At 45.5% G+C, this 72,089-nt stretch overlaps 1 protein-coding gene across 1 annotated transcript; it reads right to left on the reverse strand.

The window, feature by feature from the left end:
- Positions 1-17,115: 17,115 nt before the first annotated feature.
- On the reverse strand, positions 17,116-38,393 carry fam241a (family with sequence similarity 241 member A). Its single transcript, XM_067980905.1, has 2 exons — positions 37,923-38,393; positions 17,116-17,922 (listed from the first exon to the last, which is right to left on the reverse strand). The coding sequence occupies exons 1-2, from the start codon at positions 38,391-38,393 to the stop codon at positions 17,677-17,679; spliced, it is 717 nt and encodes a 238-aa protein (XP_067837006.1). The 3' UTR covers positions 17,116-17,676.
- Positions 38,394-72,089: the final 33,696 nt, after the last annotated feature.

The following is a 72,089-nucleotide window of genomic DNA, read 5'->3' on the forward strand; positions in this document are numbered from 1 at the left end:
TTGAGTGACCCTGTGGAGAGCAAATCTGAAACACACTGAAGTATCTGTATTACTTTGGAGTTTTGTTATGTATAAGCGGATAAACTTTATGGGGCTAAATTGGGCCGTATAGCGCCCATTGTTTCGGCGCTACACGGCCTCTCTGACATCCAAGATGGCATCTTGGATGCGCACGCATGTTTCCAGTGTGACGTGTGCCAGATGCCATCTTGGTATAGGAGTTAGCGCATGCGCAAATACCGAACGCTGGAAGCACGTAGAGTAAGGAAAAAATACATGCAATCAGTGTGCAACGCTGATTTAAAGTGATAGACACCTTTTTCGACCTTAACGCTCAATTCAATGCACAGTCTTAACCCCAATCATCTGAACGTGTCTTACAGTGCCTGAAGGACCCCCCACCATTGCTATTTAAAGGGCCATGCAGGTGTTGCAGGTTAGTTGCTGGATTATTGCTTCTGGCTGGTGGAGGAGTAGGAAGTGTTTTTTGAAGCTCCCTATTCTTGAGAGTTCCTAGACTACATTTGAGGGTGCTTTGGCAGGTACTGCATTACGGGTCGGAAAGTTACAACCATGGTTGAGCAACATCCCTGCCAACCATGGGCGGTCTGCTGGGGATTGAGCATGACTGGGAGCATGCAGAGAGGCCACGCATAGCAGGTAAGCTGCGAGGAGACGGAGGACAAGGAGGCGCAGGGCACTGAGCAGGAGGCCCTACCCAATGAGAGCCTTCCGGGACCAATTCTCTTACGTCAACATGACCGAGGAGGATTGCATCTGACGCCTGAGGTTCACCAAGGAAGCCGTCACCCAGATCTATCAACTGGTGCGGCCACAACTGCAGCCTCAGAGCAGGGCAAGGACATCATTGCCTGTGGCTGTGAAGGTCACCATGACGCTGAATTTCTACGGCTCAGGAGCATTTCAGGCCTCTGCTGGTGACATATGCAACATCTTGCAGTATGCAGTGCACTGCTGCATAAGGGAGGTCACAGATGCACTGTACCACATGAGGAACAGGTTCATCACCTTCCCTCTCCACAGAGACAAGCAGAACGAGTGAGCACGGGGGTTCGCCCGCAATGCTGGTTTCCCCATGGTTCAGGGTGCCATTAACTGCAGACATATTGCCCTGCGTGTCCCACACATCAACTCAGCCGTCTTTGTCAACCGAAAGGGCTTCCACTCCCTCAACGTGCAGCTGGTGTGCGACCACACGCATCGCAGCTTGGAGGTCGATGCCCGCTACCCTGGGAGTAGTCACGACGCCTTCGTCATGGGGCAGTCCAACGTGCCAGCTATCTTTCACCCGACTCGGCAAGTCAAAGGCTGGCTACTGGGTTACAAGGGCTATCCCCTCACACCATGGCTCATGACACCGGTCAGGAACCCATGCACACATGCACAACATGAGAGCCATGCTGCCACACGCAACATCGTGGAGCACACCATAAGCCTCCTCAAACAACGCTTCCGCTGCCTAGACCAGCCTGGGGGAGTCCTGCAGTACTCCCCTGAGCAGGTGGGCAGATTTGTGGCGGTCTGCTGCATGCTGCCTAACCTCGCCATCATGAGGGACCAGCCTTTGCCACCAATGATTGGAGAAGACCCTGAGCCAGAGGTGGAGGAGGAGGAGGCTGAGGAGGAAGAGGCGGAGGTGCACGAGGAGGAAGAGGCTGAGGAGAGGGTGGAGCCGGAAGAGGAGGTGGAGGAATACGCAAGGGTGCAGCAGGAACCACACGCCTTGTCTGCAAGGGCTCTGCTTGCTCGCCTGATCTGTGCCCGCTATCAATAATTTGAACTACATCCCCCAACTCACCAACAGTCCTACATTCCCCACCTTTCTGCTCCCACAAGACAATCAAATTGCCCTCCATCTGATTACACATTGGTGTCCCTCTCAGCTCATTGCATAAATAAAAACCACCACCAAATGCAAAATCAAAGAATCATTTATCAATGAATAAATGAAATTATGCAAACATAACAGAACTATTCACCCTTGTGCATTCCCTTAGTGCCTGTTGTTCGTGTGCCTTTACCTATCCTAGTGCTCCTACGAGGTGCTTTCCCAGTGGCTAGAGCATGGGTGGTGGAAGGCTGCTGGCCTTCAATGGAGGAGCGTGCAGATGGCCTTGGAGGACGACCTTGAGCCGCTCTGGGCCGGGAGAGCCCGGCTTCAGACTGCACCATCGCAGCATGGGCTGCAGCAGTCTGGCCTGGCTGGCCAACAGGCAACAACAGGGGCACTGGCGGAGTGGCAGGGGTAGGAGCAGGAAGGTTGTCGTCCTGAGAGAGGACAGCAGATCCGACTGCCATGTCGCCACTGCCACTCTCCCGGGGCGGTGCCTCAGCAATCCTGGTGATCAGCTGGAGAACAAATTGCTGGAGTGCTGTGGCGCCCTGGAAGCCCAGTTCCACAGTGGTACCCAGTCCCATGATAGCAGCAGTCTGAGCTGCAAATGCAGCAGTCAGACTTTGGATGGCAGATGTTTGTGCTACAATGGAATCTGTGACATCGGCCATCAGACGCTGCATCATGATGGGTTCCACAGGTGCGCTGATGGAGGTGACCACCCGTTCCATGTTGGAAAGGATGGGCTCCAAGCTCTGCGCAAAGCCCTGCGCTAAGTTGGAGCTGGACTCCTCCATGCTCCTCATTGTGCGCAGGCTTTCTGGCAGGTTTTCCAGTGCCCCAATCTTTTGTTGGTGTACGCCCATCAGCCGTCTTCTGTAGCCTGGCCCATCGAAGTCCTCATCTGACTCCTCTGCAGCAGAACTAGTGAGCGACCTCGCCGTCCGGCGAGCTGGTACCTGTGGTATCCGTTCCCCCTGCCCCGGCTCCTGCGCACTTGTGCCCGGTGTCTCACCAGGTGCAGATCCCTCCTCTAACCTAACCTCTAAAGGACGCGCAGTGTCAGTCTCTGAGCTGGTGGAAGCAAGTGTCAGATCGAGTGATGGTGTGGCTTCAGTGACCCCCTCCTCCTCCTCCTCCTTGTCGGTTGGTGCCGCCACGTGATCTTGGGTATCTGCAATGACAAAGGGAAACAGGTTGAGTTGTGGAGTGGGGAGAAGAGCAAGTAAGACGTGTGTGCTGACAGCATGTGCAGCACATGAGTCAGAAAAGATTATGGGAGGAAGGAGATGTGGAAAAGGAGATGGAACATTAGATATGCAGAGACCCCCTTCATCGGGACCTCCAGCGTGGCATGTTGTGACAGCTGCAGCGACGGCCCGCCCAATGATCCTAAGCACTGACTCCACTAGGGGGGTGAGGACATGTAAACGTGCCCGTTCATCCTCAGGTCCCTGCTGCTGCCGGCTGTTATGCGCCACCTTCTCCTGCAAGACAGAGGACAGTGTGTCAGTGAGTGTCCTGCAAGGTGTGTGGGAGATGTGGCTGTCATGGTCAAATAATTGCCAGTTTATGTGACTTGTGAGTGGTGGTTGTGTGGCTTGCAGGTGTGGCACTATGTGCGGGTGAGATGCAGCATGCCAAGTGCAATATTGCGTATGGATGGGCAGTGTTTGTTGGTGGGTGGGTGATGGCGGGTGTGATGCATGGAGTATTGGTGCAGTTGGTAGGATGTGCCACTTGACACTTGTATTCACTCACCTTGACCACTCGTGTCAAATCACTGAACTTCTTTCGGCACTGCACCCATGTGCATGGTGCAATGCTCCTGGCGTTTACTTCCTGCGCCACAGCCTGCCAATGCCTGCGGAGCTGCAATCTAGAGGGTGTCCAGCCACCCTGTGGATACATGTTGGCCCTCCTTTTGTCCACGCTTTCCACCAGGGCCTCCAGAGCATCATCGGAGAAGCGTGGAGCCCTCTCTCGTGCCGGTCCAGCTATTCTCATGGCCATCTTTCCCTCCGGCAAGTTAGCTGTGTACCTGCCATTTGAAATATGCACCTGCACCTTTAGGAGGTGCAGGCTGCTGATGATGTGCGCTGTACACGCCCCATTTCCAATTTCCCCATTCTCCGTGCAGCCTCTCAGCAGCGCGGGTTGTGCTGGCTGCACGGAGATGTCATGATAAGTAGCAGGCAGCACAAAGTTCACGTGCTGCCTGCATAGGATCCATCGGGCGTGGGGTACTAGCGCATCGTGCTACCGCCATCCTGAACGGACCCTTATCCAATTTTTTCCCCCCTATCTGTACGATTCTCTAACACATTGATGCCCGAAACCAGAATACCAAGTTTTCTCTTTCTAAAAAAAAATTGGTACAAAACTCTCCTGGGGCAACAAATGTTTCTGGAGGTGAATTTCCACTCAACCACTTCCTCTTTCTCTTTCTATCCTGCCTCATCCTCACCCTTCTCGTCCTCCTCCCCCAATACCGCTGCCCCAACCTCGTCACCCTGTAGTTTCTCCTGCTGCCCTTTTGATCTCCTCTATGAGATCAATCTTCTGTGCCCTCGATCCCCCCGATCCAACAGCTCACCAGAAAAGCTATCTCTCTTCAGCCCAATGCTCACTGACGTTGTCAATAGCTCTCTTTCCTCAGCCTTCATTGCCCTATCCTTTAAGAATGCAGTGATCACCCATTGTTCAAAAAGTGCACCTTCGAACCTTTCATTCTCTCCAGCATTAACCTATCTCGTACCTAAGGTCCTCCAATGTTCTATTGTCACCCAGCTCTGTGCCCACATCGCCCATCATCCTCTATGTGAATCTCTTCAGTTCGGTTTCTGCCCTATCAAGAGCACTTAGACTGCCCTGGTCAATGTCACCAACAATATCTTCTGTGAGACACTATCCTTCCTTGGCTTCTCTGTGGCGTTTGACTCTTTTGATCACTCCCTCCTCTTCCATCATCTATCCCCCGTGGTCCACCATTGTGGCACTGCCCTTGCTTGATTCCACTCTTACCTGTCCCAACACAGCCAGTACTATTAAATTATTTGCTCCTGTCCCCATACAGTTGCCTTGGGGTATGCCTCAAAGTTCCATCATTCTCTTCTCTTATATGTCTTCAGCACCGTCATTTGTGAGCGTCGGGCAAGCTTTCACATATATGCTGATAATGCCCAGCTCTAGCTCTCCACCACAACACTAGATTCCATGAGCAGCACTGTGCTATTTGACTCTTTGTCTGACATCAAATAGTGGATGAGCAAGAACTTTCTTCACTTTAACACTGGCAAGACCAAAGCCATCCTGTTCGACTACTACCAAAAACTCGGCACTCTGTCCCCGATTCCATCGCCTCCCTGACTGCCTACTTGGGCTGGTGTGCAACCTCAATATCTCAACTGGACCCGAAATGAGCTTCAAATCCGACATCCTAGCCGCTGCCAAGACTGCTTCTTTCTCTTTTGCAACATTGCCTGTCTCTGTCTCTATCTTGGCCCCACCATTACCAAAAACCCTCATCCATGTCTTTGTCAGCTCAACTATTCCATTGTTCTCCTCACTGGTCTCCCAAGTTCCACTCTGCATAAATTGTAATTCGTCAACTGTTATTTCACACTAGCTCCTGTTCTCCTATCAAGCCTGTCCTTGCCAACCATCACCCAAAGCATCAAATTCAAAATTCTTGTTCTCGGTAATGGTGCTCTGCCTTCTTTTGCATTCCTCCCTCCCAACCTTAATCGCCTTGGCACCACACTCTGGGATGTTTTCTCTAAACCCCTCTGCCTTGCTAACTCTTTCCTCACCTTTAAAAGTTTTAAAATTCTATTTCTTTGACCATGGCTGTGGTCACGTTCCCTAACACTTCTCCCTTCACTGCTTGGTGTCTGTTTTCATCTCTGTGAAGAATCTTGAGATGTTTTATTATGTTAAAAATACATATAAATGCAAGCTGTTGTTGATTTAGATATTACATCATGTGTTTAGGAAGAAAATTAAATTTTTTGCCAAACTTTTTTCACACAGTGTTAACCATCATTTGATGAACCAGGACTGTCAGAGCATGGAGTAAATGTTACGAGACCTCACTGGTAGCACGGGGGCGCCTACAGCTGCCTAGGCCCTAACCGTCTCCTCCTCTCTTTCCTCCTTTAAGATGCTCCTTAAAATCTACCTCTTTGACCAAGCTTGTCCTAATATCTCTTTATGCGGTTCAACGTCAAATTTTGTTTGATAACGTTCGATGTGCCTTGGAATGTTTTACTACGTTAAAGGCACTATATAAATGCAAATTGTTGTTGCCCTCTGGAACTCCCTTCCTAAACCCATCTAATTCTCTCTCCATCTTTTAAAACTTTCTCAAAAGCCACCTTTTTGACCCACTGGCATAGGGGACAGTTCCTAATGCTCACACTGCTACTAAAGAGGCCTTGGGTTTCAGCCTACAACAGTCTCTCCTTTCCACCGTGAAAGGATCGGAGCGATTACGTCAAGCTTCACTACCTTAATGCAGCCCAGTGGTCTACTTCCATGCAGATTACTGGACCTGCTGAGGGAACGTTTGGGAGCAGAGGTGCAGCTACAGCAAGGGGTACTATCTAATCAGGGGGTACTATCTCTCAGAATAATGCCACATCTGGCCCACCTAAGCCCCAATATCAAATGACGATTGCTACAAAAGCAAGCAAGACCCGCTACCCAATATTGGTGGACATGGCAAAACCAGTAGCAGGACCATCTCATGACCTGATACAAGAATAGATGGCCACCTCAATAATAAAAGATTACCTTGAGTACCTAACCGATAACCACTTGACTTACTCCTTCCACTAAGACTTAGAAGGAGCACCAGAATAGCTTCAGAAGTCACACTTACACAATGTCATACATTGAACACGTATTCAATGATGCAGAATAATAAAGCAGCAGATGTAAAGATGAACTTCCATAGTCTTAGGGTAGTGCTGATGCCAATGTTGTGGATGGCGTTTTGGGCCACTGCGCAGTGCACATGTGGGCAGGTCTGTTAGTGAATTGGGTGGGTCAGCCAGTTGGAGGAATATTTTCTCTATGAGAGCCTGATGTTTTATTATATTTGCTGCAACATCCTCACAATTACTCTCATGATCATCATCTGATTGCTGCAAATTGGGCTCCTTCTCTGCAGCTAGGTGTCCTTGGATGGCTAGATTGTGAAGCATGTAGCAGACAATGATGATCTTGGAGACTCTGGTGGGTTCTACTGCAATACACCCGCTGTCCAGGCAGCTGAAGCGCCATTTCAAGGTGCCAATAGTCTGATCTGTGATCACCCTGCTAAATGTATGGGGATCATTGTATCTGCATTTACTTTCTGACTGAGGGTCCTGCAAGGATTATTTCTATTCGTTCATGGGATGAGGGCGTCGCTGGCGAGGCTGGCATTTATTGCCCATCCCTAATTGCCCTTGAGAAGGTGGTGGTGAGCCACCTTCTTGAACCGCTGCAGTCCATGTGTTGAAGTTTCTCCCGCAGTGCTGTTAGGGAGTTCCAGGATTTTGATCCAGCGACGATGAAGGAACGGCGATATATTTCCAAGTCGGGATGGTGTATGACTTGGAGGGGAATGTGAAGGTGGTGTTGTTCCCATGTGCCTGCTGACCTTGTCTTTCTAGGTGGTAGAGGTCACGGGTTTGGGAGGTGCTGTCAAAGAAGCCTTGGCGAGTTGCTGCAGTGCAACCTGTGGATGGTGCACACTGCAGCCATGGTTCGTTGGTGGTGAAGGGAGTGAATGTTTAGGGTGGTGGATAGGGTGCCAATCAAGCGGGCTGCTTTGTCCTGGATGGTGTCCAGCTTCTTGAGTGTTGTTAGAATTGCACTCATCCAGGCAAGCGGAGAGTATTCCATCCCACTCCTGACCTGTGCCTTGCAGATGGTGGAAAGGCTTTGGGGAGTCAGGAGGTGAGTCACTAGCCACAGAATACCCAGCCTCTGACCTGCTCTTGCAGCCACAGTATTTATGTGGCTGGTCCAGTTAAGTTTCTGGTCAATGATGACCCCCAGGATGTTGATGGTGGGGGATTCAGCAATGGTCATGCCATTGAATGTCGAGGGGAGGTGGTTAGATTCTCTCTTGTTGGAGATGGTCACTGCCTGGCACTTGTCTGGCACGAATGTTACTTGCCACTTATCAGCCCAAGCCTGGATGTTATCCAGGTCTTGCTGCATGCGGGCACGGACTGCTTCATTATCTGAGGAGTTGTGAATGGAACTGAACACTGTGCAATCATCAGCGAACATCCCCATTTCTGACCTTATGATGGAGGGAAGGTCATTGATGAAGCAGCTGAAGATGGTTGGGCGTAGGACACTGCCCTGAGGAACTCCTGCAGCAATATCGTGGGGCTGAGATGATTGGCCTCCAACAACAACTACCATCTTCCTTTGTGCTAGATATGACTCCAGCCACTGGAGAGTATTCCCCCTGATTCCCATTGACTTCAATTTTACTTGGGCTCCTTGGTGCCACATTCGGTCAAATGCTGCCTTGATGTCAAAGGTAGTCACTCTCACCTCACCTCTGGAATTCAGCTCTTTTGTCCATTTTTGGACCAAGGCTGTAATGAGGTCTGGAGCCGAGTGGTCCTGGCGGAACCCAAACTGAGCAACGGTGAGCAGGTTATTGGTGAGTAAGTGCCGCTTGATAGCACTGTTGACGACACCGTCCATCATTTTGCTGATGATTGAGAGTAGACTGATGGGGTGGTAGTTGGCCGGATTGGATTTGTCCTTTTTGTGGACAGGACATACCTGGGCAATTTTCCACATTGTCGGGTAGATGCCAGTGTTGTAGCAGTACTGGAACAGTTTGGCCAGAGGCGTGGCTAGTTCTGGAGCACAAGTCTTCAGCACTACTGCCGGGATGTTGTCGGGGCTCATAGCCTTTGCTGTATCCAGTGCACTCAGCCGTTTCTTGATATCACGAGGAGTGAACCGAATTGGCTGAAGACTGGCTTCTGTGATGGTGGGGATATCGGGAGGAGACCGAGATGGATCATCCACTCGGCACTTCTGGCTGAAGGTGGTTGCAAACGCTTCTGCATTGTCTTTTGCACTCACGTGCTGGACTCTGCCATCATTGAGGATGGGGATGTTTACAGAGCATCCTCCTCCCGATGTCTTTAGCCAGAGCGGCAGAGAATAGTCTTTGTTTCCTAGGAGCCTTCCTTCAAGACTGGCTTCTCCTTCAAATAATCCATGGATAGAAGATTGACTTAAAAGAAAAGAATTGTGACTGCTGCCTAGGAAGTGGCCATTCATCGCTTGCTCCTGTGCTGCTGGTCACTTGCCACATGTATACTGATGGAATGGCGCACTTGGAATGATTCTGCCAGGTTCAGAATTACTCCCTAGCTACTTATTAATAATCCTTCAATCAAAAGCCAAGAACAAATCTGGTGGAGAGTGCACCTGATATGAACCCAGCAAGATCCCTGACCCTTTGTTTCTGTTAAATGTGTGAGATGATACTGTGGAATACGGCACTGACGTTCCTCTGAACATCAAAGGAGTCTTTGGTGTTCATACATTTGTCTTCCATCAAGAATTATTTAAATTTTATTAAATATTTAGAGCCAGAAAAGCACATTCCTCTAAAGTGCACCGCAACTTCAGTTCAACTTAAGCAGTATAATCTGCTAGCGGTCATACACACTGAGTGCAGGGACAAAATAGTTCAAATGAAATTATGCCTAGGAGCAGTGAGACTCCAATCAAATTAAATAGGAAATGTCCAATGTTTGGAAGCACACAGGGGGAAACATTCGATGACGCCCAAGAACAGGCACAACGATCCCTGCCCCTGAATGGATAGGCTCGGGGTGAACCTAATATTGAGGTTCGAGCCTCATTCTCATCGAACCGGCGAGCTGCGGACACCTAATGGGCATCCCCAGGCAGCTGGCCGGAGGAGACCTCAAAGATCAGGCTGCTGCATCGCCGGCAGTGGCCCTCAGGTAAGTCCTTAAAGGGGACCGGGAGAGGGGGGTGGTTGGGAGAGGGGGATGTGGTAGCGGTGGCCGGGTTCGGGAGGGTGGTCAACGTCATGATCGAAGGGGGATGAACAGTGGCTGGAGCGGTCTGAGTGGTTTGAATGTGGAGCATTTCTGTTCCGCCTGGCTCCACATTCAGGTAAGTATTTTTAACAAACGTACCTTTTTGGTGTCAGCCTGCAGCGAATTTCTAAGCTACTAACTCATAGACCATAGCATTTCCAACTCATTCATAGTTTTCACTAGATGTCATTTTGATGCCATGGCAGGTAACAGGCTCCAATTCCTTAAGGAATGTGCAACTGTGTCAGTCGTGACTCTTGCCTCTGAGTCAGAAGGTTGTGGGTTCAAGTCCCACTCCAGAGACTTGAGCACATAGTCTAGGCTGAGACTTAATTGCAGTACTAAGGAAGTGCTGCACTGTTGGAGGCGCCGTCTTTCAGATGAGACGTTAAACCGAGGCTCCATCTGTCTTCTCAGGTGGATGTAAAAGATACCATGGCACTATTTCAAAGAAGAGCAGGGGAGTTCTTCCCAGTATCCTGGCTAATATTTATCCCTTAACCAACATCACTAAAACATATTATCTGGTCATTATCACATTGCTGTGCGCAAATCGGCTGCCACGTTTCTTACATTACAATAGTGACTACACTTCAAAAGTACCTCATTGACTGTAAAGTACTTTGGGACATTCTGAGGTTATGAAAGACACTACATAAATGAAAGTCTTTCTTTCTCTATTGGATTCCAGACATCCTCAGTGATGGGAGTATTGAAGAACAGCATTGTTACATGGAGTCAGAAAATGTGTCACATGAGTTTGCTTCAACAGAGACTTGTTCTTCTATGGCTCCAGCTTTTGTAAGATGTCATTTGAAAAATACAAAGAGACATAGTACTGCAAGGGTTAGTCTGCCACCCACCAAATTGCAACTGGATACTAAATGAAACAGCACACTACATTTACAATTCAAAAGCAGTAACAAGACCTCAATTCCACTAAGCATCCCATTGGGAGTGAGCACACCTCAGAGAGGTCATGAGAGAGCAGGGGGGGGGGGGGGAAGAGAGATCCCAAAGCATTTCACATACAATGAATTTCTTTAAAGTGCAGTCACTGTTGTTATGGAGGCAAATGATGCTACCATTTTATACACAGTAAACAGTAATGAAATGAATTTTGGCTAGAACAATAGGAAAACTTCCTACTCTTCGAATATAGCCATTGGATCTTCAACGTCTACCTGAGCCACAGGGGGAACATGCAAATAGAAGCTTGGTTTAACATCTCATCCAAAGGACAGTAAGTACCTCTGACAATGCGATACTCCCTCTGTACTGCAATGCAGTGTCAACCTTGTGCCCAAGTGGGCTTCAAACAACAAAAACTTTATATAGTGCATTTACTCCCAAGGTAGTACACAGAGGCACAATCAAAAAAAATGGATGCCAAGTCAATAAAGGAGATATTAGATGGGGTGACCAAAAGCTTGGTCAAAGAGTTAGGTTTTAAGGAGGGTCTTAAAGGGGGAGAGGGAGTTGGAGAGATGGAGGGATTTAGGGAGGAAATTCTAGAGCACAGGGTCTACATAACTGGAGGCATGGCAGTCAATGGTGGGCCAAAGAGTAGGGGTAACACAAAAGAGGCTAGGGTCAGAGGAATGGAGAGTTCAGGTGGGGATAATTGTAGGGCTGGAGGGAGTTAGAGATCGGGAGCGGTGAGACCATGAAGGGATTTAAACTCAAGGGTGAGAATTTTAAATTTGAGGCATTGTAGGTCAACGAGGACCAGTGTCCTATATTCATTTACCTCAGGAGAAAGGGCTATCAAATAAGCTGAGCTGATATTAAAATGAGGAGGCCTGCTCTTTTTACCCCTTGAGCAACATGGATTTCAGCAATCAGGCTGACCCCTGTCTGTGAAAATCATGTTTAAAAAAAATGCAAAATTAGCAGAAACCTATTGTTAAATCACTAAATTCCTGACAAAAAGTGGCAATATGCATACATTAGCATGTCTATATGTACAAACAGATTAGTTTGTGTGATACACAAAACTGAGGCTACAGACATTTTAGGGTAAATTTTCCAAACAATTGCTTCTTGTGTAAAACCTCCACCACTGGGAGAATGCATTAATAAAACAGTGTCTCCCTTTAACATGCTTTCAGAAAAAGCAGGAACATAAATGAGTGGGCAGATTAGAGGGAGAATAGAAAGCAAGTGGCTGGTTTGGTAAATCGGGTGAATAAATCTCTGTTTTGCTGTTTTAAAAAAAATATTTTTAGATGGATAGGGTTTCATTTTCTTGTCAGAATAATGTGACAGGAAGGATGGGAGTGAAGGAATCTTGAGGAGGAAAACCATTAGAAAATAGAAGTTACATTAAACTGGTACATTGCTGCAAAGTGGTTTCTATTTAATAGTGACACTTAAGGTTGTACTGTAAATCCACAGATGGGCCTGACCTGACTCTACAGTAAAGTGGTACATGATTCCCTGAAGGAGGCAATTTCACACCACTTGGGTTTGACATCTTGCAAAGTATAACTGGATTTTTAAAGATGTATTCAGAGGGTCTCTTGGACTTTCTGGGCATCTTCTATTTAATGGATAAGATGTTATTTATTTTATAATAAACCACAAAACAACAAAATATTTGGGTATGGTAACCAAGTGATTGTGGTACTGGACTAGAAAGTTTGAGATCATAAGTTCAAAACCCAACATGGCAAATTGTGAAACTGAATTCAATAAATCTGGTAATTTGTGGGCTGGCACCAGGAAAAATTACTTTGAAAGTTGCCGTTTTAAGCAGAGTAAGTTGTGTGGGTGGGTGCAGGAAGTTACAAAGGGACACAGACAGATTAAGTGAGTGGGCAAAATTGCAGCAGATGGAGTGTGAGGTCATCTACTTCAGATTCAAGAAAGACAAATCGGAATATTTTCTTAATGTCGAGGGACTAGGAACTGTGGAGGAGCAAAGGGATTGGGTGTCCAGGTACACAAATCACTGAAAGCTAGTGGACAGGTACGAAAAGTAATCAAAAAGGCTAATGGAATGTTGGCCTTTATCCCAAGGGGACTGGAATTTAAAGGGTAGGAAGTTATGTTTTGGTTGTACTGAGCCTTAGTCAGACCCCATCTGGAGCACTATGTTCAGTTTTGGGCGTCACACCTCAGGAAGGCTATATTGGCCTTGGGGGTGGATGCAGCGCAGATTCAGCAGAATGATACCAGGGCTTAAAGGGTTAAATTATGAAGACAGTTGCATAGACTGGCTTGTATTCCCTTGAGTATAGAAAATTAAGGGGTGATCTAATTGAGGTGTTAAAATGATAAAAGGATTTGATAGGATGGATAGAGAAACTAGTTCCTCAGGTGGGGAAATCCAGAAGGGGCACAATCTTAAAATTTGAGCAGGGCCATTCAGGAGTGAAATTAAGAAGTGCTTTTTCACACGAAGGGTAATGGAAATTTGGAATTCTCTCCTCAAAAGGCTGCGAATGCTTACTCAATTGAAATTTTCAAGACTGAGATGGTCAGATTTTTTATAAGGTAAAGGTATCACGGGACATGTTTCAAAGACAGGTAGATATCAACCATGATCTAAATGAATGGCAGAACAAGCTCGAAGGGCTGAATGGCCTACTCCTGTTCCTATAAAAAATTCAACCATAGGAATACAAGCCAATATGCAGCCGAACCTGTAAAACACCATCATAGCGTGTGGTACAAAGAGTCCAGTGAACCCATTTTATACCCTTTTCTATGTAACCGACCAAACAGAAACAAGAAACAGTGCAGATAGAAAAAAAACAAGGCAGGTGCTTTACTCTATCTGGGATGGGCCCAGCATTCCCAACTTAGCTTCCCTATGTTTCCTGACATCAGAAAAAAGTTATGTCCTGGACAACCACCTAAAAGGAAGCCTTTTCTCCATGGCATAACAACTCCATTTTAGCCTTATATAGAACCGTAGAATTTACAGTACACAATGTGGCCATTTGGGCCATGGTGCTTGTGCCAATGTTAGTGTTTCAACTGGAGTTGTCTATTCTAATTCTACTCCTCCACCTTTTCCCAGTATACTTTTATACTCTTCCTTTTCAAAGCGATACTTCTCCAATTCTTTTGAATAAATGTATCACTTTTGCATCAATAACCATTTGCGGTAAAGCTTCCTTGTTCTCAAAGTTGTGTGAAAATATTTCTTCCAACTTCTGCTTTCATTCTTTTGGTGATAATCCTGTTTTATATCCTTGTCACTGATTCACCAACCAGTAGGAACAATCTTTCGCTTTTACCCTCTCAAAATCTTTCATAACTTTGTAATCTATTAGCAGTCGATTTTAACCCCCCTCGCCCAGCGAGAATGGTGCATGGGAGGGGTTAAGATCAGGCTGAGTCCACTTACAGGCCTGAGGCCATACCGTTCTCTCCCATCGACATCTTATCTTCACCAACTTTGACGTCGGCAGAGCTCCCGCTGCAGGTAAACGAGGACCTAATTTAAATTTAAAAGTTGCGGCCCGTGATGTCATTAGTGCCACAATGTGATTTTTATGACGACTCAGTGGAAGGTCCACCTGGTGTCAAAGCCGCCAGAGAAACCTGGTGGGATGCAGTAGTGTGGCCAGAAGAGGCCAAGCTAAGTAAGATTTTTTATTCTTCGGATGAGCAGGAAGAAATCCTCGTGCCTCTCCTGCCCCGGCCCTCCCTCTCCACACCGGCATTTGTTTGGAACCCCCCCTCCCCCCAAGCACTTACCCGATGCCAGGTCCCGTTCCATTAGGTCCCCGGCGGCAGCCTCAATTCCTGCTCCCACCGTTGGCCTTGACATCATTCCCACTAGCTTCGAGTGGGACACCGATTTCAAATATGGCCAGTTAGTTAAAATCAGCCGGGCCTTGCTTCCTTTAGAACTGCCGTGTGTACCGTCCGCTTCTGGCCTCCCATGCACTTTACCCGCCCCCCCTCCCCCTTTAAATTGGGGCCTTAGTTTCTCCCTTAACGAGGGAGGAAGAATGCCCTCCAATTTAGTCTCAAACTTAGATAGCATTCCTCTTGTATCAGTGCCCAAATCACTTATGTAAATGGAAGACAAGAGAAATCCAAGCACACATTCCTAGAGCACAATACCCATATCCTGCCAACCTGAAAACCACCAATTTATCCCAACTCTTTTCTTTGTCCCCTAGCCATCCCTTTATCCATGGTGCTATATTCTTTTTAATACCACTACATGCCCTGATTTTCGTAGTAAGTCTCTTAAGTAGCACCTTATCAAATGCTTCTAAAAATCCATATAAATAACATACACTGCATTCCCTTTATACACTGATTTCTTCATCTCTTTGTAAATCTGGTGGCACAGCTCCATCCCCGCATTATAAAATGCGCGTCACTTCAGATTCATATTCTCAGACTGCGTCCACCTAATGGGACTTTCGAATATGGGCTTCTGTCAGACGAGACTCCCCACTGGTAGTGCTGATTCATAAAATGGCCCCTTATAGATGATTGTAGACCTTATTTTGCTACCCTCATTCAAACAACCTCAAAGCAATGACTATTACTGACATTAAATATCAATGCAGTAATCGGCCTGACTAGTCAGCTGTAGCTTGTGCTGCAGTTCTCCCCATTCTACAAAATTATATTTACATCCAGTTTAGAGTCCACTACCCAGGGCCACACACCATTGTGTGCCAACCAAGTAAGATAGACAGATGACAATCAACAGGTGAATTGCAAGATAAACTTCCCCTCCAATTTTCTCTTCATTCTTCTAGAACAGCACCTTTCACTCAGAAATTGTCCTTTAAGGAAACAGGATACATCCTACCATTCTATTTGTCCAGTGAGTTTATATACCAATGATGACTTCGCAGTGCTATCCTGACTGGAATTCTCTAAATAGTTTAATTTAGATAGATAATGCACTCGTAACGCTTATCACATTAGAGAGAAAGTAAAGACTTGCATTTATATAGCGCCTTTCACGACCTCAGTGCTACATCAGAAATGTGACCTGATAGAACTTATCCAATCAAAGTCAGCTAGAGAACAATCTGCCCTGGGAACCAAACTCACAACTTGAGTTGAGCGCATGCACACTAGCTCATTCCTTTACAATATTAACAAGGTTCATCATTCATTGACTAGCTCTGGAAAATGTTTGTGCCAACTAGAGTAAAGGCCAAAAATTCCCAAATAATGCAAGAGTGTTTTTTTTTGGGGTGGGGTGAGGGGGAAAAGTGAAGGTAGCTGTCAAGGTTGCCTGATAAAAGTAAGTCCATTGCATACTATGGCTACAAAATTAAGCAATCATTATTTTTGTATCAATACAAGACACAAATACAGGCTGTAAAGGGAGTCAGGACACTTGAGCTGCAATTTAATTCCAGTAACCCATGCAAGTCATTGAACCATTTTAGATTGAAGCTGCCATTTTGGAATCAGGCTAAATCTGCACAAATAAGAGCCCAAGGTACATGTTAACTCCACAGTGTTGTCCATTTTCCTTCAAATGTGAATTTGTTTGTATAGGAAAGCTGGATGATTTCAGAATGGCATTATTGGTGGTATCTTGCATATACCAAAAAAGGTTTCAAAAATAATAATTGAAAATGCTGGCAGTGCACAGCAGGTTGTCCTGAAAGGAAAAATTAGATTAACATTTTGGGTATAACTCTCATGTTTACATTTTAAAACAAATATACATTTAAGCAGAAGGGGTCATATTTACCAATTAAAAAACAAAAGAAAATAGGAAATGCAGGAGGGACTTTTTTTTTGCTAAAAGGGTGGTAAGTACGTGGAACAGATTACTGGCACAGGTGGTAAAACAAGAAACTAGACAGGTTCTTGTCAACCAATGGGTTTCAGGGTTACTAGAAATGTATCAAGAGAGTACTGTGGATAGGTGGGCTAGAGTAGACCGAAGGTCATCTCCTGCCTGAAACTGTTACTCTGTTACAATTTTCCATTACTAAACTTTTTAGCCTTTATCCTATATAGCCTCATTTATACTGCTGTTATGGCATTGCTTCCTGATGTACTTTCTTCCCTCCCTATACACAGATTTCTCCCCTCCTCTACGTTGGTAAATCAAAATGGGTTATGGTCCAGTAGAAACAGGAAAGATCTAAGGAAAAATAAAATAAATCATTGTGTACAATAAATAGTGTTGCACTTTTTTTTTTACAAAATGTTTTATTTTAAATATCCATGTATTGTGAAGCAGGTTCAGGAGTACTGATGAAATCAAAATTGGCTCGAGAAAAACACATTTCAAGACTATACAGAATGATGCAAAGATAAATCTGATACTTATGCAAACCTTTTGCTTAAAATGTTTAGAGTAAAAATAACTTTACAATAATTAACAAGATTTTTACCTGTAAATAACATAGCAAACATTTATCTTATACTTCATGCCCTGAGCTTCTCTGAATAAAAGATTATTTGAGACATCTGTAGTCTTGTGCCTCAAAAATGAAATATGTTCAATAAAAATACTGCATTTCAGCCAAAGCCTTGTAAATATTGTATATGTATATATAGTACAATCATTTTTTGCAAAGGAGATTAAAAAAGCTAAAAAAGTTGGTAAATAGCAATAGTTAAAAATTTATATGGGTATTTGCACAGTGGCATTTTACACTATTGCATATATTTATAAATATACACATACACATCAATACAAAATTTTGAACATAATTATATAACATATACAAAGTAGAAAACTGGATTTCATATACATTCTGCTGTAACCTTTTATTCTTGGATGAAAATAATAACAAGGCAGAGAGCTCCTACTAAAGTTAAAGCTTGTAATCCAAGGAAACCCAACATCACCCAAAAGAAAACCATTACAACCGGCTCCACAACACGAGTCCCCAATTGCATCCGTGAGAAGCCTATACTGAGCAGACATTTGTTCAGCTCCCCAAAGAGTGTCCCCATTTTTTTGCAGTCATCAACGGAGCTTTCCACAGCACTTTCTTCTTCATCCACTTGAACCTATTAAAGGAGAAAGGAAAATAGTACTTGCCATTTTGCCACACGCACTGGAAATCCTATTCAAACTATACGCGTTCTCATTATTTACTCAGTCATCTATCATACCTTTTTTTGTGGAATATCTTGGTACCAAGAATCAGAAGTTTTTAAAAAATTTGATTTCAACAACAAATGATCAAAATAAGTAGCACAGTTCATCATAATTCACTTTGAGTTGTAGTAATAGAACCAGTGTTGGTTGTGGCAATTAACAATGTATCACACCTCTCTTATCTAACAGCATTTGAAACTACCCACACATATGGATATGATTGTCATTAAATAGTGCTGTAAGGTATGTTAACCTAACAAATATGGTTGGCGAAATGTCAGTTTTTAATTCTTCAATACGTTGAAATAAACTTATTTATTGACGTTGATATAAAATGTAGAAAAAACACATTTCTATATTAGATGCAGAAAATGTCAGCAGAAATCTGGCATTCTTCGGGATGCCATTGAGATTGTCAAGAGCAATGTGGGAGGTGGGAGGGAAGATAGAATTAAAATACGACACTAAACGGGATTAATTAATTTTTTAAAAAAAAGTTCAAGTAAACATGTTACAGTGAAGTAGTAACTAACACCAGAAATCCTTTGACAAAATCATGAAATGCTGGAAATGGACAGCAGTGATCAGCATCTAAATGACAAAGGAAGATTCATGTTTCGAGTATGATCCTTTATTTTACATTTTCTATTATTTCAGATTTTTTTCCCTTTTTATCTCAATAGAAATTCTTAGACCTTGGATAGCATATTTGGGTGCACAGTTTGTATTGTTAAATACCACTTGCCACCCTGCATTAAATATTCTCCTTCCCTTCCCCTCTCTGGCGGAAAAAAAATTAACTTCACCTCATCCTCTAAAAAAGCATGCACACGATAATTAGAACATGTTGCATGCTTCATAATAAATTCATACTTTTAATTCTTTACTTGCCAAAAATATTTTTATAAAGTGAAAGCCTCATTTACAGAGGATAATGGCCTGGATATTTACCCCCCCAAAAACACACACACCAACAGGCAGGAAAGGATTAGGCGAGGGGATAAAATTTGAAAATTCTAGCTCCCGGCTCCAACCCGCCGCACTCCCGGCCGCCGTAATTTTAATGACAGTGACTCATGGCATCGACGATGCTCCCACTACAGGCAGGTGGGGACCTACTTTAACATTCAACAGTTGAGGCCTGACGACATCATCAGCGTCGTGACGTAATCTTAATTTAGAGTCAGAGTGAGTTCCGTACTGTCCCCACGGGTCCCCGGCTGCAGCCTTCTACTGCCAAATTCCTGCTCCGCACCCGCAGGTCAGGTAATGGATCTGTTCCTTTAATGAGGTCCTGCTTAAGATCGGCAGGGCCTCCACATCCCCAGATTCAGAGAGCGCGCCCGCTTTGGGGCTCGCGCACACTATTCTCGCCCCCCCCCCCCCCTTTAAAATCGGGGTCAATGAGAAAGTAATAGTCAGGTACATTACATGCAAATACATTAACAATCTTTTTAAAAACGCAGAGCTCTCATAGGGTTGTAAAGATGGAGAAGGTTACACAGATAGGGAGGGGAGCCGCTATGAAAGGAGGTAAACATGTGGATAAGAATTTTAAATGAAGCATTAGCAGATGGTGAGCCAATGTAGGCCAGCGAGCATACAGTGAGTGATGGGTGAGTAGGACTTGGTGCGAGATAGGATTATGGACAGCAGAGTTTTGGATGAGTTTACAGAGCGTGGAGGATAGGAGGATGGCCAGGACAGCACTGGAATAGCCAAGTCTGGAGGGGACAAAGGCTTGGATGAGGATTTCGGCAGCAGATGGGCTGAGGCAGGGGCAAAGACAGGTGATGTTATAGAGGTGCAAGTAGGCAATCTACTAGTCTCATGTCTTTACTGTATTATGTTGATTATCCAGCAAGAACAGACTTTACAATATTGAACACTTCTTCCAGCTAAACTTTGGGAAAACTGAAGCCATTTTCTTCAGTTCAAACTTCAATCCCTCACCACTGACTTGATCCCCTACCCAAACACCATCAGGTTGAACTAGCTTTTTCGTAACCAAAGCATCCTGCTGAGTTTCCAACTCCATATCCTCTTCATCACAAAGACCCATTACTTTCATCTCTAACAGTGCACACCCCCATCCCTACCTCAGGCTGAAACTCTTATATATGCCTTTGTCCCCACCAGACTTGATTACTCCAATGTTCTCTTTTCCTCACCTCTCATCCTCCACCTTGTTCAAACTTCTGATATCACATATCAAGTCCTACTCAATCACCCCACCCTTAATGACCTAGTGACTGCTGGTTCCCCAGCATCTTAATTTTAAGATTCTTGTCCTTGTGTTTGAGTCACTCCATGGCCTCAACTGCCCCTCTCTCAATCTCCATAATCTCCTCTAACTCTACACCTCTCCAAACTCTCTGTTTTTCCAACTCTGGTTTCTTGTGCAATCCCCTCCCTTCACCTCACCACTGGCAGCTTACCTTCACCCACCTAGGTCCCATGCTCTGGAATTACCTCCCTAAACCTCTCCACTTCTCTCTTCTCCTTTAAGACCCTGCTTAAAGTCTGCCTCTTTAACCAAGCTTTTGGTCATCCCTCCAATATCATAATAATTACAGCACAGGAGGAAGCCATTCGGCCCATCGTGCCTGTGCCAGCTTCTCGAGGGCACCTTCTCGAGGGCAATAAATGCCGGCCTCGCCAGCGACGCCCACATCCCATGAACGAATAAAAAAAAATTCAATTAGTCCCATTCTCCTACTCTTTCCCTATAGCCTTGTAATTTTTTTCCCTTCAAGTATTTATCTAATTCCATTTTGAAAGTTACTATCAAATCTGATTCCACTACCCTTTCAGGCAGTGCATTCCAGATCATTACAACTCGCTGCGCAAAAAAATGTTTCCTCATGTCACCTCTGGCTCTTTTGCCGATCATCTTAAATCTGTGTCCTCTGGTTACCGACCCTTCTGCCACTGGAAACAGTTTCTCTTTATTTATTCTGTCAAAAGCATTCATGATTTTGAACATCTCAAACAAATCTCCCCATAACCGTCTCTGTCCACCTTTAGCACATTTTGCTCACGCCTCTGAACTGCCGTGGGAAGTTTTTCTACATTAAAGGTTCTATACAAATCCAAGTTGTTGTTCATGCGCAAATGTGCTCAAGCTCAAATTTTTGAGAAGGAATTAAGAGTGTCGTTCCACAAATTGTTAAAATATACAAATTTGTTCAAACTCGCCTTTATACATTTTGTGGAATGAAGTTCCTTGAGCCTTTTCTGATAAAATAAAAACTAGATTGGTCAGATTTATATCCTCTGATAGCCCACAACTATCTTTTATACACTTTGAAAAATGCAAGCCCTATATTATTCTTGGTAGAAGGTTCTCTGTGAAGAGGGAGATAGACATTAAAAAGTCAAGAGTCATAGGCAATTAAAGCCAAAAATCCCATACAGTGACAGATATTTAGGCAGGCAGTAATTAAAAGGTTTAGATAATTCCGGAGTGAAAAATTCTAGTATTAAGAATATACCTTATGACGTGAATGAGAATTTTCAAATGGGCATGCAAGGATGACTGACCACCTGCAGAAAACAGCATGGGCACTGCATCCTTGCCTAGTAATTTTTCTTTGACAGAGGGGTGAATTTACACTGTTTGTTTAGCATTGATGCAGTGATTTCCGCTTCACTAGTTTGCTAAATTGGCAGCGTAAATCCGGAGTCAGGGCCTGACCTGATTCCGGAATGAACTGGAACGAGACTCCCTGGAGGGAGTAGTCTCATACTGCTTTGGCTGACTGCAGGGAACATAAATCTAGTGCAGTGTCACAGCTCCCATGATCTGTTGAAACCCCTTGGACACTTTGTGAGCCCACCTGACAAATGCTGAAAGAGCAAGGATTTTCCCCTCCCTTCTCTCAATTTCTAGTTGTTAGGAAACAGCTCTGTAACTGCATGTAAATGCACCCTTAAAGGTTCTGATCTTCCTCGAGTCATATTTGGGTGCTTGAATGCCTAAGATGTGTAAAAAAGGCCAGAGACCAGTTCCTCTCCCAATCTCTCATGCTGGTCCCCACCAATTGAACTGTGGTGCCCAGGAGTCAAAGGTATACAGGTAAGTATTTTAGAAAAACAAAAACTTAGAAGAGGTACAGAATAGTTAGCATAGGTGAGAGCTAATGGGGGGTGCGGGGGGGAAAGAAACAACAAGTGAGAAAATCAATCATTCAATTTTCTCCTTAAAATAGTCTATTTTGTAGCATATGGTTGTCAAGTTATGAAACTACTCCTGACATCATTGTAGCTTTGTTACATTGCACTAGGATTTCTGTTTGTGTGAGCAAATAGTATTTAAAAATTGCAAACCCAGAAGCCTGGCGTGTCAGCTGTCCAGGTTCAGTGCTGCACGATATTTTCTTGCGCCTTGGATTGAGTGCGGTCAGAAGCAGTGCAAGTGCTGACTAGTGTGTAGTGGATTGAGTGCGGTCAGAAGCAGTGCAAGTGCTGACTAGCGTGTAGTGCACTGATGATGTTTTTGCCGTAAACATCTCTCAAACAAATTATAAGAATATATAAATAAAAAAAGGAAATGACACAATCGTACATAGAGCAAACATATACGCATTGAAATAATAGAACCAATCATCAGATTCAAACTACTAATAATGAAAGCTCACTCACACGCCTAGGTCACGATGTAGAAATCCAACACTTCTGCAATCTTGTTTCTGATTTGGTTGACATGAGTGGAAAGGGAAGTGGGAAAATCTGAGTTTTTGTGCTCTCTGTTTTATTAGATTAGATGGACATCAGAGCAGAGCTCAGCTGAAACTTGTGAGAATTTAACTATTACAGGCATGAAGTTCAAATCTATATGGGGTATTTTATTTATTCCAATGCTGGCTTTATTGATTTTAAAAGGTCCCCATCCCATACAATGCAGAATGTCAAAGCCAGATTTATGTATTTTTAACAGTGATCTTGAGACAATGGGCATGATTTTAATATGCCATCAAAGGTGGGGGTGGGGGGGGGGCTGGGTGTCAATCGGAGCGCGGGAAACCCGAAAAAAATCCCTAACTTTCCCCACGCGATTGAGACTTAATTGATGGCCCTTAACTTGGCTTTTGGGTTTGCTGTCTAAAAGCTGAACAGCGGGCAGACTGCGCACCTGCATGACCTGCTGTCAGCTGGAGTGTTTGTATTTAAAGGGCCATTGCATCAATGGCTTTTGTTGGACAAATGAGGAACGGGGCAGAATGGAGCAGCAGAGGGACAAGCCAGCTCCACGATTCAGTGACGCTTCACTTGAGGTGCTGCTGGCCGGGGTGAGGAGGAGGAGGGAAATATTTTACCCGGCGGACAGGAGGAAGTGCCCTGCCTCTGCCATCAAGAAGGCCTGGCTCGAGGTGGCAGAAGAGGTCACCAGTAGGAGTAACAGCTCCCACACTTGGGTCCAGTGTAGGAAACGCTTCAATGACCTAACTAGGTCAGCAAAAGTGAATACACTTACTGATTCTCCTGCACATCACCCCACCACCACCACCCCCTCACATCATTCTGCTCTGCCAAGACTACTCCAGCACATCACTCCTCACAACCACTTAAGGCTCATCGTCAACTTACGGGCATTTCCTGAACACTTCCTCATCTCCCCATTTGTGACCTCACCACTACCACTCACCTCAATCCTGATCCAATGTGATGTCTGATACTCACCCTCTGATGCATCTCTTTCATGGTCATCCTCACCCAAAGCAATGCATTCATTGGCTGGCCACTTCACCACTCACATATCTGTACTTTCTCCCCTTATAGGAGAAGAGAGCTCAGAATGCACGGGAGAGAGCAAGGGTTCGAGGGGGGCCACGGCAAACAGTGGTCCTCACGGAGGTGGAGGAGGTGGCTCTGGAGCTCAGCCGCACCGTCGAGCGCCTGTCCCTCGGCGGTGCCGAGACTGGCACCCCACAAACGTCTGGTGACAGAACTTTAACATTCATCACACACATGCATTGATGTTAAGAATGACTGGCACGTTGATCACCTCAGTATGCTCATCGCAACATGAAACATCTGTGATGATTCTTAATATTGCCTTCTGTTCTCTTCCAGGCCCTTCGACGACTGAAGTGACAGAGGGCGATTCCTCAGAGGAGTTCCCGGCCTCTGAGGGCGCACCGTCACATCTTAGTGAGCCATCCACCAGCACAGATACTCACACCTCGGTGGGTCCTAGTGGTCAGTTAGTTGGGTTGGCCCCTGGTGAGTCACCACACACAAGCAAGCACGAGCAGACATCGGTGGAAGGGGCAGCTGCGGAAAGTCTGTGTCGGTGGGCGCACTCCTCTCCAGGCTCTGCTTAGCTGGGCACAGATGCTGAACCCTAAGGGGGCCAGCTTTTAAAAAGGAGAATGATCGAGGGACAGCAGCACAGTTGCGAGGTATTCGAAGAGGTGCCACGCACACTCTCCACAATAGCGGCAAGGATGGAGGAGTCCACCTCCAGCATTAGTGGACTGGTGGCTCAGGTAAGTGCAGGAATATCTGTGAGAGAGAATGGCAGTCTCCCTTGAGCTTCAAGCATGGCTCACAAATGAGTCCCTTCAGGCCCTGACAACGGGTGTGCGGACTCAGGGTGAACAACATTCTGCTGCCTTAAACAGGCAGGCAGATACATTAGCACTGGCCTTACAAGGCATTACACATGTCCTCCAAACTGTTGTCCAGCAGAGTGGTAGGAGTGATGTGGCCCTGGCCCAAGAGAGGGATGATGGTGAAAGGGACATGGAAGTAGGGACTCCACTCAAAATGTCTCACCCGTTGCCCCCTTCTCAACCAGTACCCGCAATGCTGCCTCCTCTTCAGGTGGCCAAGTCTTTGGAGGGGACCTCACAGGCTCCCAAACTCAGAGGGAGTAGGCCTAGAGGAACTCAGCAGTCAGGACATGGGTGTCTTGACAGACTGTTGTTTTTCATTTATATTTGGTTTTCTTTAAATTCACATTAAATGTTAGCATTCTCACCACTACTGCCAGGTCTTGCCCATTCTTCAGTCCCTTTTGTGATGAAGCATATGAAAGGGCGCTATTATCAACAGCGAGACTTGATGCCACCCAGTGGGTCCGTTTACAGTGGATGTGTAGTTGTAGGACTGTTTTGCGTGGGGCGGGATTTGGTGTTGGTGGTGTTCCAGGTGGTCTGAGAACTGGACTATCCTCACATTGCAGATGTCCTCATGAGAATCGGTCAAATATTAGTGACTCCCTGGCATCACGAGCAGCTAGGTGAGCCGCTGGTCTGCCGATGGGTTGCCCATCCTCCTCCTCCTCCTCCTCGATGTTGATGGTAGATGTGGATGGTGGATGAGGGCATGGGGCCTCATTCACCGGTAACTCTCTCTGTTGCACGATGTTGTGGAAGACGCAACTGACGACTATAATTCTACCCACCCTCGCTGGTGTGTATTGAAGCGCTCCCCAAGATCGACTCAGGCACCGAAATCGCATCTTGAGCAGTCCTATCGCATGTTCAACGACAGACCTGGTGGTGATGTGACAGTTGTTGTATTGACGCTGTGCCTCACTGATGGGGTTTCTCACAGGTGTCATGAGCCACGTCTGCATGGGGTATCCCTGGTCTCCGAGGAGTCAGCCCTTAAGTCTGTTTGGTGCATGGAAGAGGGCCGGGATGTTAGATTCCCGCAAAAAGAAGGAATCATGGCAGTTGCCAGGGAATCTCACGCGCATGTGAAGAAATCTTTTCTGGTGGTCGCAAACAAGCTGTGCGTTGATGGAGTGATATCCCTTTCTGTTGATGAACAGTCCTGGCTCAAGTGAGTGTGCAATCAGTTGCACCATTTACCTGTGGGAAGCCAGCCAGAGAGTAGAAACCCACTGCCCTCTCAGTCTGGCTGGCTGAGGTCGTCCATGGTGAAGTTGACGTAGTTGGATGCCCTGCAAAACAAACCATCAGTGACCTGTCTTATGCACTTGTGGGCAGACGACAGAGACCCCGGCAATGTCACTGGTGGCACCCTGGAAAGGTCCAGAGGCGAAGTAGTTGAGGGCAGTGGTGACTTTAACTGCCACGGGCAATGCGACGCAACCAGGCCCAGCCGGGAGCAGCTCTGCATGAAGGAACAAACAGATGTCTGCAACCACCTGGCGATTCACTCTCAGCCTTCGTAGGCACTGCTCCTCAGAGGTCCAGGAAGCTCAGCCTTTGTCTGTAGATCTTCTCATGAGGGTAGTGCCTCCTGTGATATCGGGCCCTCTGTTGTTCCCCTCTCTCCTCTTCTGCAGGTTCCTGTGGCGCACCTGTCTTGTGGAGCTGCAAGTGGCACGCCGTGCCTGCCGCAGATGGTGACGTGCCTCCTCTTCGGATGTACCACGCCCTTGCGCTCCCCCATCTTGATGTTGTCAGTTTTAAGGGGTCCAAAAAGTAGGTAAATATGTGCAAACAGAACAATTCTGAGTGTGAACCAAGAATTCTCAGTCTAAACACAAAGAACTCCCAGCTAAAAGTTTGTCTGAGAGAACTGAGTGCCCTGCTGCAATAACTCACCTTTTATCCCCATCTGTCAAACAGAGATTTAAATGGCCAAATGGCTGCCGGCTGCAACCTGCCGAGTTTCCTATGGCATGCTTCACACAGCAAGAGAAACACGTTGAGGCAGCGTTGAAATAGTTTCCCTGCATCAATAAAAATAGAAATCACCATTCCAATGACTTTAACTACCTTGATTGATGATTTAAATATTGTCCTGCCACTTCCGGCTTCCTGAAGCGCACGTGCACCCAGATGGGTCTGGATCGTGCGTGTTTTTCGGCAGGTTGGAGCCAGGATTCCTTCCCACTCTGGAAACCCCTAATTTTGTTTGCCTGCCCCACCCCTAGACTTCGTGGATAAAATTGTGGCCTATGAGTCCTGTGAAATTGAAAGAGTACAGTGTTCACAACATAGGGCCATTGTTTCCTCGTCAGTCCTCTCCCCATACTGAGTGGAAACAAACACTAAATACATTCACACATGAGGAACTATTACATTTTGAGTAGTGATTACATTCATTATTCATCAGTATTTGTGAAGCAAACAAGAAAATTTAAGAGGATGGACACCAAAGACGCATATCTGTTGAATGTGATATATAATATTTATCTAGCATTTGGTACGTAATGTGCACAAGAGATGTTACATAAAAATTTAAGGTGCATACAATTTAAAAAAACATGCCCAACACCCAGAAAGTAGTGTTGCGGAGGGAGCACTCTCACCTTAGGAGAATAGAAGACTGCCAACAAGTTGTGTAACTTAAGTCTATACCACTTCCTTTGCCCTGCGTCAAACCACACTAGTTTGCAACGTTTATATGGTGCATTAAACCCAAGCAATCAACCATTCGTATCATATTCTACAAAACGCCCACTTTTAAGCATGTTTTTCAAAGTCACAGACCTACATCAAACAAAAAAATTAAAATAAAACTCAGGTATGTTTGCTAGCATACTCAAATATGAAACCTAAAGAAAAAAACAATTACACGTCTTGTTCATGTTGATAACCCTTACTGCACTTTGGACTAAATTCTTCGTCCGAGAAGGATCGGATTCAGTGATGAGGCAAAGAGCTTGACACAAGTAAGTCAATCAACAGTCTGCGGGCATTTGATAAACAGAAAAACCAACCCCTGAAGCCACAATTTAACCGCTGAAAGCCCAGTTTTCCTGAAGTTGCTTCTACTCTAAAATGGGTGCTAACAGTCAGGAGGAAGGAGAAAAACAGGGCTCTAAAGTTTAAAAAAAGGGAAAAAAGGATGAGCATATGTAGAAAAGTAATGAAACAGAAAGAGAAAATGGGGAAGGATTGACAGAGAAAGACAGGGCAAGCAGAAATGTTTTTATATTTTAATTATGTAAAATGGTTTTATATTTTTGTAGTTAAACTAATATTGCAGAACTAAAGCTACTCCTGGCTTTCTGTGCTTTATTATTGGTTTCAGTATCACAGTGCATGAACTGAAAAATATCCAACAGGGAGATTTGAATATCCCTGGTCCTGCCAGCAAGGCTAATGCTATTCATAATCATATTATTTTGTAACATTAACAATAGGATGCCTTTCCAAGCAGCACAAAAATCATTGTATCCCCTGGAGTATCTGACTATCTTAATTTATACCCATCCTTATTTCTTAATAATTACCCTGATCTATGGTCCAAGTCAGATAGCCTGTTTACATCTACATAACTCTCTTCATTTTAAAAGAAACCTTATTTTATGAGCAAAGAAATAGTCACTTTCGAAAAAAATCATTCAATAGTACCAAACTGCATTTCAAAGCATAGCTATTAATAGAGTACAGCACCCTTTCAGTCAATACCTGCTATAATCATTTATAGTTGACATGGACAGTTTAGATTGAAAGTTATTGAAATAACTTAGAAAAATTGTACAGATTTTGAAAATAAATTGTATGATAGGGAATCTTGTAAAAATAGTTCAGGTTGGACAAAGCAGCAGCCCCATTTATATGTAGATGCTCTAGCTGTCTATGGATACAAGAAGATTGTTCATTTCCTTTCAAACCTAGGAGATTTTTTGAAGACAACCTACCTTTAAATGAAAATGGACAGAATGCTAAAATGATAGCCACGACATACAGAAATAGAGACTTTGCCTAAAAAGACAAAATCTTTGTACTTTGCATACTGCAGAACATGCAGAAACACTTGACTAAAACCTCCAATTATGGTGAGCATTAGCCAAATACAGAAGCCTTACCACATACAAGATAAAAGCTGTGAAGGCATCATTATACATTACATAGAATGACAGAGTCTATAGCACAGAAACAGGCCATTCAACCCAACTGGTCTATGCCGGCGTTTATGCTCCACACGAGTTTTCTCCCTCCCCTCTTCATCTAACCCTATCAGTATATCCTTCTGCTCCTTTCTCCCTCATGTGCTTATCTAGCTTCCCGTTAAATGCATCTATACTATTCACCACTACCCCTTGTAGCGAGTTCCATGTTCTTACCATTCTGGGTAAAGAAGTTTCTCCTGAATTTCCTATTGGATTTATTGGTGACTATCTTATATTTATGGCCTCTAGTTTTGGTCTCCTCTACAAGACAGAATAAACATGATATGTTTCAACACTGCACTCCCTATACCTTTGGAACATTCACTATTTGTATCATGCAGCACATTTTGTTGTAAGAGGAGACTATAGACTTTTCATTGACAAGATCTAATCTCTGTCGCTTTAAAGAAAATGCGAAACATTTACTGACACGGAGCTCTCGAAACCCCGTCAGACAAAGTGGCTTCGTTTTCATAAACCTTCCAGGAGAACGGACCAAGCTGCAGCCTCTGTAAAAATCTTGTTTGGGGAGCACAAGAGAAAGAAGAAAACGCAACCCTCACATGGCCCAGCAGCACAGGAACCATTAAATCCTGTTATCACCTCATAGTACATGATCCTTATAACCATCAATTAATTCCCAATCAAACATTTCTTCTACCCTCCAGTTTCACTTCAGGCTTAGTTTTAAACCATGTCTTCTAGTTCTGTGCTTAAAGTATAAATCAAATAGCCTGCTTACATCTACATCAATTATATGTTTCAGCATTTTAAAGAGCTGGATCATGTCTTTCTTCAACTTCTTTTCTTCACTGAAGACAAGTTCAGCTTGGAGAGTCTATCCACATATTTTAGAACGCCAAGTCCCATGTTCATCCTGATCACACTTCAGTGAATCTTCTGCAACACATCAATGCTGCATTAAAGATAGGGTGCTCAATACCTGGTCTGACAACATAGGGTCGATGTTGAGAAACTGTTTCCACTTGGGGTGAGTCCAGAACAAGGGGATATAAATATAAAATCACCACTAACAGATCAACTAAAGAATTTAGGAGGAGTTTATTTATAGGGTGGTAAAAATGTGAAACTCGCTGCCAATGGAATGGTTGAAGTAGGCAGCATTGCTGCATTTAACAGGAGGCATGATGCTTATAGGAAGGAAAAGGGAACAGAGGGATACAAGGGCAGGGTTGGAAGAAGCAATTAGAGTCGGAGGAGGCTTATATGCTCACCTGAATACATTACTATACCAGGCACTTAACATTGAAACAGAGTGCTGCAACTTCATACTCTTCAAGGGCATTATCAAACTGTGCCAATTTCTGATACGTAAAGTGCTGCAAGCACTAAAGTACTAAAAGTATCCCTCTGTTCCCTTTTCCTTCCTATAAGCGTGTGTATAACTCGCTTTAGTGCAAAGTAAATTATACAATGTTTGGTTTTCTAAACATGATTTTATGTTTCCTTTTATATTTGCTATTGTCAACAGTATGCATTTTCTCCAAGTTTTTCATGATTGCACTCAGTAAGTAAAATACTAGGGTATATTTTCTGGTTGCCATTGCTGGTGGTATCAAAGTAGAAATGATGTGGAGGAAGGGAAGCTTGGAGACCGATCTCACTGAATCCCCACCCAGTTAGATCTGTGCACAAGCTTCTGGTCAGGTCTTAATATGGGCCTAAGGAACTACTGCAGAAAACAGATGAAAGCTTCATTTTAATAAACTGATGTATTATATTTGGATTCATATATTAGCAGATGTGCAACTTACTGTGATTCTCATCAGCAATGCCTTGTATGCTGAGTTAACCCATATAAAACAGGTGATGGCACTTATTGAGCTGACAATAGGTTAGCATTTAAAGGGACCTGCTGCATTTTGAGAATATCAAAGAAACACCATTTTTATTTTGCTGTGTGCTACATGTTATTTTCACTACTAATTTTTGTCAGTTTTTTTTTTGAGGAAACCGAAACTCAGATAAGTGCAAGACAAAGAGCCAGAAGAGATTCCTGCGAAGGCTTTCACAAAGAGCAAGAGGTGAGAAATGCAAGAGAACAGTTAGAAGTCATCTTGTTTAAATCAAGTAAGAAGATCTACTGATGTGGGGAAGTAAGACATTTTCTTTATTTGGCATTTATGCAAAATTAAGTTGTATTATTTGAATAATTGAATCTGATCATAACAGCTATTCTGTATGTTCACCTTACAACAACAACTTGCATTTATATAGCGCCTTTAATGTACTAAAAAGTCCCAAGGCGGTTGCTGTGAAATAAAGCAGATTCATATCAGGCCTCATCTCACCAAGTGTTTGCTCAGTCTGCCTTCGGGGAGAGTGAATAAGCACGTGTAGGAAAGATATGACAGTCCAATCCAGGTGTATTATTGTCCCCCCCACCCCACCCCAAGGTTACGCTATCAGCCGAGTAAATATACAGCAGTATGAGTCAACTGCCATAAAAGTAAGATGCTTAGGCCACTGAACCCAAGGAGGAACTTACATCAGACCCAAATTTGTAATACCAACTGTGGGTATCCCGCAAGATCAGCCCAGTTTGATTTGGTGATTTCCCCTACTGTTTAATACCACAATTCAGGCTTTTTCTATAACCATTACTAGGTTTCAATATTAACCTGCAAAATCTATATGCAATGCATTATATCTCCCATTATGTCCTATTTGATGCTGTACACAGTGAAAAGAAAAATTTACATTAAAACCCAGCTTAAAACAGGAATGGAGCATCCTGACAGAAGGAAGCCCGGAAGACTTCCACATCCTTACAATACACTAGTATGTGGCAGAAAATATATAATTAATTCCTTTAGCCCAAGTTCCAACATATTATACATCTGCATCTAACTGGAAGCATGGAAGCAACGAGGACCCAGGGGAACAAATTAATCAGATGTGCAACCTCCCCCAGTGGAATTCCTGTGTGGTTTGAATTTTTCTTAACTAATTTTAGTGAATCCCACACGCAAGAGTGCAACATTTTTGTACTCTTCCTAGAACACATAACCTCCTATTTACTTTCACTTATGTGAAAGTACTGATGGTATTCAAAACTGGCACGCATAGTTCGACCCAGATTCTTCTCGCCTGCAGTCACTATGCATCTATTGTGGTCTGTATCAATGCCAACTGCTGGTGCAGGAAAAACACTATGAGGTAAAGTTTCTGCTAGATTGCGTTGGCTTTTTCAACGCAATCGGGCCGAATCAGCGCAAAACATCGCAGAATTTCAATTTACACTGGGAGTAAATTACGTCCAGTGTAATCCGAGTTTCCGCAATCTTTTGTGCTGACTCAAAAATCATCTCGCTGAAGCCGGCCCCGCCCACCCGAACGAAATAATGAGGAAGGCTAGTTTCTGCCCATTGCACCTGCTCGATAAGGGTCTTCAAATTAATTTCATTTTCTTAGGTGCACAGGCACTAGTAGGCATGTTTTAAATATTTAAAAACGTTTAACATACCAAGGAACTATGATGTGGAGATGCCGGTGATGGACTGGTGGACAAATGTAAGGAGTCTTACAACACCAGGTTATAGTCCAACAGTTTTATTTGAAAATCACAAGCTTTTGGAGGCTTCCTCCTTCGTCAAGTGAGTGTGTCACCTGACGAAGGAGGAAGCCTCCGAAAGCTTGTGATTTCAAATAAAACTGTTGGACTATAACCTGGTGTTGTAAGACTCCTTACATACTAAGGAACTGACTAGCGTACACCAATGAAAGTAGTAAATGCTTCAGTATAGTTTTTTCAAGTCATTTTCAGTGATTTAAAATCAGGTTACTCACTGGTGGAGGACTAGACACTTATATGTTTATTTTTTGTGATAAACCCATTTTCAGCTGTATTAATAAAACTGCACCAGGTTACCACTCTTAAATATATCAAGGAATATTTTTTATTGCAAAGAAAAAAAAGTAAACGATTACACTCTGTTAAGCTGCCGGATTGCACGGATTCATGGAAGATTTTACGTTTGTGATTATGTTAATACATTTTAGCGGAAACTTGGACTGTAACCCCGCAGGCACAATTTGTGTCCAAATGCTGATTGCACCGAAAGCAGAAACTCTTTCACTACTAGTTTAATAAGATGGATATTTTTCTTCTGGGAAACTAGAACTCCAGAGACATCAGTGCAAAAGATTTTTTTTAAACCATAAAATATTTAATAAACGTCAGCTTGGGTCAATTGGCAGTATTCTTGCCTTCAAATTGAAGAGTTGTTGGTTTAAACTCCATTCCAGGATTTAGTAGATTATCTAGGTTGATACTTCAGTGCAGTACTGAGGGAGTGCTGTATTGTCGGAGATGCCATTTTTTAGAGATTAAACCAAGGCCTGGTCCAGTGATTCAGGTTGACATTAAAGAACCAATGCCATTACTCTAAGAGCAGGGAATTCTGCCCTCAGCCAACATTCTGCCCTCAGCCACCACTATCAAAATCAAATTAATTGGTCATCCATCTCATTGCTGTTTGTGGGACCTGGCTGTGCACAAATTGGCTGCCATTTTTTCACGTAACAATAATTGTGCAAGGGAATCCATTCGATGTGAAGTGCTTTGAGACGTTTGAGAGACGTGATAAGACGATACAGGATGTCTCCTTCATTTCTTTAACGCCTTTCCACAGCATTCATCTTTCCGAGAAGACAATGTAGAAGACCTGCTCCCAGATCTCTGACATTACTAGACTGATGGCTTGCTAAGACATTCATTAGAACAGCCAGGGGCAACTAGCCCTCTATTTCCTTCTTATGAGAAAGTACCTGGCCTATGCTCGGCCTCTCCCCATGACTGAGGTAATCATCATGAACAATCGTGAACACAAACTTATGTACTAGCACTCTATGCCAAACTGTGTTAAGAATGCCAAATCACCGTAGCACTATATCACACTACCATGAGATTGTATCAATCTCCCTTACCCTAGATGCCTGGCAATATGGCTTGGCATCATCTGTAAATTTCAAAATAATACTGTCAAACTTACAATGAAAAACTATGTTAATGCCCTATCATTCCATTTTTCTAATTTCTCCCTGCTTTATTTTTATTTCCGCAAGCTTGAATTATACAACATTTTTCCGATCTAACCTATCCTACCTTCCTTATACCCCCGACCTTAAGAAATTATGTTTTAAACCTTCAATTTACAGACTTTCTTCCAGCTTCTGAATGTTTATTTTAGAGATGGCAGCAAGTTTTTTAAGGAAAAAAAGATATTCATTGGCTGAGAACTAGCTGTAATGATTGGCTCCCCTGCCAAATGAAAGCCAGAATCAGAAAATGTATTTAACATTTTCAAAATACTCCATAGGATAACTTCTAAATGAGAAGCTGTTCAAAGCTACATGGTTGGCAACAAATTTTGATTAACTGTAGGAAACAGAAGTCTCAACCTAACGTTAAGTAGCAATGCTACATGTAATTTAGAAAGATTTCCGTGGGGCTTCTCCCGCTCCGCCCCTATAACTTTGGTGGAAACCCCGAAGTTACGGCAGTGAAGAATCAAGGAAATTCGCCCCCATAACGTTTTGTTGGGCTCTTTGAAATGTTACTTTAATACTCATTTTAAAAAAAAATTACTATAATTAATAGCATAGAAAGTAGATGCAAGCTACATAGCACTTGTTATATTCATGTTCAGAAAACCACTGACACACAGATTGTTAGGGAAGTTGAATTTCAATTCAAATTTGAGGGCTGTATTTTCCTGAGGTGGGTTCACTGCCGGAAGAGGTTAGGATTACAAAAAGACTGTATTTGAAAAGAAAGGACTTTTGCTTATTGAATCATAATCACTGTGTTGTAAAACTCCTCTGGAGAAGCTGAAATATTTAAACTGAACCCTTTCCCAATATCTTTGTTAGTGATTTAGGTTGAAGGAATACTCCACATAATTATTCTGATTTGTCAATGTATATTGGTACTTTAAACCATTTTAGCAACATCAATTAAAATAATTATTTTGCAGACATTTAGTAAAGAATTTGACTAACTTAAAATTTCAATTATAAACAAAGATATTTACTACATGTGAACGTCCTTTCCCTAGGCATAACATGCTTTTAACACAGAATTATAAAATTTGGGGTTATTCATATTTCGAATGAAACAACCAACTTCTTACAGACCCAGAGAGACAGAAAGAAGTAAAACTTCTTTGGGTGTAATTGTGGTTTCACGAAGGGGGTACTAAGCCAAAACTTGCTTGGTTTTAATCTCATAATTAATTCAAGATGGGGCCAATTTTCCTGTCCCAGTTCCTGGGCATTAGGGACAGGAAATAAAAGTGGAGACTCGTAACTGCAGGTTTTCCTTTTAATGCATGATGTATATGTCCAGTGGATCAGTTGAAGGAAGCTTGCACATGAAACAGATGGATGCTTTGTAGTCATATTTAAATGATGTGGGAGTACATTCTGACACCTCCCATGTCTATTGCTCCCTTGACAGCAATTGAACAGCAAGTGAAATCAACGGCCAATATAACTGGGTGCTGAGGAGTATAGGCAAGTACATTCAAAGGGCCAGAAAGATTCTTGCAGCAATTTTGAGGTAATTTCTGATCAGCTTTTATATTTTTTTTCCCCCTTGGCACTCAGCCTTTGTGCCAATTATTTCAATTTATTATTTGTCCCCAGCAATGAGAATCCCCTTATCTAAGGTGCTGGGACCAAACAAGGGATGCACTAGAGGTGCTATGTGCCCCCCTGCCAGTACCTGTACACCCGCATCTGAAGACTGAGATGACCCGACCTCACTTTGGCAGATGACTAGAGCATGCAGAGGCTCCCGCTTTGAAGGTAGGTTGTGGCAACAGGCCTGATGGCACAGATATGTGTGAATTGAATAACCATTATGAGATATGGTTCTGCCCGTTCACAGCATATCATGATACAAGAAAGGCAGCATGCCAGGGTGATTATCAGCCAGCAAAGCCTAATTGGCCATATCCACCTAGGTGCACCATACTTACTGGCACTGTTGCACTTACCTGGCAACGGCTGTGGACAAGTTTCTTCACAGGGTCCAGGTCAGCAGACAGTCAGATGTAGAACTGTGTCACTTGCTGCTAACAGCAAGTTACCTTAGGGCTGACACAGCCAGTGACAGAACCAGTTAGCTGTAGCATCAAGTCTGCATGTGGCATTTCCTTCCCCTTCAATTTTGGCTATTTCTTAGTCCCCAGCTTGGCAAATGGGTAGAAATACCTTTCTCAAGCCCCAATTTCAACCAGGGCCGACAAGGCGATCGTCAGGCTCGCCCCGGCTTACCGTCGCGAGGCGCGAACCATTTTAATTCCCTGTCCTCAATTAACTATTCCAGGCCCGAACCCAGCGTCAATGACATTAAGCAGGCGGGCGGGCAGGAGGCCGGTCCCCGACAGTTATTGTGATCGGGGGAGGGAAGTCCGGGGGCCCTGGGTTTCCCTGTGGGTGCCAGAGGACCGCGCCTCCTCCTAGTGGAAACCATTTGCAATAAAAGTTTACTTACCTTTTTGGTCCACTTCCCGCACTTGTTCACTTTAACAGGAAGCAAAATGTATTGTAAACAACAGGCAAGAACTAAACATTTCCCAGACTGAAATATGGGATTGGGGGGGGGGGGGGGGGGAGGGGAGACCCGCAAAAGAGAGAAAAAAAGGAAATAAAATCAACAAGGAAGTTGTCAACAGGAGATTGATTTGGTGACTTCTGACCAAGATCCTCTCCACCACAGTGGGACTGAAGTAATTTCTGTGATTTGCACTGACTGATGACAGGTGCAGATGCTACTCTATGAATGCCAGTTTCTGGCTTGTATTTGGGCATTAAATTTAAATCAGGTTTAGGCACAAATGTCAAACTGTGTCACCAAACCTGCAGTTTGCACCCAAACCAGATGATCCCCCCTCCCCTTTGAATGGACCTCAACACCAAGCAAGGGCCCAGGCAATCCACAACAAGTGTGCCCAAAACAATGCAATTTATTTTAGCTCCCTATATTGTTTGAGGGACCAGTTGCTCTCTAAGTCAGTACTTATACCAACAGAAGTAATTGGATAGCAATCATGAGCAACATGTGAATGTTGGCTGTTTTGCCCCATCCTCAGCCCAAGTTCAAAGAAAGCCAGCTTTATCATTTGCATCACTAACCTTGAATGTGCTCAACTAATGTAGCACAGACAAGGAATCAATTTTAAGATCTTCCTGGTCTGTAAATCCTAGTACCACACCCACTGCACCATCAGAGCAACATTGTTGTTAAAATGTTTTAATTAATGCTAAATTATCAGGATTGCTATTTTGCACATGGCACTGGTATGCTCATCAAACCGCAGTTGTGTGTTCTGGTTCACCTGATGCCTGTCGTGTCTTATTTCCACACTCACTGTTACCCTCATATTACAACTGATTTGAATGTTTGCAAATATGACTGGAGTCGAGGGGGGGGGGTGCACTAGCATTTACAGAAAACAAATACAATCTGGAAGAACGACAGTCCAGTGTTCTCACACAATAAAAAGCACAGGACTCCATTAATTTACTCGTGTACTGGCAGTCTACTGGTAGCGCAATGTTTGACACATCTCAAGCACACTGACAGTTAAGAGATCATTTCCATTCATTCCTTTAGAAACCAACAACACTACAAGTCCCAGGGCGCAGTGCGATAGCAGCCCTCCAACCTCATGTCTGACAGTTTAATACTCACCGAATTTAAAGCAGTAAACACATATGTTGGGCGGCAGTTTTACGTTTTCATATTCGGTATGCCCGTTTTGGGCAGTTAGCTACGTTTCACTTTACACACAACAAACAAGAGATTGTAATAATATTGCTTAAAATTTAACCACATGGCTGGGACCACAGCGATTCGAATCATTTAAACTTCTGATGCATTCGCCTCGTTTCATAACACCCTTTTTAAGGGAATCTAATCCAGATTAATGCTGACCTGGCCACTGTCAACTAATTTTAATTTTAGCAAAACCCCTCAAACGGAAAGTTAAGCCAAAGCGTCCTTGTTGCACCAGTCAGGGACTCCCAACCAGCGAATGCATGTGCCGGGGTTACCTGGGGGGTTCTGCCGTTACTCTTGCTAACGGCGAGGCCATTCTCCCTGCTGGCGCTGTCCTCCTCCCAGCGCCGCTGCCGCTCCCGCTCCATGGTGTCTGGGTGCCCACACAGTGCTCGGTCCGCCCGCCCGGTCCGTCGCTCGCGCTCGCTGTCCCTCTCCTTAGAATGTACGGATCGTGGCGCCAGTGACGTCAGCCCGGGATAGGGCGGTCCCTCGGCAACCACGGTGATTGACAGCTTGAGCTGGCCGGGGCACGGGTTGAAACCTCCCGCTTTGTGGCGAGAGCTTTGCAGCTGGAGCCGCGCTGAGGCGGTGCACCTTCGCTCTAATCCGATTTGGACATTGATCTCAGATAACAGGAATAGAACATAGGGACATTCACGGCACAGAAGGAGGTCATTGGGCTCATGGTGTCTGTGTCTAATCCCACTTACCAGCACTTGGTCGGTAGGGCATTTCAAGTGCATAATCCAAGTACTTTTTAAATGTGTTGAGGGTTTCTGCCTCCACCACCTTGTCAGGTAGTGAGTTCCAGAACCCTACCACCCTCTGGGTGAAAATTTTTTTCCTCGGCTTCCCTCTAATCCTTCTGCTAATTACTTTAAATCTATACCCCCCCTGGTAATTGACCTCTCTACTAAGGGGAATAGTCATGTGCATTTTTTATTTGGCGGATACTTGAAGGGGAAACATTTGCAGGGCTTTGGGACTAATCGGATAGCTCTTTCAAAAGCTGCACTGTGGACCAAATGGCCTCTCCTTGTGTTGTAGAATCATAGAAAGGTTACAGCATGGAAGGAGGCCATTTGGCCCATCGAGTCTGCCCCGGCTCTATGTAAGAGCAATCCAACTAGTCCCACTCCCCCGCCCTTTCCCTGTAGCCCTGCAAATTTTTTTCCTTTCAAGTACTTATCCAGTTCCCTTTATCATATCCAAGTACTTTTTAAATGTGTATCATGCCTGTATCAATCTATGTCTCAAGTCTCGTTTACTGATTTGCCAGAGATAGCGGTTGTTTTTGGTGTGAAAAGGAATTTCTTTTTGTGTGTCTTAGTGGGAGAAAAAATACAAATTTCAGTATGTTGCAATCTACTGCATTCTTCTGTGAACGGTGCTTGAGGGCATGTGTCTGTATGGCTGAAGTAGGTAATGAGCAGTTTCTATTTTTATTACATAATACATTTCCCACGGCATTGCAGATGGTAAATTTGAGCATATGGTCTGTCCTTTATCTGTCTCTTGTCTACTTGCTGCTGTTTCACTCTTTCTCCTCCTGTTTTTTTCCCCTTTTGGATGAGAGATGGGGGTTTTCTTCTGTATCAGGGAACAGAGATGCCTATTTTTAATAAACCAATAATAGGGACACTGGGTGGCCAGTGGTCGCAGAAGGCCTCGGACATTGCATGATCCCTCTCCAGGGCCACCCGGGCATGCAGGCAGGCAGAGAGAGCGACCCTCCCCTCCCAGGTCATGCTCATCCTGGACCTGAATGGCTGTTTTAGCCAAACCTAGGATTAGACCCATGAGAAGGTAACTAACGATTAGGAGTGTGGGGCTGAAATTCAGCCAAAAATTGAGCAGCAGCCACCTTAAAGTGAAATATGGGCTGTAACCTCTCACACTTCACATAGACCTGAAATACGGATTCGTCTAGGCCGCAGAAGTTTCAAGTGATTGGGCATCTGTAAAATGGCTTAAAAAATATTTGATGCCACTGCTCAGTGCAGTACTCTCCACACCTGATCCCCAATGGTGCAAGGAAGGAAAAGCCTTCCATTGGGGTCCCCTTTTTTTTTATTCGTTCATGGGATGTGGGTGTCGCTGGCGAGGCCAGCATTTATTGCCCATCCCTAATTGCCCTTGAGAAGGTGGTGGTGAGCTGCCTTCTTGAACCGCTACAGTCCGTGTGGTAGGCAAGATGGGGGAACAGAAATGCCGAGGTCTGAGGGCCATAGGCCACATATTTAGTTGTGGTTGGGGAGTGATCAGGCCAGGGTCGCAGGCTGATGGAAGGCATCCAGGCTGGATTTCAGATTGTGAGGGGGGGGGGTGCGATCTGACTAGGGCTGCAGAAAGGTTCTGGTCGTGGGTGAGGGGATGCATTTGGCCAGGGGGCAGCAGAAAGGAATGCAAATAGGACGACTATGGAAAAAATTGTGAAGGAGGTTGTGCTGCATTAGGGTCTGCATTAATCTGATATTGGATCCCGCAGTCCTACATTCTGTCTCCTCCCTATCTCTTTCCTTTATGAGCACCATCCCATTTGCATTGCCCCCCAGCCTTTCCTATGACTTGCTTAGCCTGTGTATCATCTACTATTGCTTCCTCTCCCCTTTACCCCACTACCTCCCCCTCAAATCCTATTACTGTAGCATTAATCCTCTCAATTACACCCCATCTCCTCCCCTCATTGTCACTCCTGTTTCTCCTCCACCCCCTCACTCGCATTACCCCCTCTTCTCCTTTGCACTACTCTCATGCTCTGTATCCTTCCTATTCTTCCTCATTCTTCTGCTGCCTCCACTGTCATATCCCACCATCCTCTCTCTCCTCACTTCTCATTGCCTCACCCCTTGTCACCCCCTGCTATTTTCCCCTGACCCCATCTTCCCAATCCCCCTCACCCCACGTCCTCGCTCTCAGTTCTATCCTCTCCTGTTCCGCTTACCCCATACTTCCCTTCTTACTCTGCAATCCCCACCAGCCTCAGTGTGAAAGCCAGTTACCCAACACTATGCTGGGAACCAACAATTTGGTTTTAAAGTGCTTATAGCACTATCAATAGAACAAAAACAAGTTCCTAGCTTAGTGTTGGGTGTGATATGTGAAGATAAAAGACCAGATGGGATGGGTGATGGGTCAGCATTGAGAATGGGGGGCGAGGAGGAAGGAAGCAAGGATAGGTGGGCAGCCAGAGACCTGAGGCCCAAGAAGGGCACTAGTGCTAGGACAGGGAGGCCTGTGGGTGAGCAGTGGTCTAGAATTGGCACTGGGAATGGAAGAAAGGCGCATGGCTAGAATTCAGAGCAGGGGACTTGAGGGCGGAAAAGTCCACGAGAGGACAAATAAATATTAAATCAAATTAAACTTACATAAAACCTACCTGGTAGAAAAGAGAAATAACATAACTTAAAAATAAAAAATACTCACCTGCAGGGAACAGGGCCTCAATCAAGATTAAAAAAGAAATTAAAATTAAATTAAAACGTAACTGCAGTGTCATCGATAGAGGAACGGACCTGGGAGGCGGAGCTTGGAGACGTGGCAGCACCACCTAACATTGGGAGAACTAATGGTATGTTAAAAGTAATACCAAGGCATAAAACAGTGTGACACAGAAGTAAGTCTGACAAACAGGAAGTGTACACTGACACAAGGACACCAAGCATTTCTGAGCCTGGGTAAACAGAATCAGGGCGCGTGCTGGGCAGGGTGGGGATCTGAATTTGGGGTAGAACTCGTTTCAGCAGGTCTCCACCCCTTTTTAACCACAGCCAAAAAATTCCAACCGGAGAAGTTGCAGGTCCTTCTTGTGCCCGCTCCCTCTGTCCTGGTGTTGCATGGAGAGAGGTGGCACTGGCGGGATCATATCCTCACCAGAAATGCCACCAGCTCTGCTTTTCTTGTGGGCAACATAAATAAGTCGGCATCATGCAGGCCTACGAACTGTACAGAGGTGGAAGTAGGACCCAGAACGCTGTTTCCCAACCACAGGCGACAACAGGAGAATGGAGGGTGGCATGATTCAGGATTTTTTGACCATTTTTCCCACAGAGAGTAGTTGGAAAAAGAGTTCCTTTTAATGCTAGGGGTTTTAAAAACAATGTGTATTCTCACGAGTTAAAAAATAATAGAGGCACCTAGATGCTCATTGGCAGTTGTTTCTCCCAGAGACAGAAAAATAAGTAATTCATTGGTTTGACTGGGTGTTCGGAAAGAGATCTCTCACCATTGGGTTGGAAACCCCTTTGATTTCTGTTGGTCTGTGAGAGGAGCAGGCATATTGACAACAAATGAGAGGCTTTTAAGAACAGAAAACAGACACCAAAAAGTCAGGCAGCCAGTCATGTGCTGCTAAAAGGTTTTAAAAAAAAGACAGGAGACGGTAGGGAGCGAGGTTCTGCCTAGGCTGTAGGGCAGAATGCAGAGGAATTCTGTTTAAGTCAAGACGATAAGCCACCAATGAGAAAGAGGGCGTGCTCTTTATTTTGGAGCGCTATGCATATATATATTGTACTGATTGAAACAAGGACTCTGATCTTACCTGTTGCTCTGTACACTTCACCTTACCGTGGAATAAAGCAGCTTAATAATACAAACCAACTTCACCTCACCTAATGTTAACTCAGTCCGCCATCAGATACACAAGTGCAAAGACACGAGTCCAGCTCGCAAGAGGATTCTATTAATATAACCCCAGGATCCCCAGGTTACGTTACCAAACAAGTAGATTTAGGGCAGACAACTCCCAAAAAACATAAACGTTCAAACTGCTTAAGGGAGTAGAGCAGGCTCAAGGAATTTTAGCTCCAAGACTTCTAATATATTACAGATTATTCTATTGCTTATTGCACAGTTTCTGTAAAATCAATGGAGGATGAGTGGAGAGAATCGGGAGGGGGGTGGGGGGGGTTTGAATTGTTAAAAATGTGAATTCTGACCCCATCCCGCCGCGAACATGCCTACTTCCAGTTGTACCGCGGTGGGTTTGGGGGCGGCCGAGTAACCCTCTCTGGAGAGGCAGGTCAGTGATTTTAATATTTAAATGAGGCTTCGTTCCTCAGATTTTGGCAGCCATTTGAATTTAATGGCTGCGAGCCGAGATTCCCAGGTTCGGGACCTGGCAGCTGGAGGGAGGCGGGAGCTGCTGGCTTCAGCAGGTAAGTGTTTCCCAGCACTGCTTGTGGGCCAGGAAGAGCAGGAGTGCTTCCACCCGGCTCCTCAAGCAAACCTTCTGCTGCGACCTCTCCCCGTGTTCTGCCTGACCCCCCCCCCCCATGTTCTGCCCGCCTCCCTGCGCTTGGCCGAAGCCCCCCCATGCTCCCTCCCCCCCCGCCCCCCCTTTGCATTATGTACCTTATATCATGAAAGAAAATGACCAGCCTTTAATGTTGGGAATTCAAGCTGCAGTTTCACCTCACTGTTCAGTATCAGACGAAAAAGGTCTGCACAGATTTCCCGATCTGACCTGTGAAACTCTCTTCCAGACAGTGTTGTTGCTTGGAACCCCTTCAATCAGCTGAGATAGTTTTCATACAGTTAACCATCACTAGCTGAACTATAGCATCTTGAAATGTAGCAGAGCTGTGGCACTGTACTAGTGAGAAAAGCCACTACCCTGTATACTTTGAAATTTGTTTTCTTCAACAATTAAATGTTAAGAATTATAAAAAAAATAAAGTGCAAAGAAATACTTTAAAAAGCATTGTAACTAATGATGACACAATATAATCAAAATGTATTTATTGGTTAGCTTCTGAGGTAACTGCAATGGGAAACTTAATCAGAAAGAATGGGCCTCTTCTGACACAACTTGATGCTGACCCTGATATTCAGAATGGCTGCATACAATACTCCTGGCAACTTGCTGCATAGAAGTCCACAAAAGAGGTGAGCCTGATTTTCCTACCCCCCCCTCCCCCATGCCTGGGCACCAGGCAGGTACTGCTTAATCAAAGTGCATTGTGCTTCCAATGACGTGAACCTGACTGTATTTCTGATGTTAGGTCATTATCTTACCCCCTATCAGCGCCCTGTGTCTGGAAATGGGGACCGAAATACAGCTGTTTCTGCAGGCTTGAGAGGCATGCAGCAACCTGCATTCTGCCTTCTGGCTGCAAAATCAGCAGCGACAAGGCCTCAAGCACTGATCACTGAGCCTAGAGGAAGTAATGGCCTTGGCTTCTCCGGTATTTGCTGCCTGCCTTTTTTGATCCTCTGATCAGGGAGGGACTGCGTGCAACAACAACAACAACTTGCATTTATATAGAACCTTTAACGTAGTAAAGCATCCCAAGGTGCTTCACAGGAGCATTATCAAACAATATTTGACACCAAGCCACGTAAGGAGATATTAGGACTGGTGACCAATAGCTTGGCCAAAGAGATAGGTTTTAAGGAACGTCTTAAAGGAGGAGAGAGAGGCAGAGAGGTTTAGGGAGGGAATTCCAGAGCTTAGGAGCTAGGCAGCTGAAGGCACAGCCGCCAATGGTGGAGCTGTTAAAATCGGGGATGCGCATGAGGCCAGAATTGGCAGAGATCTTGGAGGGTTGTAGGGCTGGAGGAGGTCACAGAGATAGGGAGAGGCGATGCCATGGAGGGATTTGAAAACAAAGATGCAAATTTTAAAATCGAGGCCTTGCTGGACTGGGAACCAATGTAGGTCAGTGAGCATGATTGATGGGTGAATGGGACTTGGTGCGAGTTAGGATACAGGCAACAGAGTTTTGGATGAGCTTCCAGTTTATGGAGGGTGAAAGATGGGAGGCCGGCTAGGAGAGCATTGGAATAGCGGCAGATGAGCTGAGGCAGGGGAGGAGATGGGCGATGTTAGAGAGGTGGAAGTAGGCGGTTTTGGTGATGGAGCGGTATTGTGGTCGGAAGCTCAACTCAGGGTCAAATACGATGCCAAGGTTGCGAACGGTCTGGATCAGCCTCGGACAGTGGTCAGGGAGAGGGATGGGGTCGGTGAATAAGGAACGGCGTTTATGGTGGGGACCGAAGACAATGGCTTCGGTCTTCCCAATATTTAGTTGGAGGAAATTTCTGCTTATCCAGTATTGGATATCGGACAAGCAGTGTGACAAATCAGAGAGGATGCAGGTCTAGCACCTACGTCTTCTGGGCTAGCACCTACGTCTTCTGGGCTCCCATCAAAATAATGCCCTTCTGGCATTGGAAGTAAATGTGTGGGCGGGCAGGAAATGCACCCTTCTGCCTCGTTACCATGACAGCCCTTGCCTGGGCCTGTTAAAGTCTCGAGGCAACATAAAGGGAGAGTTCCCCAGACTAACTGGAGAGGGAAATTGGCTCTACTTGAGTTTCTCATGCCTGAAAAGATGGGCTTAATCAGACAATTTTCAACATGCTTATTTTTGCCCAACACGCTATTAGTTTTGTTCATTAATGTTTTGATGTTGAACAAGCCATCCACATTGCAAGATGATTTATATCATCCTCATGTTACAGTAGTCTTTATGAGGATATAGTTTACAGTCAAGTATGGAACAACCTGATGCAGCAGCATACCTGCAAGTTTTATCCAAGACACTATGTATATGCTGTTAAGAAATTTATTCTGTTTAATTAAACTCCCATTTATTCTAACATCAACATCCCATAACCTTTTCAAGAAAGAAAAACTGTATTAAAATTGCTATAATTCAGTTGACTTCCTTAACTAATGTCACCATGTTTCAAACTTGTTCTAAAGAAGGAATATTGTTGTAGCAACAATGGGATGGTGTAATATCAATTGTGTCCAACTGCTTTTTAGTGGAAAGTGTTATCAGTCAAAAAAAGTGAATCACAGATACCCAAAAAGATGGAACATCTACTGCATGACCACTTGCAATTCTGCTGCTAGTGCTAGATGAATGCTTGCTCTATTATAGTCGGATCTTCAAATTCCAATGCCAGATAAATAAAAAGAAATACTTGCATTTATGTAGGCCCTTATCACATCACTGAACTGTCTCAAAGCACTTCCCATAATGAATTACACCTTGGTGTATAGCAGCTGTTCGGTTCTCAGCAACTATTCTGTAACAGCATCCCACAAACAGCAATAAATGACTAGTTAAATCAGGTTTTGTTATTGGTTGAGGGAGATTGTTGACCAGGACATTAGGAGGAACTCATTGCGCTTCTTCAAACAGTGCCATATGACCTGAGGAGGTAGACAGGACCTCAATTTAACATTTCATTTGAAGGACTTCCTTCATACTGCAGTGGCAGCTTAAATTAAAAATCAAATCTTGGGATAGTACTCAAACCCGCAATCTTCTTATCCAGGGGCAAGAGAGCTACCAACTGAGCCAACCTGATACTTAAACCATAATGGATTAACTAGAACTTAGTTTGGTGAACATTTATGATTGTAAAATTATTGGATGTAAATTGGACACAGTACAAGTAACTACTAAACACTAAATCTAACCAATTTTGTTGACGATTTATTGAAAATATTTCAGAAACTATTTTTGTATATATATATATCTATCTGGTTGAGAATGTTTTTGTTGGATAGGCAGTTATCAAAATAGGTATAGACTGAGATGATCAAGTACTCTGTGTCATATAATGGTCCTCAGCTGCTGTGGCTAGAGGGGACGTTATCTATGTGGGACAGTTGGCCAGGGTTGAACAATGTTGAAGACATGAAGAAAAGAGGAATATTAAATGATATAAGGAATGAACCAGAAAGTATGGCATACACTGGTTGCCAATCTCCAGAGCAGAGAAGACACATAAGGGTAGATTTTTTTGGATGTCCACTTGCAGTGGCCAGGTACAACATCACAGTTGAGCACTTATGATTTCTACCTAGAAAGACAAAGATAATTCCCCTTGCTGTTGCAATGATTTTAATGCCATAGATTCTTATGGGATAATATTAGGTGGACACGTGGAGAAAAACACTAGTGCAAACATGATGGACCAACAACAGATAAGCACAACAGCAATCTTTCCCACAAACTAGATTTAACACCAGAGTAGAAAGGCATGCAAGAACCTATGAAATTAAAATCTTTGTGAGAGCAAGCGGAATTATCTTTGTTTTTATGGATAGATTTTACAAGTTCTCACCTGTAGTGCAGTATCGGCCCACGGCAAATGCACATCAAAAAATCTACACTGTCCGGTCTCTGCACAGATGGATTGTATCAGCCCTGATGTGACACCTGCCTAGTCAATCACTTATCCAGCTACCTTCTTTTTTGCTTCCTCTAGATCTATTACCATTAATCTTTCCAGACAGTAACAAGCTCACACAACTTTCCTTGCGACTCCCAACTAATGGGCTCAAACCATGTCATTTTTCTGCTCATAATTAGCCTCAATGCTCTTTTTTTTCTTGCACTAGTTCAAGAACCCTCTCATTAATCATTCTTTTTGTGCCACCAATACTCAGCTTATGTCTGTGACTGAATTATGCAACCAAGTTGATAATATTTGTCCTTGCAAACCTCCTACACTTTGGGTAAAATTGAAAATATGAACACAAGCTGCCTGGGCCCAGGTCAGCCAAAAAATACCTATAACTATATGCCATTTATCAAACTGAGTGTATCAAAATATTCTGTATTCAATTTGTAGTGTACTTGAAGGCACATTTTATATCTGCAACATAAACACAAGCTGAAAAAACTGCAATGCATTTTATCCACTAGTCAGCCGTGTGCAGAGTTTGGAGACATACACTAACCCTTTCATATCCAAAACATAACCAAGAGAGCTTGGGAAAAAGACCCATCTCGCAATCAAAGGGAATCAGCTGTGAAGCAGCACTCAGTCCCCATCTACAACAAGCTCACAGATCTTTTGTTTTAGAATAAAGTTGGTCTTGGTTGAACTTGTGGTGAATGTTTTCATCACCACTGGCCATATGCAACAAATAAATACCATCATGTTAATTGGAAGAAGAGGATAAACATGCCTTCAACCTCCCACAGCATTGGAATCTCATTACCAATCACAAGTTTCCTAGGAACGATCTTAATTTTAAGTATAAACTGGAGTTTACCGTGTATGTGTCTCCAGTTCGATTCTAATTTGCTTACAAAATCCGTCAAATTCAACTCTTAGGCACATCATGTGGTCAGTATTTTTCATACATCTCAGAAGGACCGATTACTAACAAACTCATCTGACAAGTATAATAGGGACTTCATACCCCAGGGATTCCTGCTTGTCCAGCTCAGTTGGGTCCCAGCATAGGACTGGAGGCTAGTATGCCGAATGTGATGATGCGTACTGACCTTAAGATGGGTGGAAGTATGTCCCACTGGGGAGTTCAGGCAAGGGGAGTGACTGGAAGCCTCAAAAACATGATCAGAATATTTGTTTAAATATTTATTGGATCAGATTCCTTGCACGGGGGCCCAAATGAAAGATGATTGAGATTTGAAGCCTAGACTGGTGGACTCTGGGAAACCACCTCCCCACACTCGACTTGACGGGCAGGCACAGATTTTTCAGCTGGATGAAGCAGACAGGCACTAGAGATATACATGTAGTGGAGCATGCAACTATCGGCCCCATTTAAATGAGGTGTCCTTCTGCTAACCCCGCAAAATCTGGTGGGATCAGCACTGGACGCAACCGGTGGCTGTGATCCCAGTGTAACTGCCAGAATTGTGATCTGCAGATTTTCAGGGCCAGGTTTATCAATCTGTGTATTTTAGTTTTTGACAAATTTGTTTTGGCTATCAAGATTAGCTGGAATAATAGGGATCAGAATAAGGTTTTGTGACTACATATTGACTTTAATGGAAAGGAAAATCGAGTGGGGAGTATAACAGGTGTCTGATCTGATTTTGCCAGTTTTCTGCACCTGCTGAAGTTGAGAGTTGCCCCCATTGTGCCTATTTTATTTTAACTCTTATATTGTAAAAAGAAATGCGTTAAAATAAAATTATGTTTTATTAAGCATAGGATAATGCATAATAACAATAATAAGAACATACATTTATATAGCAGTTATCACAACCTCACCACCACCTTCTCGAGGGCAGTTAGGGATGGGCAATAAATGCTGGCCTCGCCAGCGACGCCCACATCCCGTGAACGAATAAAAAAAAGCACATCCCAAAGTGCTTCATGACCAACTAATTACTTTTGAAATGCAGGCAAACCAATTTGCACACAGCAAGATTCCATGATCAGCAATGAGATAAATGGTGATGTGGGTTGAGGAATAAATGTTGACCAGCACAACCCCCTTGCTTATTATTAAATAGTGCCAGGTCCACCTGAACAGGCAGACAGGTCTTTGGTTTAACATCTCATCTGAAAGGCAGCACCACCAACAGTGCAACACTCCCTCGGTACTTCCCTGAAGTGTCAGCATAGATTATGTACTCAACTCTTTGGATTGAGGCTTGAACCCACAGCCTTCTGATGTAGAAGTGAGAGTGCTGCCACTAACCCAAGGCTAACAGTCAATTGCAATGATAAGAAAAGATGTAAAGGCAGAGTTGTTTGCATTGCTAAAATGCCTGTTGCATTTCAAGATAGTGCTGGTCACTTCACCTTAATCAGTGTTTACTTGCACTTACATATATTGCACAACATTTCAACATTACATTTTCCACAACATTCACCTGAGGAAGGAGGAAGCCTCCGAAAGCTTGTGAATTTAAAATAAAATTGCTGGACTATAACTTGGTGTTGTAAAATTGTTTACAATTGTCAACCCCAGTCCATCACCGGCATCTCCACATCAAATATTACACACCCAGTGAGTGTTTACTTAATTTCTGTCTCCATTAAGATCCTTAAAGATTATCTTTAACTTGGAGTGACTTTGAATGATATCTCATTATTTTGCAACATTAAACATTGGAAGTTATAAACTGCTGACTCTTGACAGATCAAAATTCTTGATTTGTGTTTCAGACCAGAGCACTAAAAGGGAAAAAAAAACTTTTCAATTTTTTTGGCATTGTATCTGCTGCCACTCTGTGGCAGTAGCAAATTATTACATTCATGTCTAAATTTCCCAAGTGTGTTATGGTGGTGAGGAACCTTGCCTGCTGCTGGGGCACGTCAAAACGTCATGGACACTTTGAAATCAATGAGCAGAAACTTGCAGGCAATGTGACTGTGGTTTTTCGATATGAGCTTGCAGTGGGTGCAGTTCCTCACTTCAGAAGATTTAGGCCCCAGGCTGAATGCTTCTCTTACCAGGTTTACCTTCATCAATAAAAAGTGACAATTTGTTATCAGTGGGAAAAGGATTAAAGTAGGAATGGTCCAATTTCTTCATGTAAATATATACAGTAGAGTACAAGTTCATAGAGGGTATGATACGATTTAATAATGTATTAGGCCGCACTTTGAGTGCTGTGCTCAGTTCACAAGATAATTACAGATAAGAAAGGCCATTCAGCCCATCTTAAGTCATCCATCCAGAAAGATCCTTCCCCCCCCTCCCCCCACCTTTGTCGCATCAAATTGTTTCTTAAATGATTCCCAGGTTTTGCCCCCACTACAGTATCTAGAAGTTTATTCTACATGTTGATCACTCTTTCCGTAAAGAAGAATTTTTTAATATCAGTGTTATGATTAGCTTTTACTAGTTTGAACGTGTGTTCCCTAGATCTACTTCCCCGGATTAATTCATAGTAATATTCCAAGTTAGCCTCTTCTTAAGAATGTTATATACCTCTGTAATATCAGCTCTCCTTTCTAGGCTGAAAATTCCTAGTCTACCCAGTCTTTTCTCATAAATCAGCTTTGGGGCACTTCTCTATACTGCTTCGAGCACTTGAATGTTCCTCTTGTTTCTTGGCGGCCAGAGCTGGAAGCAGTACAATTTGATCAGGGTAGATTTTACAAACTTGCACTACTGACATGGCATAACATATATCCAGAGCAAATGTAGGGAATTCAGGTGCAACAGTCTATGTGTTCACAGGTTTTTCTGACCATTAAAATGAATGGATAGAAAGTCTGCACGGGGATTGCAAATTTGTAAACATTTTTCCTATACTGTCATCTAATGTAATGGATAATAATGACTCGGGGATCCCATCCAGTGTATGCAGAAATTCAAATAAAGTCTTAACCATCATTTGCTGAACCAGAAGCAGGAATTAAAGAATGGAAACATTCTGATTTGCCCATTAGTGTCCCAGTTCAGTTTGTTACTTTAAATATCTCACAATGTGGTAAAGTAGTAAAATAAAAACAAACAGAAAGCTAGGATATAGATGGTAACTTTTCTGACTTTACACTGTCTTGTCTACTAGTAGTGCATATTGGAAAGTTTGGCACACACTAGGCCTAGGCCCAACCATCTTCAGCTGCTTCATCAATGACCTTCCCTCCATCATAAGGTCAGAAATGGGGATGTTCGCTGATGTCACAGTGTTCAGTTCCATTCACAACCCCCAGATAATGAAGCAGTCCGTGCCCGCGTGCAGCAAGACCTGGACAACATCCATGCTTGGGCTCATAAGTGGCAAGTAACATTCGCGCCACACAAGTGGCAGGCAATGACCATCTCCAACACGAGAGAGTCTAACCACCTCCCCTTGATATTCAACGGCATTATCATCACCGAATCCCCCACCATCAACATCCTGGGGGTCACCATTGACCAGAAACTTAACTGGACCAGCCACATAAATACTGTGGCTACAAGAGCAGGTCAGAGGCCGGGTATTCTGCGACAAGTGACTCACCTCCTGATTCCCCAAAGCCTTTCCACCATCTACAAGGCACAAGTCAGGAGTGTGATGGAATACTCTCCACTTGCCTGGATGAGTGCAGCTCCAACAACACTCAAGAAGCTCGACACCATCCAGGACAAAGCAGCCCACTTGATTGGCACCCCATCCACCACCCTAAACATTCACTCCCTTCACCACCGGTGCACTGTGGCTGCAGTGTGTACCATCCACAGGATGCACTGCAGCAACTGGCCAAGGCTTCTTCGACAGCACCTCCCAAACTCGCAACCTCTACCACCTAGAAGGACAAGGGTAGCAGGCACATGGGAACAACACCACCTGCACATTCCCCTCCAAGTCACACACCATCCCGATCTGGAAATATATCGCGGTTCCTTCATCGTTGCTGGATCAAAATCCTGGAACTTCCTTCCTAACAGCACTGTGGGAAAACCTTCATCACACGGACTGCAGCGGTTCAAGAAGGCGGCTCACCACCACCTTCTCAAGGGCAATTAGGGATGGGCAATAAATGCTGGCCTTGCCAGCGACGCCCACATCCCATGAACGAAAAAAAAATACATTATGGTTAGAAAATCGTGCATGGTTTATGCCTGAATTTCCAATCTGTTTTATGGTGTTGAGGCTCCCTGCTAGTAGTGCAAAGTCGGAAAATTACCCCGGAAGAGCCAGAATACTGAAGTACATGGCTCTAGAAGTGATTCTAAGGCTTTATGGTACATCAGTCAGACCACATTTGAAGTACTGTATCCATTCCAGTTACCTTGCTACAAAGAAGCCGTATATGCATTAAAGAGTGTGCAACAGGAATGATCCCTAGTGTAAAGAAAGTTACAGGTAGTGAAGAATTACAGAATTGTGAGCTCAACAGTCTAGAGGGGTTAAGGAGGAACCTCAATGAGGCATAGAAGATTTGATTTTATCAGTCTGCCCTGCTAGCAGGGAGCCTCGCTGGCAGGCAGTACATATCAGAAATTCAGGCACGTGTTACGCATGATTTTCTAACCTGTAGGTAATGCACAGCTGAATTTCCGATATGCGCTGTGGGTTGGTGAGACTCCCCGCTGGCAATATGGACTCATAAATTACTTATAAAATATTAACTGGTTAAAAATAACTTAAAACAGGAATATTACTTCAAAGCAAGTGAGGCCAATAGGATGTAAGGCCAGAAATTTAAATTTGCGAAAAGTAAATTTGGAACAAATAGTAAAAATAACTGCTTTACTCAAAAGCCTAGACTTTCTGATCAGCTGGGAATCCCACTAGATTGGTGGCAGGGTGAATATTACACCCACACTTTCCCATTTGCCCTGACCCCGGGAATCAGGTCCATTTAAACTTTTGTAAATGGGCTCCCAGAAGTATTTGTGCTGCCAGGTCGCTCACTGGCATATTCAATATCTGCCTTCACTTCCAACAGAAAGTTCCAAAAGTAGCAGTGGAGGTTGAGAAGCCAATGGAACAGGTCTCCACCACATTTTCCACTCCCACCCGCCCAGAAACTTCCTGAGAGGTGGGCACAGAGCTGGGCGGTGATGACATGTTTGCAGATCTTAGAGAAGAAAGGTTAGAGATAGCAAAATAGTTGGAGTCCTCCAGAACGTTTTGCACTCCAGGCATAACAAGGTTGAGGTTTATGAAGCATCTGGGCCTGTTATAGTTGCTTCTGATTGTTCCCTATTGCTATAACACAGAATACACACACAAAAAAGTGTAAGCATTCTGAAAGGATGTGAGTAAAGTCCTGAATTGACAGTGAGTAGCAGAGCATTGCTTAGCAACAGGCAGGAGAGAGATGATAATGATCTGTGCAGGTCCCAAGTGAAGACATAATTGACAAAGCAGGCTGAGTGGCCTTTGCTCCTTCCTACAATGTTTTGCTCTTAGGTTCATACATTATATATCATCAATCAATATTGTTTATCTTAATGATTTATGAAACTACGAATGGAGAAAAAGATAGGGAACCTTTTCTTGTATTTAACTTGTGGTATATTTAACCTGGGAGCACTGATACAGACACGATGCCTTAAAAAGGGAATGAAATGGTCCATCTGTCAATGCTAATATGCCTTATTTTGATCAGCATAAATAAAAAATAAATTTATGGCATTATGGTACCAGAAAGAGTTTTGTTACAGAGGTGGAAATAAAATGTTGTAAGGTGTTATTCAGCTTGAATGAATGACCAAGGAGAGGGATGGAGTCAATCGGAAAGAAGTGGAGTTTATGGTAGGGGCCAGAAATAGATGGCTTTGGTGTTTGTAATGTATAGTTGTAAGAAATTTTCACTCATCCATGACTTACTGTCAGGCAGATTGTCTGACAGCATGGAGATGGTCATGTGCTTGAAGAATATGGTGGAAAGGTAGAGCTGGGTGTTATCAGCATGCGTATGGAAGCTGACCCGTGCCTATGGATTATGTCATGAGGGGCAGCACCCATATTCACGACCACCCCCTCGATCTTGCCATCTCACGTAGCCTCTCTACTCCCATGGACAAGGCCATCTCTGACCACTTCCTTGTATCCTTAACCACCCACATCCCCTACTCCCTTCCAACTCCATTTTCTTCTGCATCTACCCTCAGAAAAAGCTCTCTGCCAAGTCACTTACAACTACACTTTCGAACTTCCAGTTGCCCAGCCTTTGGCCTTCCATTTGCCATGATTCTTCTGCAGCTGTCGATTTACTTAACTGTTCCCACACCTCCACCTTTAATGCCGTTGTCCCCAAGAAAACCTATACTCTCTCCAATCATCGTCGTTCCCCCTCGTGTGGCCTGCATCTTCGTGCCCTCAAGTCCAAGGGATGAAGGCTTGAGCATATCTGGCGCACAACTGGTTTAGCCATCCATCAACAGATCTGGCTGGAACAGATCAAGTGCTATTGAACCTCACTTTCCTCTGCCAAAACCATCCACTACTCCACAATCATCCTGGAGAGCAAAAATAACCCCTTCATCAGCTTGGCATCAATTTTTGTCTGATTATGCCTCTGTGAAGCAGCTTGGGATTTTTTTAACATTAAAGGTGCTACATAAATGCAGGTTGTTGTTGGAGGTTGTGAGTTTACCATAAACACATAAAATAAAATCCTCTAATAGAACAGTTACAGGAACTGTCATGTTGTAAATTCCACTGCACCTGACCTCATGTAATCGCTTGTTACCATAAAGCTGAATATTATTGATAACACAATGCAAAATGTGCTTTGTTTGGGTTTAAATACTGCCTGCATTCTTCATTTATGCTCTAGGATACAATTGCATATGTGGTTTCATTTACACCAACAGATAGTATTAATTTTAGATTAGTCTTGCTTCCATTCATTTTTGCTTTGATTGTCTCGGGCAGTGGATGAGGAAAGTAGAGAAAATGTGAGTTAGCTACTGGAACGCAGCAGTGTTTTTTTAAATTTTAAAATATACTTTATTCTATAAAATTTAAAGACACACACATTTCAAATAAAGGACACAAAATGCCGCAAGGCAGTTCAAAGCAATACAGTGCAGATCGTATACACTATGATATTATTACAATTTTAAAACACTGTTCATATTTTCTAATACATTCTGTGCAATACAAGGTGGGGTGGCTTTGTACGGTGGCTTTTCCCCAGAGGGCCTTTGCGTAGATCGCACCTTGCTTCAGTGCGTCCCGTAGCGCGTACTTCTGGACCTTGGAGGGTGCCAGTCGGCAACACTCGGCCATGGACAGGTCATTCAGCTAGAAGTCCAGCAGGTTTCGGGCAGACCGAGTTGATGGTCTTCCAGCTGCAGTTGATATCAGTCTCGTGTGTGTTCCGGGGATCAGCCCTTGGAGCACAGTGTTCTGCGTTACCGAACTGTTGGGGATGAACCGGGATGGGTACCAACGCATCTCTCTCCACACCCTCTGTGAGAAGGGGTAGTCCATCAGGAGGTGGATGATGGTCTCCTCCCTGCCACAGATCCAGCTTTCTCAGTGTGTTGGACAGGTAGTAACTCAGCACATAGTGACACTTGGTCTTTGCATACTGGGGCTGTACACACATCATGAGGCAATCGCAAACAAAGATAGCCATCAGGATCAGAGCGGCATTGGGGATGCTCTTCCCCACATTGTTTGGGGGCTTGTACATGGCGACCCTGTGGACACATTCTACCTTGGACCTCCAGACAAGGTGGAAGATAGCTCTTCCACTGACTGTGACGGCAGAGTTGTGGGGAATGGGCCAGACCCTGGCCACGTAGAGCAACACCGCGAGTACCTCACACCTTATCACCAGGTTCCTGCCGGTTATGGAGAGGGATCGCCCCTCCCACATACCAAGCTTTTGTTTGGCCTTGACGATCCGCCCCTCCCCGTTCTTCGTGCAGGCCAGGGGCCCCCTGAACCAGATCCCCAGCATCTTCAGGCAGTCGGACCTAATGGTGAAGGGGACAAAGGATCGGGTCGCCCACCTGCCAAAGAACATAACCCCGCTCTTACTTCGGTTCACTCTGGCCCCCAAGACCAGCTCGAAATGGTTGCAGACGCCCAGCAGTGTGTGAACCAACTGCTGATTGGAGCAGAAGACAGTGACGTCATCCATGTACAGGGAGGCCTTAACCTGAGAGCCTCCACTGCCTGGGATTGTCACCCCCCCGATACCTGCGTCCGTGCTGATGAATGCGGCAAACAGCTCGATACAACATATGAACAAGACCACGGAGAGAAGTCAACCCTGACTCCAATCTGATCGGAAAGCTCTCCGACTCCCACCCGTGTGTCCACATAGAGCAGTTGGATCCAATCGCAGATTCCCTCCCCAAAACCCATTTTGGAGAGCACGTCTATCATGTGCGTGTGGGATATTCTGTCGAAGGCCTTCTCCTGGTCCAGGCTGATGAGGCAGGTGTTCACCCCCATGTCCTACACATAGGCAGTCGTATCCCTGAGCAGCGCAAGGCTATCAGACATCTTCCTGCTGGGTACAATACAGGTCTGATCTGGGTTGAGCACCCACTCCTGAGCAGACTTGAGCCTGTTGGCGATGGCCTTAGACAGAATCTTGCAGTCCACATTTAGCAAGGAAATGGGTCTCCAATTTCTGATTTCTTCTCTCTCCTCCTTCCGCTTGTAGATGAGGGTGATGATGCCTTTCCTCATGGACTCTGACATGCTGCCTGCCAGATGCATACACCCGTCCACTTCCAGTAGGTCTGGGCCTATCCAGTCCTACAGGGCCGAGTACAACTCAATCGGTAAGCCATCGCTTCCGGGAGCTCTACTCTTCTCGCAGGACGGACTTTGTCAGCTTGTCCAAGATCAGTGGTTGATCCACGTTCTCCCGCTCGCTGTCCTCTAAGGCCTCTGTGATAGAGGACAGGAAGGATTGGGAGGCCGTGCTGTCTGTGGGCTTCGCGTCATACAGCCCGGCATAAAAGGATTTGCTGATCTTCAGTGTGTCGGCCTGCGAAGATGTCACCAAGCTATCTTCCTCCTTCAGGCTGCTGATCACAGAGGTCTCTCTGTGCACCTTCTGGAAGAAGAAGCGCGAGCATATCTTGTCCTGCTCAGAGTGGACTCTGGACAGGAAGATGATCTTTGAGGCCTTGAAGGTGAAGGGCATGGCTTACTGGCCTTTCACCTCTCTGAGTTCCTCCCCAACATCGACCCCCATCGACTGCAGCTGGAGCAGATCCTGCATGCTTTTCTGGAATTGTGACACTTCCCTCTGTTTCTCTCTCACCTTCTGAACACCTTCGAGGATGAAGAACCTCTTGATGTTGGTCTTGATCACTTCCCACCAGTGCACCGTGGAGTTGAAGAAGGGTTTCACGGTCCTCCAACCTATTTAATCCCTCTTCAGTTTCCTTGATGTTCTGCGGGGTCAACAGTCTCACATTCAACTTCCATATCCCCCTGCCCGCCCTCTGCTCCTGCTGCGATTGACAGTCGGCCAGTAGGAGGCAATGGTCAGAGAAGAACACCTGCTGGACGTTGGTGGATCTGACCTTGAGCGTTGGGGACACAAAAAGGAAGTCTATCCTGGAACAAATGGACTGCCTGGCCTGGACCAGGTGTATCTCTACGGTGCTCCATCTGCAGGGTTGCTGAAGATGTCGCTAAGCTTTGCATCTTTCACCACCTCCATCGAGAGTTTGGACATGGTGTCCAGTATTCCGCCGCCCCTGCTGTATCGTCCAGCCGCTTCGATGATGCAGTTGAAGTCTCTGGCGAGAACGACTGGCCTGGAGATCTCCAGCAGCATCGGGAGATGCTGGAAGGCCTCCATTTGCTCACTCCTGAGGGTCTGGACGTACACATTTATTAGCCGGAGAGGGGCGTTCTTGTACAGAATTTCTGCTACGAGCAGGTGGCCACCTACCATCTCCTTAACCTCGATGATGGTGAATTGGCCTCCTTGCAACAGAATCCCCAGGCCTAAGGAATGACTATCTTTGCCTTCCAACCAGATCGACTGCCCCTGGGTCCACATGCGTGATCACTGCCGGTAGTTGCTGAGGTGTGGGATCCTGCACTCCTGCAAGAGCAGCAGGTCCTCCTTGACCCTGGGCAGGTAGTTCAGGGTCTCAGCACACTGTGTAGCCAATTTAATACTATGCACATTTATGGATTCAATTTTTAAATCCATTTTAAAAATACAAAAGAACAAACCATTAAGGTCTTACAATTGCATCAGTCCAGATTCTACGTTACCATCCATTTGGGACCCTCAGTCCAGATTCTCCATTTGTGAAGTGTGCAGGAACTTCAGGACCGTCCTTAGGCTGAGGAAGGAGGCCTGTTCTCCGTTGGGGGAGGGTCCACGTTCGGGGGTCGACGGCGGGATCTCGTGGGGTGGTGTGTCCGTGAGATCCGCAGCCGTGTGTTCTGGTTCCTCAGCCATCGCCGGTGGTTTGCTCAAGGTGGCCATCGTGCTGCTCCCGGTTTCCCGGAGTTGGGGGACCTCGCTCTCCGCGTTGCTACTCCTGGTTGCCTGGAGTTGGGGGACCTTGCTACTCCCGGTTGACCAGAGTTGGGGGACCTCGCTCTCCGCGTTGTTACTCCTGGCGGAGTTGGGGTGCGCTGGGTGCGTCACTGCTCACGGTGCCCTGGAGCTGAGTGTTGCTGCTCCCAGGTTCCTGGAGCTGGAGTGCATTGTCGGTGTCGTTGGTCACTGTCGCATTTTGCCTCTTCCTTTGATGACGGTTTGGTTTCCCTTTTCCTTGTTCATCAGCTGAGGACTGGTCGCTGTTGTCCGTTGGCGACTCTAAGCTCCTTATGCTGCTAGCCGCACCTTTGATGTTCGTACCTCTGGTCCTACAGGACTTCCTCTTTTACTTTCCCTGTGTCGTCCCTCCTTCTTCCGTCCCCGGGTCACTTTCCATTGACTCTGCGTTCTCAGGGGAGGTCTCTGGGCTGGGTGTCGGGGTTTTGTTGCTTTCCTCGACTCTCCCTTCCTGCTCTTTGTCCTCCTTCTGGTCTTTGGCTCTTTCACATGGGTCCACAGAGGGGTGGAGGGGTCTGGCCTCCTTTGGGGCAGCTATGACTGCTGCTCTCTTCTGCTGCGTCACCTCGCCTCTCACTGCCTGTGCATAGCTGTGTCTGTGGTTTGGACAGGTCTTGTATAGATGACCAGCCTCCTCGCACAGGTTGCTGCACTTGGCCTCCTGACTGTCCAGTGTCTGGTGACCCTCCTTCCTGCAGTTCCTGCAGATCACCGCCTTGCAGGAGGCCGCCTCGTGCTCGGGTTTGCCGCAGGAACGGCACACTCAGGGCTGCCCTGGTACACCATATACCCACGACTCATCCCAATCACGAAACTTGACAGGAGGTAGATGGTATTTCTGTTGGCATCCACCCTCGCCGGGATGCTCCTCTTGCTGGTCCAGATCCCGTGCATGTCCTCGATGTTGATGCTCCGATCCGCTCCCTCCACATATCTCTTTAGGAACATCAGCACATCCACGACGGGCATGTGCAGGGTGAACATGTGGACCGTTAGCATCTGTTCCTTCTCCTGCGGGAGCGGGAAGAGCGGCTCCGCGGTGAGGAGCGGTAACGGCGCTTCCGTCCCCTTCTCCTTGAAGGCCTGGAGTATCTTCAGGTATCCTTCAACGTTCTTGAAGGTCACGTCAAAATATCCGCTCCGCGGGAAGTCCCGCAGGCAGAAGATGTCTGCTGGCTCGAATCCACAGGCTTCCAGCAGAACCTTCCTCACAAAGACGTCCCGCTGTCACGGTGAGGGTCCTTTTTACCCGTTCTTGCGGTCAGCCTGACGGTGTTGCGCACCCCCTGCCCAGGTGGACTGGAATCTCTGGCCGCCATGTCCGCTGCGAAGAAAAAACGTTTTCACCTTACTGGATAAAGGCGTGAGACCAGTCCCCGGCCAGCATTCAGATCATCTCTAAGTCAGCAAAGCTACAAACAAGTTATAACTGTTTCTACTCATCCTGCTCGTCCTGGGAGATCCGTCTTCTGGATCACAGACCCTGCCAGGTAGGTATTAGTTTTTTAAAATTTCAAAATATACTTTATTCCATAAAATTTAAAGATACACACAGTTCAAATAAAGGACACAAAATGCAGCACAGCAGTTCAAAGCAATACAGTGCAGATCGTACACACCATGATCTCATTATTATAATTTTAAAACACGGTACATATTTTCTGATACGTTCCAGGTAAGTAACAGTTTTTTTTAATTTCAAAGTATACTTTATTCATAAAATTTGTAAAGGTGCATACGATGCAATTCAAGTCATGTTTCAAACAATTCAATACAGGTCATACAATTTGCAATGGTACATACAGTACAAATCAACGATCCCGGTACAATCAATACAGTTAAGCATGATACTTTGTACATACAGTTCATGGTGTACAATACAAGGTGGGGTGGCCTTACATGGCGGCTTTGCATGGCCTTACATGGTGGCATAGAGCCTTTGTGTAGGCCGCACCTCGCCTCATTGCGTCCCGCAGCACGTACTCCTGGACCTTGGAGTGTGCCAGTCGGCAACACTCGGTCGTGGACAGTTTTCAGGCGGACCAAAGTGCCTCCTTCACCGAGTTGATGGTCTCCAGCCACATGTGATATCTGTCTCGGTGTGCGTCCCGGGGAACAGTCTGTAGAGCACAGTGTCCTGTGTTATCGAACTGTTTGGGATGAATCAGGTCAAATACCAAAGCATCTCTCTCCATACCCGCTGCGCAAAGGAGCAGTACTTCAGGAGACGGACGACGGTCTCCTCCCCACCGCAGCCTCGAGGGCAGCTCATGGTGGCGTTGAGGTTCCGTGCGTGTTGGAAGGACGGCACTGGGAGGGCCTTTCTCACTACCATCCAGGCTACATCCTGGTGCCTGTTGGTCAGTTCCGGTGACGAGACATTCTGCCAAATGGTCTCTACCGTCTGGTCAGGGAAGGAAGTATCAGTGTTGTTTTTAATTTCAAAATAAACTTTATTCATAAAATTTGTAAAGGTATATACAATGCAATTCAAGTCATGTTTCAAACAATACAATACAGGTCATACAACTTGCAACGGTACATACAGTACAAATCAACATTCCTGGTACAATCAATAGTTACGCACCACATATTGTACATATACTTCATGGCACCATAGGGTGCCTCCTTGCATTACAGTCATTACCGGTTACAGATACAGTACATTGAGTTACGTTCATTTATCATTTTATATTCTGCCCGAGGGGGTTTTTCCTGATTCCAGCCCCTCGGTATACAATGGCGGTGGGCTCTAAATGGTGGCCTTTCCCCATAGGGCCTTTGCGTAGGTCTCACCTCGCTTCAGTTCGTCCTGCAGCACGTACTCCTGCACTTTGGAGTGTACCAGGTTACAACACTCGGTCATGGACAGCTCCTTCAGCTGGAAGACCAGCATGTTTTGGGCAGACCAAAGTGCCTCCTTCACCGAGTTTATGGTCTCCAGCCACATGTGATATCTGTCTCGGTGTGTGTCCCGGGGAACAGTCCGTAGAACACAGTGTCCTGTGTTATCGAACTGTTTGGGATGAATCGGGACAGATACCAAAGCATTTCTCTCCATACCCTCTGCGCAAAGGGGCTGCCCATCAGGAGACGGACAATGGTCTCCCCGCCGCAGCCTCGAGGGCAGCTTGTGGTGAAGCTGAGGTTCTGTGTGTGTTGGAAGGACCGCACTGGGAGGGCCTTTCTCACTACCATCCAGGCTACATCCTGGTGCCTGTTGGTCAGTTCCAGCGACAAGATGTTCTGCCAAATGGCCTCTACCGTTTGGTTGGGGAAGGAACCGATCAGAGATTGAGGAAGCAGTGACCAGGCTGTTTTCACCTAAATTATTTAATCTGTTTTTGTTGAGTTGTAGAAGAATTAATGTGCTTTTTAAGTTATGGTGGATTATAGAGTGACATTGATTTTTCATTCCTGCCTGTTTGTGAAACCATCTCATGGTATAAAGGAGCTGGTTTCACTAACCAGCAGGAAAACAAACATTAAAATAGCATACAAGTTTGAATGGATCTGACTTCAGTTTTCTGTACCAATTGAGGTAGATGGAAATCAGCATTGAGCAAACCTTTGCATTGTTTACACTAACCTTTGACCACTTTTCTGCACAGGGTGGTGATAGCCTGGTCCCACCCTGTGGCATCTTAGAGAGTGGAATGGGTAAAGACTCACTTCAGAGCAGTGAAGAACCCTATGTTAATGTATGTACACATTTTTTATTTTGGGTGGGGTGACATTACCCTGAACATGACCTCAGGCAGTTTGATTTAGATACTGATACTACCAATGCTGCAGAAAAACACGATTGCATCAATTACCACCACTGTGGTAGAAATATGATAATTAGTTATTGTCACCGACAGGAAATGGGAGGACAACACTCAACCCATCCCTTTGACTGGAATGCGTAATTTGATCCAGTCTGCTGCAGAGTAATTCAAGTTCTGGGCAATGTGTGATTTGATCCATGATGTGGAGATGCCGGTGATGGACTGGGATGGACAGATGTAAGGAATCTTACAACGCCAGGTTATAGTCCAACAGTTTTATTTGAAAATCACAAGCTTTCGGAGCTTACCTCCTTCGTCAGGTGAGCACTTTCAGGCCTCACCCTCCTCTGCCAAGACCACCTACTACTCCAGGGTCATCCTGGAGAGCAATGATAACCCTCCGCTTCTTTACTGCACCATCAGTCATTTCCATAAACTCGCCCCTACCTACCCCCCACCTCCAACAACAAGTTGCGAGGAACTCACTGTCGCTGTGGTGCACTATCCCCGCTCGCCCTCAACCCATGTTCTGTGGTCGTCCATCACCATCATAAGAAACATAAGAAATAGGAGCAAGAGTAGGCCATATGGCCCCTCGAGCCTGCTCCGCCATTCAATAAGATCATGGCTGATTTTCGACCTCAACTCTACTTTCTCGCCCGATCCTCAAATCTCTTGATTCCCCTAGAGTCCAAAAATCTATCAATCTCAGTCTTGAATATAATCAATGACTCAGCATCCACAGCCCTCTGGGGTAGAGAATTCCAAAAATGCACAACCCTCTGAGGGAAGAAATTCCTCCTCATCTCAGTCCTAAATGTCCGACCCCTTATCCTGAGACTATGTCCCCTAGTTCTAGACTCTCCAGCCAGGGTAAACATCCTCTCAGCATCTACCCTGTCAAGCCCCCTCAGACTCTTATATGTTTCAATGAGATCACCTCTCATTCTTAAAAACTCCAGAGAGTACAGGTCCTTTCTCCTCAATCTTTCCTCATAGGACAACCCTCTCATCCCAGGAATCAATCTAGTTAACCTTCGTTGCACCACCTCTAAGGCAAGTATATCCTTCCTTAGGTAAGGAGACCAAAACTGTACACAGTACTCCAGGTGTGGTCTCACCAAAGCCATGTATAATTGCAGCATGCTGGGGACTAGGCTGTGAACAGCTCAGCGGTGAATAGACAGCGGTGAATAGACAGCGGTGAGCTGTTCACCGCTGTCTATTCACCGCTGAGCTGTTCACCGCTGTCTGTTCACCGCTGAGCTGTTCACCGCTGTCTATTCACCGCTGAGCTGTTCACCGCTGAGCTGTTCACCGCTGTCTGTTCACCGCTGAGCTGTTCACCGCTGAGCTGTTCACCGCTATCTGTTCACCGCTGAGCTGTTCACCGCTGAGCTGTTCACCGCTGAGCTGTTCACCGCTGTCTATTCACCGCTGACTGTTCACCGCTGTCTATTCACCGCTGAGCTGTTCACCGCTGAGCTGTTCACCGCTGTCTGTTCACCGCTGAGCTGTTCACCGCTGTCTATTCACCGCTGATCTGTTCACCGCTGACTGTTCACCGCTGAGCTGTTCACCGCTGAGCTGTTCACCGCTGTCTATTCACCGCTGAGCTGTTCACCGCTGTCTGTTCACCGCTGAGCTGTTCACCGCTGAGCTGTTCACCGCTGTCTGTTCACCGCTGAGCTGTTCACCGCTGTCTGTTCACCGCTGTCTGTTCACCGCTGTCTGTTCACCGCTGAGCTGTTCACCGCTGTCTGTTCACCGCTGTCTATTCACCGCTGAGCTGTTCACCGCTGTCTGTTCACCGCTGAGCTGTTCACCGCTGTCTGTTCACCGCTGAGCTGTTCACCGCTGAGCTGTTCACCGTTGTCTGTTCACCGCTGTCTGTTCACCGCTGTCTGTTCACCGCTGAGCTGTTCACCGCTGTCTGTTCACCGCTGTCTATTCACCGCTGAGCTGTTCACCGCTGTCTGTTCACCGCTGAGCTGTTCACCGCTGTCTGTTCACCGCTGAGCTGTTCACCGCTGAGCTGTTCACCGTTGTCTGTTCACCGCTGTCTGTTCACCGCTGTCTATTCACCGCTGAGCTGTTCACCGCTGTCTGTTCACCGCTGTCTATTCACCGCTGTCTGTTCACCGCTGACTGTTCACCGCTGTCTGTTCACCGCTGTCTGTTCACCGCTGAGCTGTTCACCGCTGTCTGTTCACCGCTGTCTGTTCACCGCTGTCTGTTCACCGCTGTCTGTTCACCGCTGACTGTTCACCGCTGACTGTTCACCGCTGTCTGTTCACCGCTGAGCTGTTCACCGCTGACTGTTCACCGCTGTCTGTTCACCGCTGAACTGTTCACCGCTGTCTGTTCACCGCTGTCTGTTCACCGCTGTCTATTCACCGCTGAGCTGTTCACCGCTGTCTATTCACCGCTGAGCTGTTCACCGCTGTCTATTCACCGCTGAGCTGTTCACCGCTGTCTGTTCACCGCTGAGCTGTTCACCGCTGTCTGTTCACCGCTGTCTGTTCACCGCTGTCTATTCACCGCTGTCTGTTCACCGCTGACTGTTCACCGCTGACTGTTCACCGCTGACTGTTCACCGCTGAGCTGTTCACCGCTGTCTGTTCACCGCTGTCTATTCACCACTGTCTGTTCACCGTTGTCTGTTCACCGCTGTCTGTTCACCGCTGTCTGTTCACCGCTGAGCTGTTCACCGCTGTCTGTTCACCGCTGTCTATTGACCGCTGAGCTGTTCACCGCTGTCTGTTCACCGCTGAGCTGTTCACCGCTGTCTGTTCACCGCTGAGCTGTTCACCGTTGTCTGTTCACCGCTGTCTGTTCACCGCTGTCTGTTCACCGCTGACTGTTCACCGCTGTCTATTCACCGCTGTCTGTTCACCGCTGTCTGTTCACCGCTGAGCTGTTCACCGCTGTCTGTTCACCGCTGAGCTGTTCACCGCTGAGCTGTTCACCGTTGTCTGTTCACCGCTGTCTGTTCACCGCTGTCTATTCACCGCTGAGCTGTTCACCGCTGTCTGTTCACCGCTGTCTATTCACCGCTGTCTGTTCACCGCTGACTGTTCACCGCTGTCTGTTCACCGCTGTCTGTTCACCGCTGAGCTGTTCACCGCTGTCTGTTCACCGCTGAGCTGTTCACCGCTGTCTGTTCACCGCTGACTGTTCACCGCTGACTGTTCACCGCTGTCTGTTCACCGCTGAGCTGTTCACCGCTGACTGTTCACCGCTGTCTGTTCACCGCTGAACTGTTCACCGCTGTCTGTTCACCGCTGTCTGTTCACCGCTGTCTATTCACCGCTGAGCTGTTCACCGCTGTCTGTTCACCGCTGTCTATTCACCACTGTCTGTTCACCGCTGTCTATTCACCGCTGTCTGTTCACCGCTGACTGTTCACTGCTGACTGTTCACCGCTGAGCTGTTCACCGCTGTCTGTTCACCGCTGTCTATTCACCGCTGTCTGTTCACCGCTGACTGTTCACCGCTGTCTGTTCACCGCTGTCTGTTCACCGCTGTCTGTTCACCGCTGAGCTGTTCACCGCTGTCTGTTCACCGCTGTCTGTTCACCGCTGTCTGTCACCGTTGTCTGTCACCGCTGTCTATTCACCGCTGAGCTGTTCACCACTATCTGTTCACCGATGCTAAGTTCCAGCTCGGCCAGGGTAACTCGGCTGCAGAGCTCAACACAGCCTTGATGCAAACAATGTTATTGGCGATCTATGGGAAAAATTTCATACCAGGCGTACCAGGGACTGGACATTCATATTCTTTACTGAATTTGCAAGCTCCGTGGACGTCAAGAAGGCCTGAGTACATGGGGCTCCCATGGTATTGCCACATTTAACAGGTGCAGCGGCCTGAAGACCAATGATGCTCAGTGTCTGTGCACCCTGAAAAGAGATGTTTGAACAGCACAGTAGCTGCATGAAGTAGCTGTGTGGACTGACAATCTGTCACATCAGGCCCCACTCAATTTGTGCCAGTTGTTGTGAATCTGAGGTCATGCGTAGCACATTATCAACATGATCTGTAAAAACTCCAACGAAACACCCGTCTGCTGGGGTAGCGAGGCCTCCACATTGAGCAGCCTCCCACATCGCTTTGACTCTGAAAACCCTCCATGCCAGGCCAACCCAGCAATTGACTTGTGGACCTCTTCAAATATGTCACCCCATGAACGGACACTCGTGAGCTGCTGAAGCTCACGACTCCCCTCGCCCTTGACTTGGAGCATGTGTTCTCAGCACAAACTGTAAATCCTCCCAGTGAGCAGTATCACCCCTCGTGCAAGGCCTGTTTAATTTGCTCATTGGTAATTTTACATTCTCTCTTCAATCCCATACTGCGTAGCAAGGAGAGCAATTGATGATATTCTTGCGGCAAGCAGTGCATATAAAGAACCTGCCATATTTCTCACTACAGGCGTAGTCATCTCAGCTTTTGGGCTGGCTATAATTTTTGTAAGAGTACAGTTGGTGAGTATCATTGCCATGTTACAGTACAAAATGGGCTCTGAACATTTTTACAAATGCAGGGGAGAAGTAATGGCAAATATTTTTGTACTTGTATAGCCAGTACTGTAGTCTGTTTTAAAATGCCGACCAATATATTGTAGATATACTATTTTTGTAGCTGCATTTTTCATGTGATCAGCACATCCAGATTATCAGCAGATGAATTTTTAGTTTCCATTCTTGTCCTGGCTAACGTCAAGTTTTTGTCCAGGCTGCCACGCCATGTCCCTCAATTCTAAATAGTGCTTCTAGTTTTCCTTACTTCATTTCTAATGCTTTGCACATTTGATAACAAACCCCAATCCTTTTATGTTTCTCAGCATTCTTTTTGTTTCTATTCTTATTATTTCCTTCACTATTCTTTTTGTTAACCTCTCTTACTTGCCTCAAGGTATATCTCCCCATACCTCTTGAGATTACTATTTTAGAATGCTTTGGCCCTTCACTATACTGATTCTTAACTCTTTCTCCTATGATTTCCTTCACAAGGGTGAAGTCCGTTTGACATTTGAGTCTCCCTTACATGCCTCCCAGGGCTGCGAAACAGCTGCACGTTCCACTTTTGATGTTTAAAATTGCCTGCAGTACTGTTCACAGGTAGACTGGGCCCTGACTGGGGATGGAGCAGAGGGTGTTCCTGGGGCTGAGGCCAGAAGCGGAGGTATATCTAGGATAGTGAGAGCAGCAGGCTCACTTCTGTATAAAATAAAGTATGTTTACATTACTATTTATTATAAACTAGCTAATCTGTCATGGTATTGCAGCTAGATAATTGGGGTCTGGAGCATGGTTGTAATGTTTAGCTGCTAACTTGGCCTGTTTCTTTAACTCAAGATCAGAAAAGGCAGCAGGTAATGACTGCTTTCCTTTTGTACTATACTTTAAAAATAAACTTTTTCTCTTGTGACTTGTTGGTATTTTATTAAAAGTGTGACATCTGGAGTGTGATGCTTGTTCTTAAAACTTTGTGAACAGCAGTTACAGTCTCTTGAATATACATTATTTGTATTTTGTCAGCTACCTCCAATCCAATAGGGAATTCAGGAGAAACTTCTTTACCCCAAGAATGGTAAGAATGTGGAACGCACTACCACAGTGAGTAGTTGAGGCAAATAGCATAGATGCATTTAAGGGGAAGCTAGATAAGCACATGGGGGAGAAAGGAATAGAAGGGAATGCTGATAGGGTGAGATTAAGAGACTCTTGTGGAGCATAAACACTGGCATAGACCAGTTGGGCGAATGGCCTGTTTCTCTGCTGTAGACTGGATGTATCTCCGATATAACAAGCGACTGTCAGTGTATGCTGCACTCTGACCCCAGAGCAGATAGAGGACAGATGTGTGAGAGGAGCAGTGGATAAAGTAACAGATAAGAAGAGAGGGCTGCCATCCACTGACACTTTCAGGGACGTTAAGGACGGATGTCTTTTCCACCTGGGCAGTCCCAGAAGCTCTCAGTGATGCCTGATGCACCCCATATTTCCAGGGCAGTACTTTATAGGAAGGGAAAAGGAGATGAGATATTCATTTGTCTAGGCTTATGTTATGGTGCTGTGGTCTGCTGCACATTGAGGCTTCCAGCCGAATATTCATCTCACTGTCTGCAGACTCAATCGTCCTTACACCTGTGACAAACTGCAAGGCAACACAGGATGAAATTCACAGATTGTATTGAAGCAGGATTCATCAAACAGATAACTGGCACAGCGTGAATTTTACTGATGCAGGATTCATAAAACAAACACATGACGTGGAACGAATTTCATGAAATCTATTGACTCATAAGACAAACAAGTGACATGGTACAACTTTCATGGATTTAATAGATACTAGGTTGACTAAACTCTTACCAGTCAATGTAATGTCATGCAGCAGCTATCAACTGCAGGTACCATTTCTCACTCCTGGGGGAGACAAAAACCCAGAGGGAAAACCACTGTCCAATTTGTGGAAAAACTCTAGGAAATTCCTCCCCGATTCTTAAAGGCAATCAAGCAAAGTTCCAGGAGACCGTAGTCAGCCATGATATATCTGCAGAATAAAATGCAGCAATTGCACCACTAAACAACTGGCAACGACCACGTGAGCTGGTGAGGCAAACACTGGCTGGTAATATAGATCAGCTGACACTTGATACAAGTGGATCTGTTCTGAGAGATTCAGTGCAACCATCCACTATACAGCATGTTAGGCCTCCATCATAGAAAAGATGCATATGGATGCATGGTTAGCACGAGCACTGCCCACATTTATGTGTGTACGGAGTCATACCGGGAGGGAAGCAACAATGGTAAAACAGCCGAGTGCACCTGTGCCCAAATTGCATTTTGACCCAGCGATGATGAAGGAACAGCGATACATTTCCAAGTTGGGATGGTGTGTGACTTGGAGGGGAACGTGCAGGTGGTGTTGTTCCCATGTGCCTGCTGCCCTTGTCCTTCTAGGTGGTAGAGGTCGGAGGTTTTGGAGGTGCTGTCGAAGAAGCCTTGGAAAGTTGCTGCAGTGCATCCTGTGGATGGTACATACTGAAGCCACAGTGCGCTGGTGGTGAAGGGAGTGAATGTTTAGGGTGGTGGATGGGGTGCCAATCAAGCGGGCTGCTTTGTCCTGGATGGTGTCGAGCTTCTTGAGTGTTGTTGGAGCTGCATTCATCCAGGCAAGTGGAGAGTATTCCATCACACTCCTGGCTTGTGCTTTGTAGATGGTGGAAAGGCTTTAGGGAGTCAGGAGGTGAGTCACTCGCTGCAGAATACCCAGCCTCTGACCTGCTCTTGTAGCCATAGTATTTATATGGCTGGTCCAGTTAAGTTTCTGGTCGATGGTGACCCCCAGGATGTTGATGGTGGGGGATTCATTGAATGTCAAAGGGGGGTGGTTAGATTCTCTCTTGTTGGAGATGGTAATTGCCTGGCACCTGTGAGGCGCGAATGTTACTTGCCACTTATCAGCCCAAGCCTGGATGTTGTCCAGGTCTTGCTGCATGCGGGCACGGACTGCTTCATTTTCTGAGGGGTTGCAAATGGAACTGAACACTGCAATCATCAGCGAACATCCCCATTTCTGACCTTATGATGATGGAAGGTCATTGATGAAGCAGCTGAAGATGGTTGGGCCTAGGACACTGCCTTGAGGAACTCCTGCAGCAATGTCCTGGGGCTGAGATGATTGGCCTCCAAAAACCACTACCATCTCTCTTTGTGCTAGGTATGACTCCAGCCACTGGAGAGTTTTCCCCCTGATTCCTGTTGACTTCAATTTTACTAGGGCTCCTTGGTCCCACACTCGGTCAAATGCTGCCTTGATGTCAAGGTCAGTCACTCTCACCTTACCTCTGGAATTCAGCTCTTTTGTCCATGTTTGGACCAAGGCTGTAATGAGGTCTGGAGCCGAGTGGCCCTGGCGGAACCCAAACTGAGCATCGGTGAGCAGTTTATTGGTGAGTAAGAGTCGCTTGATAGCACTGTCGATGACACTTTCCATCATTTTATTGATGATTGAGAGTAGACTGATGGGGCGGTAATTGGCCGGATTGGATTTGTCATGCTTTTTGTGGACAGGACATATCTGGGCAATTTTCCACATTGTCGGGTAGATGCCAGTGTTGTAGCTGTACTGGAACAGCTTGGCTAGAAGCGCAGCTAGTTCTGGAGCACAAGTTTTCAGCACTACGGCCGGGATGTTGTCGGGGTCCATAGCCTTTGTTGTATCCAGTGTACTCAGCCGTTTCTTGATATCACGTGGAGTGAATCGAATTGGCTGAAGACTGGCTTCTGTGATGGTGGGGATATCAGGACGAGGCTGAGATGGATCATCCACTCGGCACTTCTGGCTGAAGATGGCTGCAAACGCTTCAGCCTTGTCTTTTGCACTCACATGCTGGACTCTGCCATCATTGAGGATGGGGATGTTTGCAAAAGCCGCCTCCTCCCGTTAGTTGTTTAATTGTCCACCACCATTCACGACTGGATGTGGCAGGACTGCAGAGCTTTGATCTGATCCGTTGGTTGTGGAATCGCTTAGCTCTGTCTATAGCATGTTGCTTCCGCTATTTAGCATGTCTGTAGACCTGAGTTTTCGCTTCACCAGGTTGGCACTTTATTTTTAGGTACGCCTGGTGCTGCTCCTGGCATGCTCTTCCACACTCCTCATTGAACCAGGGTTCATCCCCTGGCTTGTTGGTAATGGTAGAGTGAGGAATATGCTGGTCCATGAGGTTACAGATTGTGGTGGAATACAATTCTGCTGCTGCTGATGGCTCACAACGCCTCATGGATGCCCAGTTTTGAGCTGCTAGATCTGTTCTGAATCTATCCCATTTAGCACGGTGATAGTGCCACACAACACGTTGGATGGTGTCCTCAGTGCGAAAACGGGACTTCGTCTCCACGAGGACTGTGCGGTGGTCACTCATACCAATACTGTCATGGACAGATGCATCTGCGACAGGTAGATTGGTAAGGATGATGTCAGCTATGTCCTTCAGGACTCGGCCAGCTCGGTCAGTAGTGGTGCTACCGAGCCACTCTTGGTGATGGACATTGAAGTCCCCCACCCAGAGTACATTCTGTGCCCTTGCTACCCTCAGTGCTTCCTCCAAGTGGTGCTCAATATGGAGGAGGACTGATTTATCAGCTGAGGGATGACGGTACATGGTAATCAGCAGGAGGTTTCCTTGCCCATGTTTGACCTGATGCCATGAGATTTCATGGGGTCCAGAGTCAATGTTGAGGACTCCCAGGGCCACCCCCTCCTGATTGTATATCACTGTACCGCCACCTGTGAGAAAAGGTGCAACAAGCTAGTGCAGCGTTTTGTTCTCGTGGCCTTTTCTTATTGAAATGTCCCAAGCCTTTTGTCCCCCTTGGATGGCCTCGTTGCTTAACAGACAACAGACAATCGGCAATCTTCAAGTGCCTAGAGGTGAAGTTAACCCGAGTCCTGAGAGGTTACATGTATTGAGAAGTCCCTGGGGCCGTAAAGTAACTGCAGCTGTCTCTTGTGCTGGCCCAAGTGAGGCATCAGTCAGCTCCCGTGTGACAGACTGCTGCCAGGGCTGCTCGTGTGAAGCAGAATGGTGTGCGGGCAGACATTGCCGGAGTCCACAGTGCTAGCTGTAAACTTGGCATGCTCAGGAGGCCAGGGTGTAGGAGATTTGTTACCCATGGATGGTGGGGTGGTAGTGACGTCCTCCTCATGCTCACGTGATCCATGTGCCAGTGCTTCTTGCACATTTGCTTTGCAGCATATTCTGTGAAAACTGCCTACAAAGAGTGTGGATCCGCCGGCAATTCTGCAAACTGCATGAAGGAGGCATGCTGCAGGAACATAGCATCGGTGTGCTTCTTATCCAGGTTGTCTTTGTGGAACACCAGGCAGGTGACACATTCAGTCATTGATGAGGAAGAATGGAGTAGGTGTTTGATTTTCCCGTTCTCGGACTCAATGCAATTATTTGGATTGTTCCCA

This window comes from Heptranchias perlo, chromosome 1, assembly GCF_035084215.1.
Source record: "Heptranchias perlo isolate sHepPer1 chromosome 1, sHepPer1.hap1, whole genome shotgun sequence".
Lineage (NCBI taxonomy): Eukaryota > Metazoa > Chordata > Chondrichthyes > Hexanchiformes > Hexanchidae > Heptranchias > Heptranchias perlo.

What these genes read in the sequence shown, in the direction of transcription:
- fam241a (XM_067980905.1), bottom strand. Translation starts at nt 38,393, where the DNA reads ATGCACTTGAAATGCCCTACCGACCAAGTGCTGGTAAGTGGGATTAGA. An exon ending in GTAACGGCAGAACCCCCCAG is followed by an intron (nt 17,923 to 37,922) that starts GTAACCCCGGCA and finishes CTCCTTTAATAG; the next exon opens with GTTCAAGTGGATGAAGAAGA.